The sequence below is a fragment of the Pongo abelii genome, chromosome X (genome assembly GCF_028885655.2).
Source record: "Pongo abelii isolate AG06213 chromosome X, NHGRI_mPonAbe1-v2.0_pri, whole genome shotgun sequence".
Lineage (NCBI taxonomy): Eukaryota > Metazoa > Chordata > Mammalia > Primates > Hominidae > Pongo > Pongo abelii.
This window is the reverse complement of record NC_072008.2, coordinates 158,449,675-158,521,763: the sequence shown is the minus strand read 5'-3', so window position 1 is coordinate 158,521,763 and position 72,089 is coordinate 158,449,675. Positions and strand designations below refer to the sequence as shown.

The window sequence follows — 72,089 nt, the reverse complement described above, 5'->3', positions numbered from 1 at the left end:
TTTTCATCTTTTACATTTTTATACTTTTCAAGACTTAAATAATTGTCAAATGCTGATTTTCTAATCAGTTATCATATAATGTCAAGTAAAAAACTCAGGATGCAACCTGGTAAATACAGTCTGATCTCATATTTGCATAAACATTTTTATGTGTATATACAAAATGCCTTGCAACAGTGTTTTTATCTGAGTGATGAGATTGCAGTGATTTTATTTTTCTCTATATGTTTTGATACGTTGTAAATTTTATACAATAAGCACAATTTTTTTAACCAGAGAAACAGAGAATATTTAAAAATTAAATTTAAAAGGCCCTGTTTTGCTACCAAAATGGTAGCAAAATGGACTCCAGCCTTGCCCCCACCCTCTTCTCAGCAATTAACTAAGATCCAGTGTCTTCCTTTGTAAGGTTTGATTTCGATGATATTTTCCCCCTCACCCCTGGGACCAGTGGAGCCTGCAAGGCATATGTTTTGCTACATGTTTATACTGTCTTGGAGAAGTCCCATGAGTGCACGTACACGCCTTTTACTGTCTTTTTTGAAGCTTACCCGGGTACACCACAGGGCAAGCTGATGCCTCAGGGAAAAGCTTCTCTTTGCTGCAGACTTGATGGGCCAGGATTCAGCCATTCTGGTCATTGGGCCAGCCCTGAGGCCATCACGAGCCATCCAAGTGTGCTTCTGCCTGGCAAGGCTCTACCTCTGCCAATTCTGTAGCAGCTGTAGCACCAAGGGAGGCAGACATCCTAACACTCACATAATGCTTCCCACTCAACAACACCTTCTGAGTGGGTGCTAAGTTACCTACAGGAACCCTACAAAACTGGAGAAGGAAGGTCTCAGATCTTGGTACAGTCCTTAATGTCATGAAATCCCTCATCTTTTTCTCCTTTGGCACTCTGGGCTGATGCTAAAGCTGATGCAACCTTATAGAAAGCTTGGGATGCCACTATGGGCCTCAACTGACTCTGATTCACAGGTAGCCTGCAACATTACTTGTGCCTGGCTTCACTCTCATAAATAGTGACTATACTTCCTACTTCACTCAGAAAAATAGAAGTAATCAGAAGAGAATTTCTATATACTACCCTCATTATATCTACTCCCTACAACTAACTGTACCTATATATTCTGTCTTATGCCTATTACTATAAACTAACTCCCCATGATTATACCTCAAATCTTTGTTCTTCCACTGTAGATCAATTTCTCTCTCTCTCCTTCTCTCTCTCTCTCTCTCTCTCCATTGGAACTGCTCTTGAAGAGGTCAATAATGACCTTTATGTAACTATAACTATTAAGTCTCAGTATTTATCCTACATGGCCTATCAAAAAGCATCTGTCACTGTCAATCATAGCCTCCTTCTTGAAATACTTTTGTAACTTGGTTTCCAAGTGAACATGCAATCTCGGTTTTCCTACTACTGCAGTAATGGCTCAGGCTCCTTTTCTTCTTCTTACTCTTTGGCATGAACTCTTCTTGTTGGGGCAATCCAGAAAACACTGAACCACTTCTGTCTACACTCATTTCCATTCTCTTGGTTTTAAACATCTATATACCATTAACTTTCATATTTGTATCTTTAGTTCATTCTTCTCCTACAAACGACACACTCATATATACAAATTCCATTCAACATCTACACTTGGGAGTTTAATAGACAATCCAAACTAAATATGTTCAAAGCTGAACTTCTGATTAACTCTCAAAATTTGACAGCCCTCCCTATGTTAGTTGATGGGAATTTCAAACTCCAAGTTGCTCCAGCCAACGACCTTAGCATTATTCTTGCTCTTTGGCTTTCAATATAATCTATCAAGAAATGCTATTGCAAATGACTTTAAAATATATCCAGAATCCAATGATTTCTTAACATCTATATTGCTACCATCCTGGACCAAACCATCATCATCCCTCCTTACTGTTCTCTCTGATGCCACTCTGCCCTCCTATAGTCCATGATAGTAGCCAGAATGATCTTTTGAGACACTAAGTTGTACCTTTCAGTTGTTATAGAGCAACTGGTACTAGACAAGCAATTCAGTTACTAACAACTATAAAACTGTACAAAATATATAAGACAACTGTTTTCAGGCATTAGAAAACAGGAAGTACATGTCTCTGACTAAGAAAGCATACAAGGTATGCCTCAGATTCACTTCCCTGAGTGAGACCTACTCTAACCCCACCAAAACCAACTCTCACACTAAGCCTTGATGAGTTCCGGAGGGTAGAAAGTGTTTGAAAACTGAGTTCTAAGTGAGATGGGCATGTGAAACACCTTTGGCTTTCACAGATCCCCCTAAACACAGAATAAAGCCGAGCCAAATAAGTTCAAGGCAACCAAGCAGATCACACAGAACAAAAATTAACTCTTCAGAGAAACATAACAGAATTTAGAGACTCACAAATGTATCATTCACAATGCTTATTATACAATCAAAATTTGCTAGATATAAAAAGTAAATGGGAAAATATGACCCATAATCAAGAAAAAAGCAATCAATACAAAAAGATCAGACAGTTCAGAAATTGGATTTAGCAGATAGCATTAAAGCAGTAATTAAAAATCTATTCAAAGAACTAAAGAAAATGAGGTCTTAAGCAGTGAACAAATAGAAAATATCAGCATAAAAATAAGAAAAAGAAAAAGAAATAAAAGAAAATTCTAGAACTGAAAAGTACAATGATTGAAATATATAATATATAGGTAAAGAATCTCTAATCAAAAAATCCGAAATCCAAAATGCTCCAAAATCCAAAACACTTTTAGCGCCAACATGATGCTCAAAATTCAGATTTAGGATTTTACTATTAGGGATGCTCAACTGAGAAGAATAATGCAAATATTTCAACATTTTTTCAAAAAGTCAAAATCCAAAACACTTCTAGTCCCAAGCATTTCAGATAAAAAATACAAAATCTGTATTACATATAATATATAAAGTATACATTTACTTTAATTTTTTATTTATACAAACTTATGGGGTACATGTGAAATATTATTACATGTATATAATGCATAATGATAAATCAGGGTAATTAGGGTGTCCATTAGCCAAATACAACACATTTTTATTAAGCAGAGTTACCCCACTTTGCTATCTAACATTGAATTTTTTCCTTCTATCTTTATCTTTCTACCCTTTAAACCCACTACTCTTCATCCTTCCCCTACCCACCCTTCCCAGTCTCTGTTTTCTACCTTTCCACTCTCTACCTCCATGCCATTAAGCTTTTCAGTTCTCACATATTAAGTGAAAACATGAAATATTTGTCTTTCTGTGCTTGGCTTATTGCACTTAAGATAATGACCTCCACTTCCATCTACATTGCTGCGAATGGTAAACTTTCATTCTTTATATGGCCAATAGTATTCCATTATGTATATGTACCACATTTTCTTTATCCATTCATTCATTGATGGACACATAGGTTGATTTTGTATCTTTTTTATTGTAAATAGTGCTGCAATAAACATGTGAGTGCAGGTATCTCTTGATACAATGATTTGTTTTCTTTGGGGTAGACACCTAATAGTGGGATTGCTGGATCCAATAATGATTTTACTTTCAGTTCTTTGAGAAAAAAAAAAAAGCTTCTGTACCACAAAAGAAATATTCCACTACTAGGTATCTAGAAGTTCTACTAATTTATATTCTCACCAACAGTATATAAGCATTCCCTTTTCTTCATGACCTTGCCAACATGTTATTTTTTGTAATTTTAATACTAGCCATTCAGACTGTGGTAAGATGATATCTCATTGTGGTTTTGATTTTCATTTCTCTGATGATTAGTGATGTTGAGCACTTTTTAATATACTTGTTGATCATTACATGTATTCTTTTAAGAAATGCCTATTCATGTCCTTTGTCCACTACTTATTGGAATTATTTGTTTTTATTCCACTTAAGCATTTGAGTTCCTTGTATATTCAGGATATGAGTCTTTTGCGAGATGAATAGTTTGCAAATGTTTTCTCTCATTCAACAAGTTGTCTCTTTATTGATTATTTCTTTTTTGGTACAGAAGCTATTTAGTTTATTTAAGTCACATTTGTCTATTTTTGTTTTGTTGCCTGTGCTTTTGAGGTCTTAGTCACAAATTCATTGCCTATACCAATGTCCAGGGAAGTTTTCCCTAAGTTTTCTTCTAGTATTTTTATAGTTTCAGGTCTTATGTTTAGGTCTTTAAGCCCTTTTGTGTTGATTTTTATATATAGTGAGAGATGAGAGCCCTGTTTCAATCTGCTTGTGACTATCAAATTTTTCCCTGCACCATTTATTAAAAAAAGTGTCCTTTCCCCAGTGTAAGTTCTTGTCAGCTTTGCTGAAGATCATTTTGCTATAAATATGTGTCTTTATTCCTGGATTCTCTATTTTGTTTTATTGATCTATTTTATACCAATGCCACGCTATTTAGGTTACTATATCCTTGTAATATATTTTAAAGTCAGGTAATGTGATGCCTCGAGGTTTGTTCATTTTGTTTAGAATTGCTTTGGCTATTTGGACTTTTTTGTAGATATGCGGCATTATTTCTGAGGGCTCTATTCTGTTCCATTGGTCTATATCTCTGTTTTGGTACCAGTACCATGCTGTTTTGGTTACTGTAGCCTTGTAGTATAGTTTGAAGTCAGGTAGTGTGATGCCTCCAGCTTTGTTCTTTTGGCTTAGGATTGACTTGGCAATGTGGGCTCTTTTTCGGTTCCATATGAACTTTAAAGTAGTTTTATTTTCCAATTCTGTGAAGAAAGTCATTGGTAGCTTGATGGGGATGGCATTCAATCTATAAATTACCTTGGGCAGTATGGCCATTTTCACGATATTGATTCTTCCTACCCATGAGCATGGAATGTTCTTCCATTTGTTTGTATCCTCTTTTATTTCATTGAGCAGTGGTTTGTAGTTCTCCTTGAAGAGGTCCTTCACATCCCTTGTAAGTTGGATTCTTAGGTATTTTATTCTCTTTGAAGCAATTGTGAATGGGAGTTCACTCATGATTTGGCTCTCTGTTTGTCTGTTATTGGTGTATAAGAATGCTTGTGATTTTTGCACATTGATTTTGTATCCTGAGACTTTGCTGAAGTTGCTTATCAGCTTAAGGAGATTTTGGGCTAAGATGATGGGGTTTTCTAGATATACAATCATGTCATCTGAAAACGGGGACAATTTGACTTCCTCTTTTCCTACTTGAATACCCTTTATTTCCTTCTCCTGCCTGATTGCCCTGGCAAGAACTTCCAACACTATGTTGAATAGGAGTGGTGAGAGAGGGCATCCCTGTCTTGTGCCAGTTTTCAAAGGGAATGCTTCTAGTTTTTGCCCATTCGGTATGATATTGGCTGTGGGTTTGTCATAGATAGCTCTTATTATTTTGAGATATGTCCCATCAATACCTAATTTATTGAGAGTTTTTAGCATGAAGCGTTGTTGAATTTTGTCAAAGGCCTTTTCTGCATCTATTGAGATAATCATATGGTTTTTGTCATTGGTTCTCTTTATATGCCGGATTATGTTTATTGATTTGTGTATGTTGAACCAGCCTTGCATCCTAGGGATGAAGCCCACTTGATCATGGTGGATAAGCTTTTTGATGTGGTGCTGGATTCGGTTTGCCAGTATTTTACTGAGGATTTTTGCATCAATGTTCATCAAGGATATTGGTCTAAAATTCTCTTTTTTTGTTGTGTCTCTTCCAGGCTTTGGTATCAGGATGATGCTGGCCTCATAAAATGAGTTAGGGAGGATTCCCTCTTTTTATATTGATTGGAATAGTTTCAAAAGGAATGGTACCAGCTCCTTCTACCTCTGGAAGAATTCGGCTGTGAATCCATCTGGTCTTGGACTTTTTTTGGTTGGTAAGCTATTGATTATTGCCTCAATTTCAGGGCCTGTTATTGGTCTATTCAGAGATTCAACTTCTTCCTGGTTTAGTCTTGGGAGGGTGTATGTGTCCAGGAATTTATCCATTTCTTCTAGATTTTCTAGTGTATTTGCATAGAGGTGTTTATAGTATTCTCTGATGGTAGTTTTTATGTCTGTGGGATTGGTGGTGATATCCCCCTTTATCACTTTTTATTGCGTCTATTTGATTCTTCTCTCTTTTCTTCCTTATTAGTCTTGCTAGCGATCTATCAATTTTGTTGATCTTTTCAAAAAACCAGCTCCTGGATTCATTGATTTTTTGAAGGGTATTTTGCGTCTCTATTTCCTTCAGTTCTGCTCTGATCTTAGTTATTTCTTGCCTTCTGCTAGCTTTTGAATGTGTTTGCTCTTGCTTTTCTAGTTCTTTTAATTGTGATGTTAGGGTGTCAATTTTAGATGTTTCCTGCTTTCTCTTGTGGGCATTTAGTGCTATAAATTTCCCTCTACACACTGCTTTGAATGTGTCCCAGAGATTCTGGTATGTTGTGTCTTTGTTCTTGTTGGTTTCAAAGAACATCTTTATTTCTGCCTTCATTTTGTTATGTACCCAGTAGTCATTCAGGAGCAGGTTGTTCAGTTTCCATGTAGTTGAGTGATTTTGAGTGAGTTTCTTAATCCTGAGTTCTAGTTTGATTGCACTGTGGCCTGAGAGACAGTTTGTTATAATTTCTGTTCTTTTACATTTGCTGAGGAGAGCTTTAGTTCCAACTGTGTGGTCAATTTTGGAATAGGTGTGGTGCTGAAAAGAATGTATATTCTATTGATTTGGGGTAGAGAGTTCTGTAGATGTCTATTAGGTCTGCTTGGTGCAGAGCTGAGTTCAATTCCTGGATATCCTTGTTAACTTTCTGTCTAATTGATCTATCTAATGTTGACAGTGGGGTGTTAAAGTCTCCCATTACTATTGTGTGGGAGTCTAAGTCTCTTTGTAGGTCACTAAGGACTTGCTTTATGAATCTGAGTGCTCCTGTATTGGGTGCATATATATTTAGGATAGTTAGCTCTTCTTGTTGAATGGATCCCTTTACCATTACGTAGTGGCCTTCTTTGTCTCTTTTTATCTTTGTTGGTTTAAAGTCTGTTTTATCAGAGACTAGGATTGCAACCCCTGCTTTTTTTTTTGTTTTCCATTTGCTTGGTAGATCTTCCTCCATCCCTTTATTTTGAGCCTATGTGTGTCTCTGCACATGAGATGGGTTTCCTGAATATAGCACACTGATGGGTCTTGACTCTTTATCAAATTTGCCAGTCTGTGTCTTTTAATTGGAGCATTTAGCCCATTTACATTTAAGGTTAATATTGTTATGTGTGAATTTGATCCTGTCATTATGATGTTAGCTGGTTATTTTGCTCGTTAGTTGATGCAGTTGCTTCCTAGCCTCGATGGTCTTTACAATTTGGCATGTTTTTGCAGTGGCTGGTACCAGTTGTTCCTTTCCATGTTTAGTGCTTCCTTCAGGAGCTCTTTTAGGGCAGGCCTGGTGGTGACAAAATCTCTCAGCATTTGCTTGTCTGTAAAGTATTTGATTTCTCCTTCAGTTATGAAGCTTAGTTTGGCTGGATATGAAATTCTGGGTTGAAAATTCTTTTCTTTAAGGATGTTGAATATTGGCCCCCACTCTCTTCTGACTTGTAGAGTTTCTGCCAAGAGATCAGCTGTTAGTCTGATGGGCTTCCCTTTGTGGGTAACCTGACCTTTCTCTCTGGCTGCCCTTAACATTTTTTCCTTCATTTCAACTTTGGTGAATCTGACAATTATGTGTCTTGGAGTTGTTCTTCTCGAGGAGTATCTTTGTGGCGTTCTCTGTATTTCCTGAATTTGAATGTTGGCCTGCCTTGCTAGATTGGGGAAGTTCTCCTGGATAATATCCTGCAGAGTGTTTCCCAATTTGGTTCCATTCTCCCCATCACTTTCAGGTACACCAATCAGTTGTAGATTTGGTCTTTTCACATAGTCCCATATTTCTTGGAGGCTTTGTTCATTTTTTTTAATTCTTTTTTCTCTAAACTTCTCTTCTCACTTCATTTCATTCATTTTGTCTTCCACCACTGATACCCTTTCTTCCAGTTGATCGAATCGGCTACTGTGGCTTGTGCATTCGTCACGTAGTTCTCGTGCCTTGGTTTTCAGCTCCATCAGGTCCTTTAAGGACTTCTCTGCATTGGTTATTCTAGTTAGCCGTTCCTCTAATTTTTTTTCAAGGTTTTTAACTTCTTTGCCATGGGTTTGAACTTCCTCCTTTAGCTCGGAGTAGTTTTATCTTCTGAAGCCTTCCTCTCTCAACTCGTCAAAGTCATTCTCCATCCAGCTTTGTTCCATTGCTGGTGAGGAGCTGCGTTCCTTTGGAGGAGGAGAGGCGCTGTGATTTTTAGAGTTTCCAGTTGTTCTGCTCTGTTTTTTCCCCATCTTTACGGTTTTATCTACCTTTGGTCTTTGATGATGGTGATGTACAGATGGGGTTTTGGTGTGGATGTCCTTTCTGTTTGTTAGTTTTCCTTCTAACGGTCAGGACCCTCAGCTGCAGATCTGTTGGAGTTTGCTGGAGGTCCACTCCAGACCCTGTTTGCCTGGGTATCAGCAGTGGAGGCTGCAGAAAAGCAGATATTGGTGAGCAGCAAATGTTGCTGCCTGATCGTTCCTCTGGAAGTTTTGTCTCAGAGGAGTACCCGGCTGTGTGAGGTGTCAGTCTGCCCCTACTCGGGGGTGCCTCCCAGTTAGGCTACTCGGGGGTCAGGGACCCACTTGAGGATGCAGTCTGTCCATTCTCAGATCTCCAGCTGCATGCTGGGAGAACCACTACTCTCTTCAAAGCTGTCAGACAGGGACATTTAAGTCTGCAGAGGATTCTGCTGCCTTTTGTTTGGCTATTCCGTGCCCCCAGAGGTGGAGTCTACAGAGGCAGGCAGGACTCCCTGAGCTGCGGTGGGCTCCACCCAATTCTAGTTTACCTGCTGCTTTGTTTACCTACTCAAGCCTCAGCAATGGCGGGTGCCCCTCCCCCAGCCTTGCTGCCGCCTTGCAGTTTGATCTCAGACTGCTGTGCTAGCAATGAGTGAGGCTCCGTGGGTGTAGGACCCTCTGAGCCAGGTGTGGGATATAATCTCCTGGCGTGCCGTTTGCTAAGACCGTTGGAAAAGTGCAGTATTTGGGTGGGCATGACCCAATTTTCCAGGTGCCGTCTGTCACCCCTTTCTTTGACTAGGAAAGGGAATTCCCTGACCCCTTGCACTTCCTGGGTGAGGCGATGCCTCGCCCTGCTTCGGCTCATGCTCGGTGCACTGCACCCACTGTCCTGCACCCACTTTCTGACACTCCCCAGTGAGATGAGCCCGGTGCCTCAGTGGGAAATGCAGAAATCACCCATCTTCTGCGTCGCTCACGCTGGGAGCTCTAGACTGGAGCTTTTCCTATTCAGCCATCTTGGCTCCACTTGAGAGTTTTTGTCATAAAGTGATGATGAATTTTATCATGAGCTTTTTCTTCATCTATTGAGATGATAAGGTACTTTTTTTCCTTCATTTGGTTGATGTGATGCAGCACATTTATTGATTTGCATATTTTGGACCATCCTTGCATCCCTGATATTAATCTCACTTGACTGTGGTATATTACCTTTTTGACGTATTGTTGTATTCAGTTTGTTAATATTTTGTTGAGGATGTTTACATCTATGTTAATTAGGGAAATTAGCCTATAGTTTTCTTTTTCCATTGTGTCCTTGTCTGGTTTTGGTATCGGTGTGATGTTGGCCTTTCTTCAAGAATGAGTTAGAAATAATTCCCTCCTCTTTGATTTTTTGAAATACTTTCAAGAGGATTGGTATAGTTCTTCTTTGTATGTTTAGTAAAATTTGGCTTGAAATCCATCTGATCCTGGGCTTTTATTTCTTGGGAGACTTTTTATTACTGATTCAATCTTGCTACTTGTTACTGGTGTATTCAGGTTTTATATTTCTTCCTAATTCAGTCTTGATAAGTTTTATGTTTCCAGGAATTTATCCATTTCCTCTAGGTTTTCCAGTTTGTTTGTATGTAGTCATGCATGATAGTCTCTGATGATACTTTTGCATTTCTGAAGTATCAGTTATAATATCTCCTTTTTTATTTATGATTTTTCTTATTTGGGTCTTCTCTTTTCTTTTCGTGGCTAGTCTAGCTAGTGGTTTATCAATTGTATCTTTTTGAAGAATCAACTTTTATGTCATGTATCATTAGTATTGTTTTTTATTCTCTATATCATTTAGTTTTGCTATGATTTTTGTTATTTCTTTTCTTCTGCTGATTTGCGGTATTGTTTGTTCTTGCTTTGCGACTTCCTTAAGGTACATTGTTAGACTGTTGATTTGTAATCTTTCTACCTTTTTGATATAGGCATGTATTGTTATAAATGTCCTTCTTAGCACAGCTTTTGCTGTTTCCTACAGGTTTTGATATTTTGTATTTCCATTTTCATTTGTTTTTGTATTTTTGTATTTCCACTTTCATTTGTTTCAAGAAATGCTTGATTTTCATCTTAGTATCTTCATTGATCCAGTGGTCATTCAGGAGCATTTAATTTCCATGTATTTGTATAGTTCTTCTTGGTATTGATTTCTTGTTTTATTCCATTGTGGTCTGAAAAGATACTTGATATAATTTTGATTTTTAAAAATATGCTGAGAAATGTTTGGTGGTTCAACATATGGTCTATAATGGAGAACGTTCCATGTGCTGATGCAAAGAATGTATACTCTGTAGTTGTTGAATAAAATGTTCTGTAAATATCTGTTATGTCCATTTGGTCTAAAGTCCAGCCTAAAACTTATTTTAAAAATGTATTTTCTGTCTAGATGATATGTCTAATGCTGCAGATGGGGAGGAGGGACCCCATTCTCTACACGTGAACCCAAGCACAGAAGCTGTTCTACCAGTGGAAGAGGATTTTGCTCTCCTTGCAAAGCTGACCACAGTGTTTGTTCCACTGCTGGGGCAGGATCACTTCTCACGCCCCTCAACAAGGAGCTCTCGGGGTGTGAAAAGTTAATGCTTTGGATTCTTTTGTCCCAGGGGCTCCCTTTTTGTTGCACTGCACTCTCCTTTCCCTAGGGAGTAGTATTCCTTGTGGGCTAGAGTACTGGGGACTCCACAGAACTTTTGGGTCCAGCTAGCAGTGTGCCACTGCAGCCCTTCAGGTGGATAATAGAGGATGTTAGTGGTTAGAGTTTAACACAATTGAAAAATTCAAAGTAAGACTAATCAAGGAAAAAGAGAAAATATAAAATTTTAATAATAATAATGAAAGAGAGGTTATCACCAAAATTTCAACATATTTTAAAAGGCTAATAAGTAAATATAAACAAATTTATGCCAATTAATTTTATAACATAGATCAAATGTACACATTTCTGGAAAACAAAATTTACTAAAACTGACTTAAGAAGGTACATACAATCTTAACAACACATGTCTTTTAGACAATTTTAATTTATATATTTTTAAAAAATGCCCACAAATTAAAATACAGGCTTAAATAATTTTGATGGTGTATTCTTTCAAACTTTAGATAAGAAATAAAACCAATTATATACAAATCATTTCAGAAAACAGGAGGTGGAACACTTCCTAAGTCATTTTATAAGGCCAATAAAAATTTTTTAAGAAATAAAAAATTATAGACCAACATTCTTCATGATTATGAATGCAAAAAATCCTCAATAAAATACTAGCAAATTGAATCCAACAATATATTAAATGTTAACACACCATGCCCAAGTAAAGTTTATAATATGAATGCAAGGCTGATTTAACATTCAAAAAGCAATCATTGTATTTTACCAAGTTAAAAGAATAAAGAATAAAAATCATATGATTATTTCAATAGAATTTTAAAAAGCATTTGACAAAAATCAGCATTCATTCATTATAAATGCTTCCAGGAAACAAAGAATAGACAGAAACATTCTCAATCTGATAAAACATATGAATGTTTTCCCCCTAAGATCAGGAACAAGGCAAGGATATTCACTCGTACCATTTCCACTCAATATTGTACTGGAGGTCATAGCCAGAGGAATAAAACAAGAAGAAATTAAAAGCATACAGGCTAGAAAGGAAAATGGAAAATTGTCTTTATTCACAGAGAATATAAATCCACAAAGAAAATTCTAAGAAGAATTCAAAGAAAATTCTCTCCCTTTCTCTTACCATACACACACACACACACACACACACACACACACACACACACATCCTAACGGAATTTGTAAATAGGTAAATAAATTTAACAAAATGCCATGATACAAGGTCAATATGCAAATAGCAATTATATTTCTATATTCCAGCAATAAACAATTGGAAATAAATAACAAATGTCTTTAACAATAGCATCACAATATAAACCACCTAGGAGCAAATGTAATAAAAGTTATGATAAACCCCCACATTAAACACATTTCTAAGAGAAATTTAAGATTAAATACAGAGAAATAGTGCACTCCTGGAATGGAAATACAATATTGTTAATATGTCCATTCCCCCAAATTGATCTCTACATTTAATGCAATTCCAATCAAAATTATACTAGGAAAAAAAAACAGAAATCCGTCCCAAAATCTTCATGGAAATGCAAAGGTATTAGAATATCGGGGGAAATTCAGCCAGATATTGGGTGAAATTCACCCCCGATATTTCTCATAGGTTCTTTTCTATTTTCCCTAAGTGTCGGCTGGTCTGAGAAATAAAGGGACAGAGTACAAAAGAGAGAAATTTTAAAGCTGGGTGGCCGGGGGAGACATCACATGTTGGCAGGTTCCGTGATGCCCCCTGAGCTGTAAAACCAGGAAGCTTTTATTAGTGATTTTGAAAAGGGGAGGGAGTGTACGAATAGGGTGTGGGTCACAGAGATCACGTGCTTCACAAGGTAATAAGATATCACAAGGCAAATGGAGGCAGGGCAAGATCACAGGACCACAGGACCGGGGCAAAATTAAAATTGCTAATGAAGTTTCGGCACACATTGTCATTGATAACATCTTATCAGGAGACAGGGTTTGAAAGCAGACAACCGGTCTGACCAAAATTTATTAGGTGGGAATTTCCTCGTCCTAATAAGCCTGGGAGTGCTATGGGAGACTGGGGCTTATTTCATCCCTACAGTTTCAACCATAGAAGACAGCTGCCCCCAAAGCGGCCATTTCAGAGGCCTCCCCTCAGGGACGCATTCTCTTTCTCAGGGATGTTCCTTGCTGAGAAAAAGAATTCAGCAATATTTCTCCCATTTGCTTTGGAAAGAAGAGAAATATGGCTCTGTTCTGCCTGGCTCACCAGTGGTCAGAGTTTAAGGTTATCTCTCTTGTTCCCTGAACATTGCTGTTATCCTGTTCTTTTTTCAAGGTGCCCATATTTCATATTGTTCAAACACACATGCTCTACAAACAATTTGTGCAGTTAACACAATCATCACAGGGTCCTGAGGTGACATACATCCTCCTCAGGTTATGAAAATGACCGGATTAAGAGATTAAAGTAAAGACAGGCATAGGAAATCACAAGGGTATTGATTGGGGAAGTGATAAGTGTCCATGAAATCTTCACAATTTATGTTCAGAGATTGCAGTAAAGACAGGCATAAGAAATTATAAAAGTATTAATTTGGGGATCTAATAAATGTCCATGAAATCTTCACAATTTATGTTCTTCCGCCATGGCTTCAGCCGGTCCCTCCGTTTGGGGTCCCTGACTTCTCGCAACACTAGAATAGTTAAAACCATTTTGTAAAAGTAAAACAGAGTAAAGGACTTCCACTGCCTGATTTTGAGATTGAAAATAAACTTGCATCAAAGCAGCAGTGTGGTACTGGTGTAATACTTAGACATAAAACTCACTGGAACAGAAAAGACAGTTCAGAAAGAAACCTGTGCATACAAATTTAATTGACATTAGACCAATGTCTTAGTCCATTTGGGCTGCTATAACAAAATGCCATAAACAAAGTAGTTTACAAAAAACAGAAGTTTATTTCTTACAGGAGGCTGAGAAGTCCAAGAACATGGAGCAGGTAGGTTCAGTGTCTGGTGAGGGCCTGTTCCTCATAGATGCCACCTTCTTGCTGCATCCTTACATGGTGGAAGGGGCAAGGCAGTTCTCTGGAACCTCTTTTATAAGGACACTAATCCCACTCATGCAGGCTTCATGCTCATGATCTAATCACTTCCCAAGTGCCCCACCACCTAATACCTCCTTGAAAGTTAGGCATCAACACATTAATTTTGGGGAGCATACAAACATTCAGACCATTACAAACAAGGTGTAAAGTCAATTCAATGATGAAAGAAAGTCTTTTTAATAAATGGTACTAGAAAAACTGGATATCTGTAGGGGGGGAAAATGAATCCTAATCCTTACTTCACACCGTATACAACATTTTAATTTAAAATTGAGCATAAACCTAAATGTAGAAGCTAAAACTAAAAAACTTCTAGATAGAAACGGAGAAAATTCCCATAATCTTAGGGTAGACAAATATTTATTCACCAGGGCATAAAAATCACTAACCATAAAAGGAGAAAAATGATAAATTGTGCTTTCTTAAAATCAAAAGCCTCCACAAAGAAGAATAAAGTTGGAGGTCCTATACTACTAGATTTCAAGATCTACTATTTAATCAAGACAGTGTAGAAATGCCATAAGGATAGACACATAGATCAGTGGAACAGAATTGAGAAGCCAGAAATAGACACATGCACAGTCATTTGATTTCCGCAAAGGTTTCCAAGCAATACAAGGGGCAACAAAAAAACGTTTGAACATATGGTGCTGGAACGACTGGTTAGCTATATTGAAAAACATACACCTCCAATCTACCACACACCATAAAGATTAATTCAAGATAAATCACATACCTAAATGTAAAAACTTACAATCCTAAATCTTTTTAAGAAAAATGAAGAATGTCTTTGAGAACTGGAGGTAAGCAAAGGTTTCTTAAGCCACAGAAAGCACTAATCGTAAATAAAAAAATAAAGTGAACTTAAAATCAAAATTTCTGTTTAATAAGACACTTATTTCTGCTCATAATTAATAAAATGAATGGCAAATCATAGGTTGGAAGAAAGTATTCCCAACACATATCTTACAAAATACTGTTTTTCAGAATATATATATATGCACTCTCCTGCAGCTCAGTGAGAAAAAGACAAAATAAAAACACTTTAAAAGTTGGCAAAATATGTGAACAAACCATTCACAAGAGGCCGAGCATGATAGCTCATGCCTGTAATCCCATCACTTTGGGAGGCCAAGGTAAGAGCATGGCTTGAGTTCAGGAGTTCGATATCAGCCTGGGCAACATAATGAGACCTCATTTCTACTAAAATTAAAAAAAAATTAGCCAGTCATTGTGGTATGTGCCTATAGTCCCAGCTACTTGGGGGACTGAGGTGGGAGGATTGCTTGAGCCTAGGAGGTCAAGGCAGCAGTCAGCCCTAATCATGCCACTGTACTCCAGCCTAGGTGACAGGGTGAGACCCTGTCTCAAAAAAACAAAAATTCACAAGAGAAATATATAAATGGCTAAAAACATATGAAAAAGTATTCAACATCAGTAGCTATCAGGAGAATGCAAAATTAAACCAAAAGGAAATACTTCTGCACACACATCGGAATGGCTAAAATTTTAAAAGACTAGGGCTAAACTAGTGCTATTACACATTGTTGGTTAAAACATAAAATGTTACAAGCACTTTGGGACAGGTCTAGAAGTTTCTGATAACTAAACATTTTCCTACCATAAGACCCAGCCATTCTACTTCTAAGTATTTATCCAAGAGAAATGAAAAAATAAAATGTGTTCACAAAAAGACTTGTAGAAGAATGTTCATAACAGCTTTATTCATAATAGCCAAACACTAGAAAAAAAAAAAAGTCCTTCAATACAGGGGTCCCCATTACAGGGTACCATTTTGTGACCTTTAAGGAACTAGGCCGCACAGCAGCAGGTGAGTGGTAGGCCAGCTAGCTTAATCTGTAATTACAGCCACTCCCTCATCACTCACATTACTGCCTGAGCTCCACCTCTCCTGTTAGATGTCAGATCAGTGGTGGCATTAGATTCTTCTTCTTTTTTTTTTCTCACTCTGTCGCCTGGGCTTGAGTGCAGTGGTATGATCTTGGCTCACTGCAACCTCCACCTCCCGGGTTCAAGCAATTCTCCTGGCTCAGCCTCCCTCGTAGCTGGGATTACAGGTGCACACCACCACACCTGGCCAATTTTTGTATTTTTAGTAGAGACAGGGTTTCAACATGTTGGCCAGGCTGGTCTCGAACTCCTGACCTCAAGTGATCTGCCCACCTTGGCCTCCCAAAGTGCTGGGGTTACAAGCATGAGCCACTGCACCTGGTGGGCATTAGCTTCTTAGAGGAGTGGAACCCTGTTGTGAACTGCACGTGCAAGGAATCTAGGTTGTGCACTCCTTATGAGAATATAATGCCTGATGATCTGAGGTGGACCAGTTTCATCCCAAAACCATTCCCCGCTGTCTGTGGAAAAACTGTCTTCTATGAAACCGGTCCGAGGTGCCAAAAAGGTTGGGAACTTCTGCTTCAGCGGGAGAACAGATAAACAAAATGTAGTATATTTATACGATGGAAGCGACTCAGCATTAAAAAGGAAGACACTATTGATACACACAAAAACATTAATTCATCTCTCAAAAATAGAGCAAAGAAGAGCAATCTGAAACTGAGTAAAAGAAGGCATAGACAAGAGAGTACATACTGTATGTCTTCATTTATATGAAGTTCTAGAACAAGCAAAGTAATCCTTAAAAATGCTAGAACAGGCCGGGCACAGTGGCTCAAGCCAAAGTGATCCTAGCACTTTGGGAGGCCGAAGCAGGCAGATCATGAGGTCAGGAGATCAAGACCGTCCTGGCTAACACGGTGAAACCCCGTCTCTACTAAAATACAAAAAATTAGCTGGGTGTGGTGGCGGGTGCCTGTAGTCCCAGCTACTCGGGAGGCTGAGGCAGGAGAATGGCATGAACCTGGGAGGCAGAGCTTGCAGTGAGCCAAGATAGCGCCACTGCACTCCAGCCTGGGCGACAGAGCAAGACTCTGTCTCAAAAAAAAAAAAAAAAAAAAATGCTAGAACAATGGTTGCTTCCAGAGACTAGTATAGACAGAGGTATAGACAGAGTTTGACTGCGAGGATCATGAGGTAATGGTAAGTGGTTATGGTAACGTTCCACATCTTTCCAAGGGCATGGCTTACTCAGGTTTGGAATTTGTCACAACTCAAGGGATATACTTTTTAGGTTTGTGCATTTCATTGCATGTACATTTTAAATTAAAAGAAAAAATGGCAGACAAATATTGAATTCTAGTTGATAACATATCTAATTAAATATTTATAAGGAAAATAACTTATATCTGTAATTAGTTTGAAAATACACACATAAGTTTAGATATTTGATGGGGGATGGGTAAGTGTGATATAGCAAATATATAGAACAATGGTAGTATCGGCCAGGTGCGGTGTCTCACGCCTGCAATCCCAGCACATTGGGAGGCCAAGGCGGGCAGATCATGAGGTCAGGAGTTTGAGACCAGCCTAGCCAATATGGTGAAACCCCGTCTCTACTAAAAATACAAAAATTAGCCAGGCATGGTGGCACGTGCCTGTAGTCCCAGCTACTTGAGAGGCTGAGGCAGGAGAATTGCTTGAACCCGGGAGGCAGAGGTTGCAGTGAGCGGAGATCATGCCACTGCACTCCAGCCTGGGCAACAGAGCAAGAGTCCATCTCAAAACAAACAAACAAACAAACAATGGTAGTATCTAGATAGTAGTATACAAGTGTTTACTTTGTTATGTGTGTCAACGGTTTTATAATAATATGTTGAAAAAAAATAAATCTGTTCTTCCAAAGACAGAAAATGAGGAGAGGGAGAAACAGAAAATCAGGAGGACAGAAAATGAGAAAATGAGGAGACAAATCACTAAGATCAAATATTCCCACCACATATATCTGATAAACAACTTATGTTTGTAATATATAAAGAATTCTTTCAGATTAAAAATGATTTTAAAAAACAGCCTGATTTTTTAAATGGTCAAAATAAATGAGTTGATATATCTTAAAAGAAAATATACATGAATGGCCAACAAAAACATTAAAAGGTGCTCAAATAACAGTATTAATCAGAAAATTGCAAATTAAAACCACAATGAGATAGCAGTATATGCCACTGGAATGGCTAAAATTAAAATTTAAAAGGCTGATAATACCAAGTGCTGACAAGCACAGGGAGCAACTGAAACTCACCTACACTATTTGTGGGAATGTAAAATGACACAACCAATTTGTAAAGCAGTTTGGCAGTTTCTTATGAATTAGACATGCACTTACTATATAACTCAGCCATTTCACTATTAGATATTTACCTACAAGAATTGAAAATATATGTCCACACAAATATTTACCCAAATTTTCATTGCATATTTATGTTTAACAAAAACTAAGAATGATATGAATATCTATCAAAAAGTGAATGGACTGGCCGGGTGTGGTGGCTCACGCCTGTAATCCCAGCACTTTGGGAGGCCGAGGCGGGTGGATCACCTGAGGTCGGGAGTTTGAGACCAGCCTAACCAACATGGAGAAACCCCGTCTCTACTAAAAATACAAAATGAGCCGGGCCTAGTGGCACATGCCTGTAATCCCAGCTACTCGGGAGGCTGAGGCAGGAGAATTGCTTGAACCTAGGAGGTGGAGGTTGCAGTGAGCAGAGGTTGCGCCATTGCACTCTAGCCTGGGCAACAAGAGTGAAACTCCATCTCAAAAAAAAAAAAAAGGGAATGGATTAACAAACTGTGTTAGATCTGTACAATGGAATACTACTCAGCACTAAAAAGGAATGAAATATTCCTACACACAACATCAATTAATTTCATAGACATAATATTCAGCAAAAGAAGGCCGCCATAAAAGAGTCTATTCTATATAATTGCACTTTTGTGAATCTGGACTAGACAAAGCTAATGCATTGTCATTGGAATTAGAGCAGTTGCGTTACATGAGACAGGAGGCAGGAGTGGGAGACTGACTTCCTAACAGCATTTAGAACCTTCTTAAGGTGACGCAAACATTCAGTATCCTGATTGTGGTGGTGTTGACAAGCTGTGCATATTCTAAAACTGTTATGCAACTGTAGTACAACTAAACTTGGTGTATTTATTGTACATTAAAAAAATGCTTCAACGAAGTGATTTTTAAAATAACTAATCCAGATCATGACACTTCCCTGTCATACAATGCTTCCCCCATTTCACTCATAGTAAAAGCTAGAATCCTTCCAATAGCCTTAAAGTCCCTAATGATCTGTTCCCCCTCCTCTTTCTGACCTCAACTCTTAATACTCATTGCCTTACTTACTCAATTTTTGCTACACTTGACCTTCTTACTTTTCCTGGAACACGCCAAGCATGCAATCACTGTGGGGACTTTGAACTGATTCTTCTCTCTGTCTGGAATGCTGTTTTTCCAGATATCCAAAACATAGCTCACCCTCCACCTCTTTTGGGTCTTTGTCAAATGTTAAAGTATTACCTTCTAAATGAAGGACCATCTATTTAAAAGTGCATTGCGCATGCGCACGCACACACACACAGACACACACACACACACCTTACTCTTCTGCCCGTTTAGCATAGCAATCTTTTGTATGTTTTGTTTCCTGCTGTATTGCCAGAGCCTGCTACCATGCTTGGAACATAGCAGGCTCTCAATAAAAAATGTGTTGAATAAAGAAATAATACTGAGGCTGAGATGAGGATCTTCTTGGAGGGAGAAATGTGAAAGGGGACAATTAGCAAGCCGACCCCTCAGACGTGTTACGTGTGACACTAGTTGGGCTTCTGTATGATTACCTTGTGGCTTCAAACAAGCTCCAAAGGCTTTTCCCATAAGCAAATTGTGTATTATTCATGGGGATGAATAGAAGAGCTTCTAATCCCCCAGAGCTGGTATATGGGGCTTGAGGGGCTGTATTCTACACTAAAGCCCATCTTTGGGGCCAATTCCTTAAAATATAGTCAGATGGCAAGTTTGAGAAAGATGATTAGCAGGGAGGATCCCTAGGTCTGAAGATGGAAAGAGACTCTTCTCGAGAAATAGTCTGGGCTTTAAGCCAAGCCTCCCAGGTTTTCCTGACCTCAGTAAATTAGTGTGCACCACTAGACCTGGCGATTCGGAGGACAGGAGTCCTTTCCAGGGCAGTGTGCTCTGATGGAGAGAAGGAAGGAGAGGTGTGGGTGATGGCACCCTGTTCAGGGAGGACAGCCTGGCTGATGGAGGAGGATAGCAGAGCTCTGGACTGGGCTTTGGATAATGGGAGGGATATTGGCAGCCTCTTCTTCTGAGAGTTGGCCTTTGCTTCACAGTTCTCACTTGCCAAGGATATGCACCTCCGCGTCTAACTTTTAAAAGTCCTATTTCACTTACTTGATGGATTGGAATAAATGGCAAAGTCTCCAATGACCTTTTGCAGTTGGGTAACATCAGAAGCTCAATGCCTCCTGACTGAACAGGTCAGAGGTTGGGGGAGCAGGACACTCTGTAAGCTAGAATCTGAAGATAAGGCTTTGAATCACAGCTTGGCAACTCTGACTTGAAGCATTGGGCAAGACACTTTCCTTCACCGAGTCCCTCATCTGTAAAATGGGATGCTCAAGCCAGCATGCCAGCCCTACACCAAGGGTAACATGAAAATCAAATGAATGTGTTCCTGGGAGGCATTTCAGTAACTTCAAAGGTTAGTACAGGTATCAGAGGCTATTGTTGTCAGGTTATTTCAGGTAGCATGCTGACCGGGGACTAGCTGGCCAACTGGAGTAACTGGGTACATTTGAAGATGGAAAGAAGAACCTTCCAGCTCACTTGACTCTGGGTCAGGTGAGTCTCTGGTGTAATTGAGACCAATTATCAACATGCAGTTTTTTCTTGAGCTATCAGCAACAGAATCTCCTTGCCCAAGCCTATTGTATCAAAACATCTAGGGCAGGGCCCAGGAATCAGCCTTGTAACAAGTTCCTCAAGTGGTTCTGATGACCATGGAAGTTCAAGCACTGTTTCATATGTCTGCCTACACATGGAATTTCCCTAGCCTTTAAGCTTATTTCTCTCCAATACTTACCTCTGCGGATGGTCTTACTCATTAAAAAGAACACTTATGTCTGGAGGAGTGGAGTGGGCCCCACCTCCACAAAGCCATCTTGAACTGTCATTCACATCATCTTGCCTATAGCTGAGGATATGCAAGCTGCATTATTAATCATAAAGAAATAGTTCGACTGATTGCTATCTAATCTGTTTACCAGGTCACAGCACTAGTTAAAACTATTTGGAACTGCTCACCAGACATTGCTGAGTCACCTGCATGATCTTGGTCATGTATCCCATTAGAATGTCACAGTTGTTAAGCAATTCCAGCCTTTGGGCTTTGCTGAGTTCCTGCTGGGTGGGAGGGGAGTTAGAGACAGAAAAACAAAGACATGTTCTCTGTCCTTCAAATACAGTGTTGACTCAGACCTCCCACATATACAGGTTCAATGCCCATAAGGTTGGGGGAGCAGGAGGGGACAGAGATGGTGAGAAGCACTAGACACAGTGCTTCCATGGTGCTTTTGTAGAAGGAGGATGACCAGCAATTTTGACTCATAAGGTTAGTGGAATGGAGCCAAAATAATTCTCATGTGCACCTCCTTAGCACAGGCCCTGTTGGTTAGAGGTAGTTCCATGGTCTTTGCTCAGCAATCCTTTCAAGCTTCCCAGACAGCAATAATTAGGTAGAAAAAAAAATTTGTGCAAAATACTAGTAATTTCCAGAAAGTTCGATTTTCTGTTTTGTCTGGGCTAGGGCAACAATTAGACAAGAACGTACTCAACATTAATTCTTATCCCAACTCCACCATTGACATGCTGGGTGACCCTAGGCAAGTTCTTTGCCCTCTCTGAGAATTACTGTCTATGTTGTAACATCAACAGTTTTGGATTTTGAGCCCTTTCTGTCAGCAGTAGAATTCTGGAATTCCCTCAGTGAGCTACTGACTCAGGAGCAAGTCTGGTCCAACCTTCAGAGTCCGCTTTCTAAAAATACCAAATAACCCATATAACTTGACCTCACTATTCCCTAAAAAGGCTCACTGGCTCTTTGTTTGGTTTCTTTTCTCACTCCCTAAAAGTTCTTCAAATAAAGCATGATTTTATTTGAAATTATAAAGCAGCCTGAAAAATTTGGAGACAATTTTACCCCGGGCCTTCCTGCTACCAAAGAGTTCTTTCCATATGAGTGAGTGAGTAAGCTTTCCTTACTTCAAAGTCTGGGCCAACCTGGACATAGAATGCAGAGCAAGCTTGTCCAACCTATGGCCCATGGGCTGCGTGTGGCCCAGGATAGCTTTGAATGCGGCCCAACACAAATTTGTAAACTTTCTTAAAATGTTATGAGATTTTTAGTGATTTTTTTTAGCTCATCATCTATCGTTAGTGTTAGTGTATTTTATGCATGGCCCGAGACAATTTTTCTTCTTCCAATGTGATCCAGGGAAGCCAAAAGATTGAACACCCCTATTGCAGAGGATACAAAGTCTTTAGCAACCTAGTGGGACTCTAGAAAGCCAGAAGTCTAGAAAACACTTTTGAGGTTATCAGCTTGTGCCATAATCTCAGAGCCAGACCTCAGTCCTTTCTGCCTGGTATTGTTCTCCATCCCTGGGGCCCTCCTATATGAGTGACTTCTCCTGAAGGCCAACTGCCAATTATTGGCATGACAGGAAGTGCCACATGTAGGCACTTTCTTCTGAGTGAGGCCAGGCAACAAGGTGATGATCATAAATCCTGATGTGATTGGTGGATTCTTCCTTGGGCTTGGTTAACTGTCAGCTTCCAAATTCCAGGTTTTCAGTTGAAGAGGGAGCACAAAAATGAAGTCCTTTTTATTGTATTAGTTATGGTAAACATAAGCTACTAAAAACATAACCAGTAATAGAGCAGGTTAAGGTGTGAATATACACATATGTTTACATATGAAGAATAGATATTTGTATCTCTCTTTCATGTAACATTCCCCCTGTGAATGATCCAATGCTGCACAACAAGGTCATTCTGGGACTCAGTTTCTTCCCTTCCAAGTCATTGCTCTCCCATTCCTTCTATCCCTTGAGACATGTCATCTTTTACATAATTCAGACCCAGTGGCTACCACAAAAGGGTTTCAGCTAGCAAGAAAGGAGAAGAGAACATCCATTCTTTTAGGGCCCTGGCTTAGAATGAGCCCACATCACTTCTACTTCTAATTTACTGGCAAGAATCTAGTCATACATTCATACCTAACTGCAGAGAGTGTTGGAAAATGTAGTCACCGTGAGCAGCCATGTGTTCTCTAACAATTATATTATATTGCAATAAATGCCAAGTGGGTTTTGGTGGGCAATTAACAATATTCGTTACAATCCACCTACCTGTCCACCTCAATATTTGTGTGCAACCTTATTTGCACACATAGACACACAACAGTGTTCACAAGGGAAACAACCCACAGCCTCATCCAATTACTGCAGACACCCATTCTCCAAAATCTCCAAGTGACACAACATTGGAGAATATATTTTTATAGGGGCTGATTTAGGGCTTAAACAATCAAGAAATTTGGCAGACCAGGGGTGTGTGTGTGTGTGTGTGTGTATGTGTGTAAAATAGTTCTAGTGAGATATAATTTATATACCACACATTCACCACTTAAAGTTTATAATATTCTTTAATGTATTCATGGAGTTGTGTTATAAAATGAGTCCATTTTATAACATTTTATTACCCCCAAAAATACTCCATACCCTTTAGCTATCACTTACCACCACTCCCTTTATCTCCTTCAGTCCTAGGCAACCACTATCTGTTTTCCATCTCTACAATTTGGCCTGTTCTGGACATTTCATGTAAATGAAATCGTATAATATGTGACCTTTTGTGACTGTCTTCTTTCACTTAACATATTATTTTCAAGGTTCGTACATGTTGCGGCAGGAATCAGTACTTCAATGCTCTTTATGGTGGAGTAATATTCCACTGCATAGATATGTCACAGTTTGTGCATTTGTCAGTTGATGGAAACTGGATAGTTTTGATTTCTTTAGCCATAAGTTTCTCTCAAATTGTGTAAATATGTTCACGGATTGGAAAACTCAATATTCTAATGAAGCCAACTCTCCCAAAATTGATTTATAGATTCAACACAATTCTCAAACTTCCAGCAGGCTTGAGTATGTTTGTGTGTGTATATGTGTATATATAAATTAACAAAATGATTCTAATGTTTACACGAAAATGCGGAGGTCCAAGAATAGCCAAGGCAATCTGGAAGAAGAACGAAGTCAGAGGGATAACACTACCAGACATCAGACCTATTATAAAGCTATAATAATTAAGACCAACGTAATAACATAGACAGACCAGGAAAATACATACAAACATTATCATTTGTTTTATAACAAAAAATGCCACAGCAATGGTGGATTAATTCAATACCTATTTGGGAAAAAAATGAATTGACCCCCATATCACACTATAGACATAAATAAATTCCATAAGTTTACACATCTAAGTGTGAGAGATAAAATGCTAAAGCTCCCAGAAAACGATACAGGAGCTCATCTTCATAGCATTGGGACAGGAAAAACATATTTAAAAGGCTATAAAAATCTCATATAATGGGAGAAGATATTTAAAATATCATCAACAAAGTCTCATATACAGAATATATAAAGAACTTTTAAAAATCGATAACAAAAATGTAGAAATCCCAGGGGAAACATGGACAAAAGGAACTTAACAAACAAAACAAAAATATTCAAATGTTCGAAAGAAAAGATGCCCAACAACATCAGGAAAATGCAAATTATAACCACAATTACATACTGCTGCACCCCCAACAGTGTGGCTAAAATGAAAAAGCCTCACTATACTATGTGTTCATGAGGATGTAGAGCAAAAGAAACTCTCATGTACTGCTGGCAGGAATGTAAATTGGTGCATCCATTTCAGAAAAGTGTTTAGCCACGCTTATTAAAGCTGAAAATATGCATGCCCTGTGACCCAGCAATTCTAGTTCTTGGAATATAACTAAAAGAAATACATTCATTTACCAATATGTAAAAATTTTAAGAGCAAGCTTATTCATAATAACCCCCAAAATTTGAAACATTCTAAATGTCTAATAAAAGTACAATGGATCTTTTAACATATAGTATACGATGGAATATTACATAACAATAAAAAGAAGTAACTACTGATACACACCGCAACATGGAAGAACCTCAGCTGGATACAAAAGAATACAAACTATATATTCCACTTATATAAAAGTCAAAACAAACACAAGTATTCAATGGTGACAGAAATCAATATACTGCGGTTATTTGCTTGGGGTGTGTAATTACTGGAAGGAAGCCCAAGAGGTGTTTTGAGGAGCTGATCATGTTCAGTTTTTTGAGATGCGTACTGATTACAAGAATATGTTTATTAAGCTGTACCTCTAGGGATTATGTTCATTTCTCTCTCTCTCTCTCTCCCCCTCTCTCTCTTTCTCTCTTTCTTTATCTCTCTCTCTCTCTGTGTGTGTGTGTCTTCAATAAAAAGTTAATTAAAAAAAAACAACACGTGTTAGTATTCCCAGGGAAGCAAGAGGTCAGGGGATAAGCGGAGGTATGGATGAATTTAAATTTACCATGAGGTGATGATTGTTGAAGCAGGGCTAAAAAATGGGTACTTGGGAGTTTACCGTGCTATTCTCTCTACAGTTTACCCAAGTGAAAATTTCTATAACAATTTTTAACACGAAATTTGGTAGACTTCTGGTACATTTGCTTCCAGTCAGTTTTATATCTTAGTCTGTAGACACAGCTCTTAAACTTGCTTTATTTCTTTACTTCTTTGGTTCATAATGCTCTGCACCATTTTAGGGGTCGCTCCCTGATATAAGCTGAAAACAATGGGTTTAGGCATTAAGGCAATCCCTTAGTCTAATCTTTTTCAACAGTCTCTCTCTCTCTCTCTCTCTCTCTTCTCTCTCTCTCTCTCATCTTTTTTTGATTGGCTGAAAAGTTCTATTATAACTTTGAGAATGCTGGTCTTCTTTGTAGCCACTTAAAATTACTTAAGTAGTTGCCTTTCCCAAACCCAAGGATCCCACACCTTTTGACTACGTCTATTTCCTTCCATCTCAGATTGCAGGTCAGGGAAATTCTTGTCTGAGATCACTTCTTTTTAATGCTTTTCTAAAAGCATCAAGGAACAGCCAACACAGACACTGACTCCAATCACTTTCTCTAGAGTTACAGTCTCAGTAGGCATCAGACTGCATTCAAAGTTATTTTAGTTGACAGTTTTGCCATGCTATCATGCTTTTCGTGCTTTGCCATGACATGAAAAGTTATCAGCTTTCAAGCCTATAATATTAATATTGTTGTCCCTGCAACCTACCTGCTGAGATGTTGTTGCAATAGTACCATACTTGAAGATACATTTCCATTTTAGTTAGGGTAAAGGCAAACTGTTGTAACAGAAACTCACCAAAGGGATGACTGAGATAACAAAGCAGATATTTATCTCTCACTTAAGAGTTCTGATGTGAAGGAATCTGATTGGCAAGTGGCTCAGCCCCTTTGAAGTCATTTAGGAACCATGCTCCTTCCAAGTTGTTGCTTGGCTATCCATTACAACATTGGCATCATCTACATAGTTAAGTATGGGTGGCCACCATAAAAGGATTCCAGCTGGTAGGAAGGGAGAAGAGTACAAGGAGGAGGCATACTGTGGTCTTAAGATTCAGGCCAGGAAGTGACATATAATTACTTCTGCTTACATTCCATTACTGATAAGATAGTCATATGACAGTATGTAACTGCAGGAGATTCTTGGAAATGTGGTCTTGCTGGATAGCCATATGCCCAGCTACAATTTTATTTTATGGAAGAAAATGAAACTAGATTCAGCTACACAGCTAGCAGTTTTGGCCACACCAATTTCCTCTTGCTTCCTTCATACCTACAAGCTAGGCTTAACCTTTCACTTGCATTTAAACCTAAAGGTCTCTATACAACTTAGAAAAAAATTTATTTAGCCTTTATCATACTTGGCCTTCCCAACAGTACTGTGAGGCAGGCCAGGTGTAAATTTTTGGCTCCAATGGAAAAAGAAATATATCAAGGCTCAAATTATCTCCCACACGAGTGGCAAGCCTGAGGTTAGCACTCCAGTCACCTAACTCCAAGCACGTGCATTTTTTTTTTTTTTTACTATCCTATGTTCCATCTTTCCTGCTTTCTAAGAGTCATCTGCACATAGTTCTTAGTTCAGTTTACCTCCATTGTTGCCCTGCGTACTGCTTTCACACTTCCCAGGACATAACACAGCCTCACATGAACAAGATTCTCTTTATCTTGCCAGTTTGATGGTATGTGTTCCTAATGAGGATTCCTAGGCCTTGCCAGACCAAGGTGTTTTCTGTCCTTTGCATCATTGCTTTAAACAGGTTCCCAATCCCATTGCACGTCACTCACTCCCTGGAATACCCTCCCTTTCGCTCTCTTCCAGCCTATGTTCATCAGCTCCTTCAACTCTGAGTCCAACACACACTTTTGAACAACTTTCACTATGCTCCCTCAATATTCATATCCACAGATAATTTATGTGGCTGCCCTTGTGTCTCAACAATTCTTTCTTTACACTGGAGCCAGAATGCTGTTTTAAAGTTAAGTCTGATCATGCCACTTGTATTAGTCTGCTAGGGCTGCCGTAACAAAATACCTCAGACTGGGTGGCTTAAACAACAGAAATGCATTGTCACATAGTTCTGGAGGCTGGACATCACAGACAAAGGTGTAGGTAGGGTTAACTGCTCCTGAGACCTCTCTCCTTGGCTTGTAGATGGTGTCTTCTCCCTGTGTCTTCACACGATCTTCCTTCTGGGTGTGTCTGTGTCCTAATCACTTTTTCTTTATGAGGACACCAGTCACATTGTGTAAAGGCACACTCTAACGACCTCATTTTACCTTAATTACCACTTTAAACACCCTGTCTCCAAATGCAGTCACACTTGGAGGTAGTGGGGGTGAGGACTTCAACTTAAGAATTTGTAGAGGGTCCACAATTCAGCCCAAAAATCTACTCCTCTGCTCAAAAGCTCTTTAATGGTCCTCCCATCTCATTCAGAGTGAAAACTAGTGTCCTTCCAATAGCTCTGAAGACATTTCAGGATCCGGCTCCTGCCACCTATCTGACCTTATGTGCTACCACTCTCCTCTTTGCCCACTCTGCTTAGTCACACTTGCCCCATTGCTATTTCTTTGACACAGTGGGCATGCGCTCACCCACCTCGGGGCCCTTGTCTTTCCCCTCCCTCTCTCTGGAATTTTTCCCCTCAGATATCCACATGGCTCATTCTCTCCATCCAATTCCCTTATCAATCATGGCATCCTAATACAAATAATGACCTGAACCCTCAGCACTATATGACCCCCTCCTCTACTTCATCTATCTTCCTAGCATTTTCCATCTTCAAATATATAGTGTCATGGACTTATTTGCAAAGCATTTCCTCCCACAAAATGAAAGCCTCATGAGGTCAAGGATCCTTCCTGCTTTGCTTGCTTCTGTATCCCCAAGCTTCAGAAGAATCCCTGACATACTGGAAGTGCTCAGAAAATATTTGCTGAAAGAATGAATAAGGCACACTTATTGAGAACACAACTGAGAGAGAGAGAGGGAGAAAAAAAGGGAAAGCCTCCAGAGTAATTGAAATCGTGACCACGAATCCCAAGCCCCATATCACATGCACTTTCTTCAGAGGGCCCCCCCTCAGGATTTCACTCAGAGCCCACAAACTTTAGTTTACGTAAAATTCTATGAAACTTAGGTATTTAAATTCCAATCTCAAAGTAAATAAGAAGTAGCGAGAAAAAGTGGATTCATGCAAGCAGCAAGCTCAGTGATGATCATAAGAAGTGGCAGTTGACAGATTGACAGCAAAGAAAGAGAAAAAAAATCCTGTAAAAAGAGAGACACGACAAAAAGCACATCCAACTAGGGCCATTTTCCATAGGAATAAAGTGACTTTGTCTAAGTTGGCAACCAAGACAACTACTGTCATGGCCAAGGACAGGAAGTGAAGTTTACAATAAGAACCAGGAGTCATTAGGAACAGGTTACATATGTCTGGTGTGCTTCCTTTCCCTAGGGTAGAAAAATAAGCCTTATCTGGGAGATGAGTTTCCCTCATAATGTGGTTTAAATAATACTTTTCAAGAGCATTGATGCTAAAAGTGGTGAACTTCCTTTCAATACTCTTGTGTAGATCCCTCACTCCGCAGGCTGGAAAATGTGATACGAGAAGTATGGTTGTCCTCAGGGCAGTTCTCCTGCTCACTGCTTCCTGCTGAGGACTCAAAGAAATGGCATCTCGTTTCCCTGAAGGCAGAAACCAGAGCTTGCATTGTCTTCCTTGGTCCCCTCTTTCCTCCAACTCTCCCCGATTTGGCTGATGTTTGCCTTATAGATTTTTTTGTACTGCCTCTCCACAAGGGCCACCTAGAGAATAGTTCTCCAGTCTGCAAAGCCCTCATTTCTGTTGAAGATGCCCTGTGAACTTTCACTGGGTCTTGTTTGCCAATCAGGCAAATCGCAGCCATTCTTCAGTGACTTACTGTTAAGAAAACAGGCCTGAGAGGGGATGAAGAAACGTGGCTGAATCCCTGTGACACAGCAGGCAGCCTCGGCCCTGGACAGAGTCCAAAACCAAACCAGGGAGGCCCAGGGTGGATCCAGTGAGTCAACAATCTAGGGACATGGCCAAAGTTCAGAACTACAAGGCAAAATGTACAGAACCACAAGGCACAATGTACAGAACCGTGATCCAAACTGCAAGCCAGAACCCAGTGACTCCAGCAGGAGCAAAGGGAGGAGAAGGCTGGGGTAGGTGTGGGAGGAGAGCTGGGAAAGGCAAAGTTGCAGCATCCCCAGGGTCAAGAGACTAGGCGAGGTCCAAAGGCAAGTGGAATAATAACTTTGTCCCATCAATCAGAATTCTGCAGGCCCAGCTGCAGGCAGCTTACGTCTACTTCCACGAAAGCTCTAGGACTCCATCCTCTGCCCAGCTCTCTTCTGGCTCTTCATAAGCTTTCCCAGGGACCTCAGCAATTGCCACAGTTTCTATGATGATCTTGCTGCAGCTGACATTGCTGTCTGAAGAACAAGGGGAAGCATGTGGCACTTAGCATTGAGGGACCTGCATTCTAGTCCCAGCTCTGTTACTTTCTGACTGTGTAATCTTAGGCAAGTCATCTACTTTCTCTGAGACACAGTTATTTCAGCTGGGAAGCGGGAAAGATAATGTCTACCTCATAGAGTTTGGGTAAGAGCTAAATAAAATCATGAAGATGGAGCTGCTCTGTAAATCACATAGTTCTGTACAATACTATTCCTAATATTAACAAGTCAATCTATAACCTAAATGTCTGTCCTACGCTCCAGCCTGATATATTCAACCGCCTCCTGGAAACTTCCACTTGGACTCAGAGTCAACATATCCCAAATTTTCAAAACCCCCATCTTCTAGTATGTGGCTTCCTGTCTTCTCTGTGCAGCCCATTTCAGTGAAGGGCATCAGAGACACTCAGAGTGTCGGGGTGTGGAACCTGAAACCTAATGGTCTCCGTCAGTGGAACCTTCCTTTCCCAGCTTACATATAATCTGCCAACAATTGCCAGGTTGGGATGAATATCTGACAGACTTTCAGCCCTTTTTCTCCTTCCCCTCTGCCCTGACCTAGGTCAAATTCTCAATATTTCTGTCCTAGAATATTGCAACATAGTCTTAAGAGACCTAGCTACTTCTGGTCACACACTTATTTCCTCAAATCCAGACTTGCCATCACAGCCAGGTTAACCTTACAAAACACAAATCTGACTAAACTGCTTTCCTTAAATCCTTGAAAGGCCCCTTGTACATCTAAAGGAGAAAACGTATGCCAGTTTCACTTCTCACTCTATCCCTTAAAGTATCCACTGTTCTCACCTCTCCCGATGAGAAACATCCTGAACAGACCAAGTCCTCGCCAACCTCTTTGGCTTTTTTTCCATTCTGATATACAAGGAACCATATCATGGAATCAGATTCTTCCTAGAGTTATGGAAGCCTATTTGACATCAAGAGTGCCCTGAGATAGCTTTCTTCCGCTTCCAGTGATTTTTTTTTTTTTTCCCAAACACAGCCTCATACAGAAAGCAACTGCTGACTTGGGAATACCCACAGTTCTAAGGCAGTACAGGCAGCTAACAGAACCGTGTTAGCTGTCATATGATGTTAGATTTAGTTCTTGTTCTAATTCAAGTTCTGCCACTAAAGAAAAGAGCCAACTACATTGTGATGTCTGTGAGATGGTCTTCGATAACATGTTGAGCTGCTGAATTAAGCAACCCTGCAGCCCACATGCGAATGGACTTCCTGTTACAAATGTTTCTGTTGTCTGAGTCAGTCTGAGTAAAGGCTTCCACTATTTGCAACTAAAAGTACTGTAAATTATCCAACACAATAGGTGACTTAAGCAATAACACAGCTTAAGTATGCAAGGGAGTTTCTCACACCAAACAAACAAAAACAGAAACTGAGGTTCAGAAAAAGAAAAATGATTTTGCCAAGAACATACTGAAAATTCTATGGTTAATTGCATAAAATATAACAATACTAATAACTATTTCTCGTCTGGATTATCAGGTGAATAAGCCCTGTTCTCTTCTAGTTTTGCTGTTAAGCTGCTGTGGACTGGAAAACCAGGTTTCTGCAAGACAGGTAGATCTGTTTGTAAACTAAGTGTCAACAGACTCTGAGTGAAGTCCCAAAACCTTGTCTATGAAGAAATGGCAGTAGCTTTAGCATCGATTTTGGGACATTGAGATAAGTATGATGTCTCTATATACTTGGCTAATCTTTGGTCTATATCATATCAGAACTATTAGGACAATGTGTCATTTACTTTTCTTGTGAAAATAAATAATGAATGTCACAGAGTGGATGCCTATATGTGGGCGGGCGGGGTGGGGGTGGGGGGCTCAAACTATGCCTGCCTGAGTGCACATAGCACAAAAGTAGTAGGGACAGGCTCTCTAATTTCAAGTTTAAATGTTTTGTCCTGGCCAACTTGGACTTGAAAAGTAAGGGGTGATCTGATTGACTCCTCTACCTTCTCTCAGAAAATTCTTCACTTACCATGTCAAAGGACTATTTTGCTGTGGAGCTTATTGAAAAGTGACATATGCTGCCCTGTGGAGGTAGTGAACTCCTCATCTCTGGCTCAAACTAAATCTGAATGCCCTACTTGTGAGGAAGACTTCTATTCCAAGAAAAAGTTAAGGCTGACGTCATCAAGTCGTTTACAGTCTCTTTCCAATCCTGATTTCTCTTACAGCCCTTTTAGGGGGAGAAAAATATTCTCTGTTGTTGTTCCTGTCAAAGTTGCCCATAGAAACATGCAGTATCAAAGTGATCTAGCTCACCACTGAGCCCTTTCTATGTCATACAAGAGCACCAGCAATAAAAATGCTGGAACTGAGGCCCAACCAGTGATATCACTGATGATGCATCAGAAAAGAGAGAACACCTGCTCTTTACAAAGACCTTTTTACACTTACTTCCCTGATGAGTTCACTTCCCAATCTGTTGGAGCAAATCCCTTTTGTAGGACAGGCTGCTACACACCATAAATTTGATGGCAGCTCTTCCATCCAAGGAGCCTCTTGGGGCACTTGAACAATCTCAACATTCCCAATTGTTCTAACTGATTGACAAGCATTATGAACTCAACAACTGGTTTTCCACAGCTTTGGGAGGAGAAATGTCTTTCATTAGCAGGCTACATTTCACCAGGTTGCCAGGGAAAAGGTGATACTACTGGAAATGTCAGAAAGAGATTCCCTCTTTTCCTCCCTGACCTACAGCAGGGCAAGCAAGCATGGCTGGTAAGGGAGGGTAAGAAAAACACAAATACTCTTAGCCAGGCGCGGTGGCTCACTCCTGTAATCCCAGCACTTTGGAGGCCGAGGCTGGTAGATCATGAGGTCAGGAGATTGAGACCATCCTAGCTAACACAGTGAAACCCTGTCTCTGCTAAAAATACAAAAAAATAGCCAGGCATGGTGGCACGTGCCTGTAGTCCCAGCTACTTGAGAGGCTGAGGCAGGAGAACTGCTTCAGCCTGGGAGGCGGAGGTTGCAGTGAACCAAGATCATGCCACTGCACTCCAGCCTGGGCGACAGAGTGAGACTCTGTCTCAAAAAAAAAAAAAAAAGACTCTTCAGTGTAGCTGCTTGGCTCCATCTTCACCAGGAAGCTTCCCTGCTCCAAACCATTGCTGAAACATCTATTTGTTCCCTTGAGACCTTTTGGGAAAGTCTTTCTTAGGGTTGGGGCAAGGAAATATGGCTCTTCAGGATTATTCAAGCTCAGAAGCCCTGTCCCCCTGACTTCAAGCTCAGAAAATCAGGCAAGCCAGTAAACTATCCAGACTGTTTGGTGCAAAGTCCTGCAGCTCTGAAGGATGAGTCATCTGCTTTTACCACCACTTGAAATAAACGATAATGGCTTGGCAGCCTTTCGTATATTAATAGCCTTGTCATTTTGCCTTCCTCCCGCTCCCTTTATTCCACATTGGAATTGGAAATGGCAAAAGGGTCTTCAGAGCTGATTACCCTGTGGTTCCAAGCTTCCCAGAGAGCCCAAGAGGAGACCAAGATGTTTCCTGCACCCTGGGCAGACTGAGAGTCCCCCCCAGTCATTATCCTGTAGTCATTCTTCATGGCATTTAATACTGGAAATTATCAGATTTATTTCCTTGTCTGCTGATTGCCCGTTTCCCTGCATAAACATGTAAACTTCATGAAGGCAAAGACTTAATCTGCCTTGTCACTGCATCCTCAACACCCAGAACAGCACCTGTGAGAGAGGAGGGAGCAGCTGGAAGTGTTACCCTCCTACAAAGAATGAGAATACACAAAGGAGGCAAGGTTATACATTGGGGGAAGGGCTTTATGAAGGTGAGAACTATAGGGGATGTGCAGGAAGTATCCACATTTCTATATCTCTCTGACCCCAATGTCTTTTGTGTTAATTACTCTGAATTTCCAGGAGAGGGGAGACGGTGCCGTTAATCATCTCCCTCAAACCTCAGCAAGACCCACCTTAGCCCTCCACTGTGCTCTGTAGTACTACTCTGCATTTCTTCAACTTCCACGGAACCTCTGAGCACTCCTGTGCCCCCTCCACATCTTCAAAACCTCCCACTGGCCCGCCAGCACCTTGCTCTAGGAGAAAAATGCCTCCCCTACTCCCATCTCATCTCTGAATACTACTTCTACCTCTTTGTCCAAATCCAACTACAGTTCCTCTCTGCCTGGAGAATGTACCTTCCTCTGCAGGCCTCTCGACTATTCACTCAGTCCTTAACCCAATCAATACATTGTGATTAAGTACCAGTTCCGGGAGGTAAGTGAAGAGATTCATTCTCCACCCTCCATGTTTCTCAGAGTCTGGAGGTAGGGTAGTCACCTCTTCTAATTCTGCTTCCAAAGGGTTACATCTCATCCCTTCTTGCTGACTCAGTGACATCACGGCACTCCTCTTCCCTCCCTGGTAGTATAAAGGGTTGACTCCGCACTTAGGCATTCCCCTTGGCATACACACATGCTGTTATTTTCCCCATGTAACCTTCTCTAGAGTCTCTTTCCTTCTTCAACAACTGCCCTATTTTGCTGCCGCCTTCTGCAACAAAACTCTTCCAAGGAGGTGTCTAAGCTCATTATCTCTTATTCCTAGTCTTTTGTGAACCCACTTGAGCAATCTTTTACCTCCCCTGCCCACCCTTCCCAACGCGCACACACACACACACACACACACACACACACACACACCATAGAAATTTTTCTTCTCAAGGGCACTAATGACTTATATGTTGCTAACCCCAATGGTCAATTGTTAGTCTTACTCCTCTGGACCTGCCGGCATCATTTGACAGTTGATCTCTCCTTGACTTGCAGGATGTTTCACTCTCTTGAGTGAAACATCAAGAGATGTTTTCCTCTTCCTACCTCACTGGTCACATTTCTCAGTCTTTTTCCCTGGCTCCTTCTCTTCTTCCCATCGTCTTCACCTTGGGGCTCAGTCCTTGTCTCACTCCCCTTCTCCAGCTACATTCACTTTCATGTTCATCTCATTCAGTTTCAAGGCCTTAAGTGCCATCTCTATACTGATGATTCCCAAATGTATATATCCAGGCTACACTTTTCTCCCACCCACATTTCAGACTCAGGATCACACCTGAATTTGGAAGTCTAATAGACACCTCAAATCACCATGTGGAAAACTGAACTTCCGACCTATCTTCCAACAAAACCAACCAAAACTCCAGGAAAACTAAACTCCCACAAAACAAAACTAACAGCAGAAAAAACAAACAAACAAACAAGCAAACAAACAAAAACCTGTTCTATCCATAGCCTTCCCCATTTCAGCTGTTGGTAGTTCTACCATTCTGGAGCCATCCTTGACTTCTCTCTTTCTTTCACACTGCGTATAATTTGGCATGAAATCTTATTGACTCCATTTTCAAAATATAGCCAAAGTCTGAATACCTCTCACTATCTCCACTGTGACCATCATCTCTTTTGCAGTTGCTGCAGTTGCCCCTTAATTAGCCCCTGTGTCTTTATCTTCACCATCATCAATTTATTCTAAGGGCAGTGGTCCTTTAAAAAAGTAATTCAAATTGTGTCACTCCTCTTCTCATAACTCTCCCAGTGACTCCCACTTTCAATCAGAAGAAAAGTGAACTTCTTCCAATGGCTACATGACGCTCCATGATTTGCCAGCTCAATCTTGTTTTCTCTCTAACCTCATCTCCTGCTACTTCCTCTTTCTTCACTCTATTCCAGCCATTCTGACTTTCTTGTTGGGCCTGGAACATGTTAATAATGTTCACTTTTTCTTGATTCTTACTAGAACACTCTTTCCCCAAACATCACCTTCTCAGTGATGCTCTGCCTGAGCACCCTATTTAAAATTATCCCCCCATAGCACTCCGAATCCTACTTACCAGATTCTGCTTATTTTTCTCCAAACCATTTATTACCTTCTAATGTGCTGTATAAATATAAGTAACTTGTCTGTTACTTATATTTATTATTTGAGGTCTGTCTCATTTCTCTGGGATGTATGCCTCACAAGAACAAGGATTTCAATTTGCTTTTCTCATCACTATGATCTTTAGCACCTAGGCTAGTACCTGGCACATAGTAACATATATTAGTTGAATGAATGAATGAGTCTGTTTGTGTCCGCTCCTCTCCTTCTGTCCTTGCCTCCTCTGAGGAAGAAGCATTCATCCTCCACTAGTAGCCAATTCTCCCCACTGGGCTCTGACCATACACAACTGCTTCACAAAGGCTTTCCACCCTCTCCCCTTCAATTGGCTTCTCCCTCTCAGCCTATAAACATGTTTCTGTCTCAGGCATCTGTAAAACACAAAAATCAAAATGCTTCAAATATTTGCCTCCCTCTAGCTGTTGCACTGTATCTTCCTTCATGTTAAGCTTCCTGAGGAGTTGTCTATACCTGCTGATTTCACATCCTCCTCACACATTCACCCCTCAGAGCAGACGCTTTCCAGATCTCAACATTCTCAACCAACACCATTTGCTAGCATTATTGGCATTCTCCTTAAATCTCTTCCTCTCCTTCTCTAAAACTCTCTAGCCTAGAGCAGAATCAGACATGGCCCCTGCACTAAATCTCTCTCCCTGTATTTGGTGTGGGAGACAGTCACAGTTCTCACTGCTTTCGAGCCACTTCTCAAGCAAGCTGTCTACAGTCATACGCTCTTTTCTCTTACCTGTCCATCTCACACACCCCTCAACTCTGTGTTGAGGATCAGCCCCTGCCTGAAGTTTACCAATGACCTCCTTGTTGAGTCATCCACTGGACACCATTCAGTCCCTGACTTATTAGCACATGATTAAAACCACCAGCCTACAAGAAATGCCCTCCCTTTTTTTGGCTTCTGTGACACCCCTCTCAGGACTCAAGCTTAAGCCTGTTTATCTCTCCCTGGGTGACTGCATCCAGTTCCACGGTTTTGAATGCCACCCATGTGCCAGTCAATCTCCACCCCCAGTCATGCCTCTCTCCTCCCTTATAGCCTGGTGCCACCAGCCTGCGGTGCTCACAGTGGTCCAGTCTCCTGAGGTCTAGAATCCTGTTTTGTCCACAGCATTTCAACCGCCTTGGGACATGAGCCCTTGCTCTGCAGTGTGTGTCTAGGGCTGAGGTCTTGCTCTTTGGCCAGATACTTCCTGGTGTTAGTCAAGACCTCAAGGATACCAGGTGTGCCTGCACTGTCATTTATCAGTTATTAGCTAATAATAGTAATGTTGAGAATGGCAGGTAAGCTTTGTTGAGTACTGACCATGTGCCAGACATGGTGCTAACTGCTTTACCTGGTCTTTGCCATTGAATCATCACAGGTGCCACGTGAGGTGGGAAGTATTATAATTTCCATTTTACAAGTGAGTAACGTGAGGTTCAGGGACTTAAGGAACTTGCTCCTAGTCATTTAGCCAGTAGTTAAGGGATGATCTGAAATTCAAACTGTGCCCTGTGTGCAGTGGAGCACAGAGGTCTGGTCACTACCCTGTACTGCCTCTGCCCCCACTGTTAGTCTATCTGCTTTGAAGCCTGGTTGTCCCCTGCTTGCTCCTTCATCCACTTCTGCACTTGGCTTAGCCCTGTACGTAGTTCTTTCTCTAGTTGCCTTCCCCAGTGTCCCTGGCATCTCGGTCTTGCTGCAAGCCCAGGTACTTAACAAGCTAAGAGCCATGTAAGATTTTTCTGGGCTGGTATTTTTTCCTTGAGCTAATAAGAAAAGCATGTGTGCATGTGCTACAGTTTAGGCCATGCTAGGGCATGAACACACAGACTTCATGACCAGCAACTCTGGTTTTGTCCCTAAATCACATATACAGTAGGTCACATGGTGGTTTGCTGTTGGTTATTTAATTTGATAATTCACAACTGACAAGGGGGTTGCTCACTGCTATTCCAATCAATGGGTAGTTTGGTTTAGTTGTGAAAATACAGCTGCTCTATTAACAGTTTTGTTTATATTCAGCTTGAACATCTAGTTGAAGAGAAGCACATCTGAAGTACAAACAGCCAGGGAGAGGGGTGTGCACCCACACACATGCACACACACACATACACGTACCTAGACACTAAATGAGAATGTTTATTTCTAATGGAACTTTAAAAAGTGAAATGAAAAATGCAGGGAGCTGCTATCACGGCTGTAACTAAAAGCTCTTTCTCCTCCTCCTGCCTTCATTATTCTGTTCTGCCACCCTGGTCACCCGAGAAGACCCTGTGAGCCTTCTCCAACAAACCTCCCTCCTTTGCCTCCTCCCCAACTCCATCTGTCAATTCTACATCTTAGATGTTTCTCCCTCCTGTGGCTCCTCTTCTGGCCATCCCTGGCTCTCATCCTGTTCGCTGGGAGAAAAGAGGCTCCAGCTCTCCATTCTGCAAACTCTCCTGCCTACTCCCACCAGAGGGATCTTTTGAAACAGCGTTTGGACATACAATGTACCCTTTTGGTACTCGTCTGCAACTCCCCTGTTGCCCACAGGATAAAGTGCAATTGCCTGTCCAGCCTCCCACTCCAGCTTTTTCTCCAAAAATTTCTCTTCACAAATGCCTCAGGTAATCTCCTCCTTGTTCTCTGTCAAACACCACACATATCTGGTTTCAACACCCCGGCTGGCTCTCCATTTGGAATGCCCATCTCTGCACCTCTGCTGCCTATAATACCCTCTTCTTGCTTTGAGAGGCTCGAGACCACGTAAGTGTTTTCCTGGGAACTCTGGGGCCCTCATGACTTTGTACCTTGTGTTAGTAATTTTTGAAAAAATCGTAATTTTTTACTAATTTTACCACAGGTTCCCACTCCTCTCTTGAAAAACATATGTAAGGGCCAAGACATCGTCTGAGTCCTTGCTGTATATTCCTCTATCATAAAGTCGATGGCCTGACCTAGACAAGCATGTGGCAAATACTTGAAAAACTACAAAATAATAATTACATTCTGTAGCCTCCACAAATCCTCACAGCTATCCTGTGAATGAGCTATCTCTTCGATGAGGTTTATAACGAAGATGGCAAAGTATGATTAATATCAACCTGTAAGAGAAAAGTGCCTGGGATTCTCTGATGAGGGAGCTGTAATCACTTGCTTCCTTTGTCTGCCTGGGATTCAGTCGCTCATTCAGCAAACGTAATTGATGTCTACTACTATTGGTCACTGTGCTCAACCCAGGGGAATACAGGTAAATCAGACAAACCTTCATTTCCCGGAGGTCCAACGTCAGTGGAGGAAGAGACATGCATATAGGATGCTTCAAATCCCAGGCTGGCTACAGTAAGGGCAGACATGCTCCTTTCCATAGCAGTCTGGTGTTGGACAGGACGGCAGGCGGATGGACTGGCAGCCTTCTCTTCCTCATGGGCTCAGCAAAGCCGCGTGTTTGCCTGTTCCCTGCTCTGCGGCATTTCTCCCCAGGGCAAAACTGGCTACATAATTTGCAGGGCCCAGGAAAAAAGAAAAATGCAGGTCCACTTGTTCAAAAATTATTAAAAATTTCAGCAGCAAAGCATGAAAGAAAGTATGGGGCTCTTCCCTGTGTGTGTCGGGGGGCGGGGGTGAGGGGCTGTGCAAGCCTAAACATGTCCTGCAGTCTCTTCTCTCTTGCACCGTAGTCTGAAGGCAGTCCCAGGTCCTAGTGGACTGACTCCGTGGTAGTAGGACACACACAGCTGCACACAAATCAGTGACACATTTGGTTGAGTGCCTATTGTGTACCCAGAGCTCTGCTAAGTCTTAGGAATACAGTGGAGACCCCAACAGACACATTTTGTGTGTATCCACGTGTGTGTTTGTCACTGAGCTTACTTCAGTAGGAGAGACCCACTGTAAACAAGCTCATAAAAAATGCCCAAGATAATCATCAATGAGTGAGCACTGTTGTGAAGGGGACGAAGCAGAGTGATGTGCTTGGGAGGTGGGGTGGTGAAGAGGGTGTTTTAGATGAGCATGGTAGAGCTAAGCCTCTTCAAGGATGCACACAGCCCTTTCTAGAGCAACAGGTGAGGATGCTGCTAGTATCTGGCATCAGCTTGGTACACAAATCTTTGCCATTCCTTCTCCTTCTGAAGCAAATCAGAAGGGTCTAGGTAAAGAAGATGAAGTCCAAGTTTGCTTGAGACTCTTGACATGTCTGCCCTGAAGAGGGGCACTGCCCCTTCCCCTTCCTCCTCTGTGCCTTCTCATGTCTTCTTCTGCTATCACCTGGTGCCAAGTCTCCAGAAAGATTCGGCCATCCAGTCTTAAGGAGGTTTCCAAAGCCTCCTCTATTCCAGGTGGTCCCTCTCACATTCAGCTTCTGGGGCCAAAGCGGGAGCCACATTGTGGCAGTGCCCCCTGGGGGTTCAGAGAAAATTCTCCAGTGAATGTCTCTGCCTGGCCCTCTGTTGGGGGGTCCTCCCTGACCCCAGATACCTGGGAATTTGCCCTGTGGAATACCTCACATCAGAGCTTGCTGGGGAGACCCCTGTCTCTCTTCTTCTCTGTACCAAGGAAGGTGCTGAGTTACCAGGCTTCCTTCATATGACAAGACTTGTATTCCCAAGGACTGAAGATTGTGGGCTGAGAGCTGGGAAAACCGGCGAGGGAACTAGGTTGAAGCCAGGACACTTGGGGAAGCAATGGGGTGCAACAGGTGGCGGGGAGGAAGCCATGGCTGGAGAGCACAGTTTGACCCCGCGGCGTGCCAGCGGGCAGGAGGGGGTCGCCTCTGGGGCCTAAGCACATCCAGCCCCGCATCTTGTCCCGGAAGCAGCTCCCTGCCGGCCACAGCCTGGGGCCGCGAGTTTCCTCCGCCCAGGCCGCGCGCCGCGGGCTCGCCGCCTCCTCCCTCCCCCTCCCTCCCCCCTGGCTGTCTGGCAGCGCCGCAGTGGCGGCGGGGGGACTGGGGGCCTCAGCAACCGGGCTCCCGCCTCCTACCCGCGCCCGCGCGAGCCTCCCCCGCTCCCCACCGCAGCAGCCGTCACGTCGTCGGAGATTTCCATCGGGGCGGGCCTGGGGCGGGGAGCGCGGGACGGGGCGGGGCGAGTGGGAGGAGTGAAAGTTGGAGCCCAGCAAAACCCTCCACGCCGCGCTCAGTGCGGCCAGACCGTGAGCCGCGACCTCCGCACAGGTGGTCGCGCCGGTCTCCGCGGAAATGTTGCCCAAAGTTCTTCCAGTCCTCCTGGGCATCTTATTGATCCTCCAGTCGAGGTGAGTCTCCATCGCGGGACCCGGGAGCCCTTCGCGCCCAGCTCCCTCTCCCCGGGAGCAGGGACGGCTCCCGGGACCCCTGCGGCCCCGCGTTCCTCGAGCCCCGCGCCCGCTTTGCCCCGGCCCTAGCGCGGGCTGGCCGAGTCCCGCGTCCCCTCGATGCGCGGCAGCCTCGGCCCGCCTCACTGTAGGGTGGGCTCCCGGGGTCCTTGAAGGGGAGCTCCAAAAGGAAGACAGGACGCCAAAAGGAAGACGGGACTCCCGTTCGCGGATTCCCGCTCTCAGAAGCACTGCGGTGGCCTGGTGACAAGCACTCCTTCTCGGAGTCTTGCGCAGGAACAGGGGAGCGGCCCCGGGGTGACCGGCCAGGGCAGGCTTCAGCTACTGAGGGGCCGGAGGTGCATTTTGAGAAGGGGGTGCGCGGGCTGAGGGAGCTTAACTGCGCCAAAAATGTGTGAGTGTTGCGTCGTCTGTTCTCTGCTGCTCACATTTTTTTAAGAGTGCCTACTGAGTTCCAGGCACTGCGCCAGGCAACTCTGACTTTACTTGCTTCCCATGCCGCTGCTCCTGTTGGTGCCAGTCTCAGGCATGAGCTCTGGTTTAGTCTAAGGGTTCCCGCACCAGCTATGCCCCCTCTCCACCGCTGACAGTCTCCCCCTTCCTTAACTCGTCCCTAGGCACCCTGCTGGGCCTTGGGCAGACTGGAGCCAGAGGCCAGGAATATTATTCTCCTCTGAAGTCTGTGGTTTGGGCCGTAGATTTCAATCCCCTTCTCCCTTTTCAGGTTTCCCTTGAACAACCATCTTCCCTCACACCTTCTCCTCGCCCTGAGACTTGGCTAGGAAGGTTGTGCCCTGGATTTGTGGCTTTTTGGGGTGGAAGATGACTGCTTCGTTTTGTTGTTGTTGTTGTTGTTGTTTTGAGATGGTTCCTGCTGTATGTGAAGTGTCACAAATTTGCAAGCTTCCTGATCTGTGGAGCTTTCTCGAAGTTTCCATGGCACTGGGCTTGTGTCTTGTTTATCTGTTGTGGGGGGGGGGTGGCTTCTCTCCCTACCCCAGATTGCGTTAGCTCTTCAGAGAAGGGGGTGTGTGGCTGCTTGCTGGCTCACTGGTGCCCTGGAGTGGGGCTAGCCTCAGCAGGGGCTTGGTAAATGTTTTTCTATGCGTGCTAGCAATTTCCAGTCATCCACATCCCTCAAAATGGGATTTGGACTAGTTGAGAAAGCTGACGTGGTGACTGGCTAGGGCAAAAGATGGCTCTGGGGTGGGGGAAATAAGAAGGGGTGGTTAGAGAGGAAAATAGCAGGGAAAAGGGGCTGGGGAAATGGAAACTACCCTTCAAGCATAGCAATCTGTGGTGTCAGGAAAGAGCTGGGGAGGTGACAATGGGGTGTACTGGGCCACACTGAATCAGAAGACCTCTCCCTGGTCCAGGCTTAGCCTCAAATTAGTTGTGTGACTTGGGGCACAGTCCTTCCTCTATCTGGGCCTCAGTTTGTCCATCTGTAGAATGAAAAAAAGATCTGATTTAGAAAAAAATCCAACATCTTTTCTTATGCGCCCCCCCCTCCCCCCCCACTTCTGACACCACCAGCAGTCGACTGTTTGGGAGGGGGTAGTGCAGAGATTCAACTTCATGCTGGACCATTATGTCTAGAGACATGTGAAGGCCTGAAAAACTGCCCTGGAAAATCCCACTATTCCAATGTATGAGTGTTTTTCAAGTTTTTATTCTGTCTAGCCCCGAAGGTGAGCTTAATGGCTGGCTGGGGAAAGGTATGCATTGTCAGCAGCTCTTTAACCCCAAGGACCTCAAGATGAGGTTTTGTTTTGTTTGTTTGTTGTTGTGTTTTTTTTTAACTGGCAAAAGCCAATTTTAGGATTAAAGCCACCTTATGACCCTCTGATATCATTTTATTGCAGACCTAATCTAGGGGCAGGAGGGCTTTGGTGGTCTCAGTGCTTTCAGGTTTATTTGTTTGCCTCTGCACTTTTAAACTTGGGGCAGCGGGGAGGATCTTGTCCATGGATTTCAGACATCTGGGAGGGGCTGCTTCAGGCTTTTAGGTGGTCCTGTCTGGCAGTGCTCAGTCTACCACTGACTGCCGGTTCTGATTGTGCCACGTTTCCAGCCACGTCACTCATTTTGCAGGGTCTCAGATCTCCATTTTTCCTCCTCTCTTCCCATAGTCACTGGCCCTTATCTTTTGAGATGGCTGGGAGTTTGGCCTCAGGCAAAGAGGACATCTTCTAGATACGGCATTTGAAAGTAGAAACTGTATTTTCCAAGCCCAGTTCTTCCCTCGCCCACAATGGGAAGTAGCCACTTCAGACATGAGAAATGGTGTGGATTTGGCACATCTGTATGCCACTTAAGCAATTCTAACAGCTTGAAATACTGCAGAAAAAAATGCGTTTTGCTTCTCAAGTTGGCAGTCCCTTGGTCTGCAATACGGGGGTCATGCCAACGTCTCTTGCCCTGTTTACCCCTTATTTTAGGAAACAAATTGCCTTATGGCTTAAAAAAATCATTTTGGAAGTGTGACATGCCAGTATAAAAGCATAGACGTCATGAGTGAACAGCTCAGTGGATTTCCACAAGTAAACAGGCCCATGTAACCAACACCTAGATCAGGAAATACGGCATTGCAACCCCCTCATCACACACACACACACACACACACACACACACACACGCACACACACACGCATCTCCAAAATGCCTGTCCCCGTACACTTTCCTCCCCAAAGGAAACCACTTTCCTGCCTTCCAGTATCACAGATTAATATGGAACGATGGCTTTTAAAAAGACTTTTAATTATAATTTTTAAAGACATATAAAAGTAGGGGGAACTGTGCACGGAATCTCCATGTAGCCATCACCAGCCCCATTGTTTGTGAACTCATGGCCACTCTTATTTTCTTTTACCCCACCCACCCTCCAATTTCAACTTCGATTGTCTTGAAGCATATCTCAGACATCATATCATTTTATATGTAATTGTTTTAGTATGTATTTCTAGTCATTAATATTTCACAAACATAAGAAAATACCGTAAATACACCAAAAATTAAAGAATAATTTATTCATGCCTCAACTGTCCACTCAGTGTTCAAATCTCTCCTATTGTGTCATAAATGATTTCTGTTTGTTTTTTAAGAGTTTGCTTTTAAATAAAATAAGATCCAGATGTTAGCAGGTGGGGCATTTTGATTTTTAAAAACACTCTTTATGGAATGAGAACACGTACACAGAAAAGTGCTCAAATCATAAGTGTACAGCTGATGAGTTGTCAGAATATGACCACAGCGTTGTAAAGAAAGCCAAATCAAGGACCCGAATGTGAGCAGGACCTCAGAAGCCCCCTTTGTCACTGCCTCCCAGCAAAGGCAGCACTATCCGGACTTCTAACACCATCGGTGAGTTTCATACCTTGGCAGATGGCCTTTAACATTTTTGTTTAATTCAATTATTCTTACTAATCTTCTTCTTTTTCTTGGCTGTGGTGCATGGCTGTGGAGCTCAGGGTGGACTCCTTTTGGGCAGCCAGTTCCTGGATGGCTGTCTGTGGGTGGAGGACTCCTGCCTTTCCTGTTTAGACACCCACAAAGGCTGCTCTTTAGCCTCCTTCCCTTCATCCCCTTCCCCTGCCCCCAGTGCAACGAGTATTACACAACCAACAAAACCGCAAAATATTCCCACAATTTTCTGGTCCTCTCTGGGAGAGGCCGCTCTGGCTTTCGCAAGCATTCCTCTCAGCCCTGGCCCTCTGCCTGCTCCTCACTCCCGGTTGATGCTGGTCAGGCTGACTAGAGGCCAAGGCTAGTCACAGTGGGCCAGCGCTCAGACGTAAATGCCCTCTTCATTTCACGTGTAACATTCTTTTAAAATCTAGGTCTTGGTTTTGTTGATTTTTTTTTTAATAAAAGAGTTATCATAAAAGAGGGACAGCATAGAAAGTCCCCAAAGAGCAGCAAGGTTTAAAAGAAATTCACAAGCCTAATCTGTCACTGTCTTATAATTTGCTATTACCAGTCACAATTTAACCAAGTTCTGTGTTGAAAACTTGTTTTGGTTTGCTTCTGTCCCAAGAGGCACTAGCTGGGGCCCCTACAGAGTGCAGGGCAGAGCTTCATTTTTTGTTTGAATGTTCTAGGGTCGAGGGACCTCAGACTGAATCAAAGGATGAAGCCTCTGCCCGTGATGTCATCTATGGCCCCCAGCCCCAGCCTCTGGAAAATCAGCTCCTCTCTGAGGAAACAAAGTCAACTAAGGCTGAGACTGGGCGCAGAGTTGGCAAACTGCCAGAAGCCTCTCGCATCCTGAACACTATCCTGAGTAATTATGACCACAAACTGCGCCCTGGCATTGGAGGTGAGTAGCAGAACAAAATTCTTCCCCTCCTAGAGGGTCCAGGGGTTGAGGGCATAGGCATGGAGAATGCACCTGGGCAGTAACAGAGGGTGCCATGCACATGGACAGGAACATCTGCTATTGACCTGTCAGGTAAGAGGTATTAACTCTATTCTCAGCAGCGTCATTGACCTTGATCAAGACTTTTCCCTTCTCTCGCCCTCAGTTTTTCCAATGGTAAAATGAGAGGACTAAACTAGATTGTTGATCTTCAAGATGTATGTCCAATTCTTAACAGTCCATGAGCTTGGTTTTGCCATGAAAGAACAAATAAAGAAATAGGATTAGATGCTGAGATTGTGTGGTCCAACACTTACTTGACTCCCCTTTCATCCCCTCTGACCACTTCCTCCCCTGTCCCATGCACCTGTTTGACACTTACCCTCTGCTGCTTCTGCTTCCCTTACAGAGAAGCCCACTGTGGTCACTGTTGAGATCTCCGTCAACAGCCTTGGTCCTCTCTCTATCCTGGACATGGTGAGTACTAAGCTTTTTTAGTACTGTTTCCTAGCCCAGGGGCTGACCTATGGGACCTTCCACAGACTTCTGCTTTCTGCTCTGTATTTCTGTAACAACTCCAATAATTTATTTTCCGGAGGGAGGAAGGGATTTTTTAGCCACTGGCTTGAGAATGAGACTGGAAAAGGTAAGTCCCTTGCTACTTGAAGAGGATCTTCAGAATCATGACCATATCTTCCAGTTTTTTCATTCAAAATAAAAATAATAAAGCAATTTTAAACACCACAATGGACTGCCTCTTTTCTTCTGATAATTATTTGTATGGACATAAGTCTAAAGTTGCTAGCTCTTGCTCTAAGACTGTTTCTATATTTTTGCTCTACTTCCTTCTTTCCTTTTCCACTCGTATCATCATAGTGTCAGCACTGCCCCCATTTAGCTTTCATCATCTCCCACCTAGAATACACCTACTCCACCTACACTAAGTTGGCCTCCCAAATGATGCGCCTCCTGCAGTCCCGGCACTGCTTACTACATGCAGTTCAAGGCCCTCCATGGTTGTATTCCTCTTCACCCTTTTAGAGACCATGTGCTTTGGTCACACTGGAATATTGGTGTTCCCAGACCACCTTGTACCTCTGAGCTTTCATTCAAGTGGTTTTCTATTTGGTATGCCATTGTTCCACTTTCTTACTTCTCAGCTGCCTTCTTTTTCAGTGTCTAGCTCGGACGGCATCTCATTCGTGGCATCTCCCCTGACTTCCACACCTGTTAATTGCTCGTGTCTTTCTCACACCACATTCTTCTCTTTGGCAGTTACATCTTTCCAGCTTATATCACAGGTGTTTACCTGATCTTGCCTACGTCATTTCATTGTGATTGTCTGTGGTATGTCGGCCTTGCTGTCTCCTCCATGAGCTCCTTGATGTCAAGGGCTCCATATATGTTAGCTAAGCAAATGAGTGATGAAAGATGCTCTGCAAGAATCACTTGCATCTGCAGAGCCTGACACTGAGGAAGGCTGTGGTAAGCAACTCCGTCACAGCCACAGACATGGCTTGGCCCAGGGCAAACAAAATTTTAGCATACTCACAGGTACTCAAAAAGTGCCATGTGACTGGGTGAGTTAGAGCCTTGGCTCTGAGATGGGCCTTGCAAATAGACCCTCAATGCTAAGTTAACCTTCATGGAAAATCAAGGTGTTTACATAGGCTAAGTGGAAAAGCAAGGTTCCCCACCCCCAAACCGTGAGGCTTTGGCTGCCTGATTCTTCAGGCACACTACTTATGCATTACTATGTAACAAATTATCCCCAAAACATAGTGTCTTAAAACAACAAATAATCATTATCTCACAGTTTGTGTGGGTCAGGAATCCAGGCATGGCTTAGCTGGGTTCTCTGTTTCAGGGTCTCTCACAAGCCTGTAATCAAGGTGTCAGCTGGGGCTGGAGTCTCATCTGAAGGCTCAACTGAGGGAGGATCCATTTCCAAGACCACTCACAGGATTGGCAGGATTCTGTTCCTCTCTGGCTGTGGTCTGGAGGTCTCCCTCCATCCTTGCCATGTGCACCTATCCACAGGGTATCTCACAATATGGTAGCTGGCTTCTTTCAGAGTGAGGAAGAGTATGAGAGAAGGTGCTCAAGATGGAAATCACAGACTTTTTATAACCTAATTTTAAGAGTGACATCCCATTGTTTCTGTGGTATTCTCCTCATCAGATGCAAATCATGAGGTCCATCCCAAGTCAAGTGTAATCCCTGTCAAGGGATTACAGAAGGGCACAAACACCAGGAAGTGAAGAGCATTGGAGGACATCTCAGAGTCTGCCTGCTACACATGGTCATGATGTTCTTCTGTTAGAGCAACTCCTAGAATTGAGTTGCTGAGAACTAACAAGAACAGAAGCATGAGAGCAGATAGATGTTTTTGAGTTTCTGTCTACATTTTAAAATTGGTAGGGTTTTCTTGACTCTTCCCTTGATAATCAGATTTACTTTTTGCTGCTGCCAGTGTGTTTACCACTATGAGAATTGTAGTCTCCTTTTAGTCTTGCAATTTACCTTTTAAAAATGGGTATGAATTTAGCAATTAATTTTGCTAGCATTGTTTATAAACTAAGAAACACTAAGTTATGTGCAAGAACCAGAGGTTGAGGGCTCGTGGTCCCACCATTGTTGTCACTGTTGACCCTTTCAGGTCATTGGTGTAGGAGTGGGGAAAGTGGCTCACGATACTATTCTAGCTGGGCAGAGAGCCTCCTACAGCAGTCTCTGCCTATTCTCTTTAGCATGCCAAAAGCCAAATATAGTGCTCAGTCCACAGTAACCTCATGGCTCCCAGAAATTTGCATAGCTATTTATTTGTTCCTTTCTTCTAGTTGTCTGCTCCTTTGGCTGACTTTAAGGCACTGCCAACCTGATTTGGAAGTAACCTGTCTAATTTCCAGCAAGCTGGTTTGCTCCTTCTTTTCTAACATGTCGATCTCCACCCAGTTGGCGGTGGCTAAATTTCCTTAGGTGGAGTGGAGAAAACCACACATTGACAAATGGAGCAGGGGGCGCTAAGATGCTTTGGTTTGCTTCCTGGGTGAGACAGAGCATCCTGTGAAACTGAAGAGTAGTGGAGAATTTGTGACTAAAATCTCCTTGCTGTTTGGGAAACCAATTTCTATCTACAAGAGCCCTTGTAGCAGAGCAGTAGCCCCACTCACAGTAGCTGAATGCCCTGTCTCTCCTTGCTCCATGGCTATTCATGCTGCCAGCAGCGGCCTCACCTGACAATGCTTGAAGGATATAGTCTAATAACCCAGCAGTCACCAAACCTAGCATGGAACGCAGGACTGGTTCAGAAAAGAGCCAACAATTTTATTTTCTTTGGCCAGTAAGGCGGCACTTTAGCCTGAGCCAAGTGTCTTTTGAAAATTCCAAACCCTCACATGTGGTGTTAAATTATCCTGAAATGTCTTGCCTTCTACGTGGTTCCAAATAGTTCTTTAAAGCTGTGGGAGGTCCCTGTTCTGTGGTGTACCTGGTAAGGAGGGGACGCACGTCTCTGCCACATAGTCGCAGAACATGCCAGTACCCAGTACATTCTTGTCTCCTTGGATCCTCATGACAGCCTACATGGAAGCCAAAGCTGCCATTAGGATATGGATCCCTGTTTTACATTTGAGGAAGCTGAGGCTTCTCAGAAATGTGAGTCCCAGCGTTGGGTACATAGTTGGTGTAGTTGCTTGAGGGGAGTTTCAACACCTTTCAGTCAGATGTTGTATAGAAAGCAGGCCTTGTCCTCCAGGAAGGAAACCTGAGTGCACAGTTTTGTAACACCCAGTCTGAGATTAAAACGCAATGAGCAATCTGGGAATCACTGCCCATCGTAGCATCGATAGTTGCTGACGCTTTTTCTTGCTGTGGTAATTATCGCAGTTGATTCTAGTTCCAAAACACTGAATTTCTAGAGTTTCAGCTGAGTTAAAAGAGATGTACATCGCAAGCTCCTTTGTCAAACTGAGGAAAAAGTGAACTGTTAGTTATCAGTTGATATGTAATGAACTTAACAGTTGTCAAATAGAAATTAAATGCTTATTTGAAACACTTCATAACATAGAGCATAAACACAGTGTGAGTGCAGAGGGAAAGGCTTCCCACTGGCTACCAAGCAGTTCACGAGGCCTGGGAATGAAGGAGGCTCTGCTGGCCAAGTTTAAACTGCCAGCCACTTGGGACAGTAGAAACACTTGGAAGACATTTGTGGAGGCAGGTGGGGCAGGGCGGGGTCAGAGGCTGTCATTCAAATGGGAGCCAGGCTCTGCCAGCTCTTTTCTGTCTGCTTCTCTGGGCTACTCCAGGGAACATTCTTAGTGTTCCCTTCCATGGCTGGCTCCCAGCAGTTTGGTGGCTGCTTTTACAATCTTTTGTCCTGGGCAGCAAAGGCAATCAGAGATTTTCTTGATTTCTTCCCTGAGGGCCGTGCCTGCCTCCATGGTTGTGGGTGTTCATTGTTTGATGCACAAGAACTCAGTGGAAAGACCTAGGGATTCTGCAGAGAAAATTGGACCTTGGTACCTAAAGAGATTGTTGGTGCGAGTGAAAGCCATCCCAGGGCCAGGCTGCCATTGACTATTTGTGTGACTTTGGATAGCCCCCTTTCTCATAGAGCCTTAGTTTCCTTATCTCTAAAATAACTCAGAGTTCTGCCTTGGCCTACTTGTGGTACTTGCTGTTCGAGCTGCTTGGAGTTCTATTGCAGTAGGGTTTTTTCTCCCTTCAACACCACTGGTGCAAATTTCTAGCTTCTTCCTATTAAATATCATTGTTGATGTTTAACAGACATTTTATGGGACAGACAATATCTGGAGACCAAATAATCATGGATATATCTATGCACACGAACACACACATTCAGAGGTTACAGGCGCTTATTTGAAAGGAAAAACAAAATAAGCAAAAAAAAAAAAAAAAAAAAGATTCTCCTTGTTTAAAAAACATGAGACTAAATAGACGTTTCTCTTGTGACTCAAAACGCTCCTTCCCCCCCCTCCCCCTGAGATGGAGTGTCGCTCCGTCACCCAGGCTGGAGTGGGGTGGCGCGATCTCTGCTCACGTCAATCTCCGCTTCCCGTGTTCAAGCAATTCTCCTGCCTCAGCCTCCCGAGTAGCTGGGATTACAGATGCCTGCCACCATGCATGGCTAATTTTTGTATTTTTAGTAGAGACGAGGCTTCACCATGTTGGCCAGGCTGGTCTTGAACTCCTGACCTCGTGATCCGCCCTCCCAGAAGGCTTTAAAACCTCCCAGAAGGTTTTAAGGAAACATAAAAACAACTGGATAGTTGTGGTGACACACAAACCTTAAACATGTGCCTCCCAAAGTGCTGGGATTACATGCTTGAGTCATGGCGCCTGGCCTCCAAAACACTTCATTTTTATTATAATTCTGGAGAATGAAGGATTGGGGTTAATTAACATTTGTGCTCCCCAAATAAAAGCTGAAAGGGGAAAATCCACTGTATGCAATCAATGGTGTGTGTGCTTGTAAATTTGTAAAACAATTTTGAGCTGGGACCTTTGATTTACTATGGAAATGTGGGGACTGAGAGGGTGTTGACCTGACTAGCCTACACAGGAGCAATACGATGAAGAGCCCAGCCCATGGAATTAAGCCGCCATCGCCTGTCTGTTTCTAGATGAAATGTATCCTCTGAGACTGTGATCTAGTTGGGAATTTTATTTTATTTTGGAACACCTGGAAATAGAAAACTCCTACAGCCAAACTCATGCCACCTTCCTCTGTACAAACCTAAGTGGATTCCAAAGGGTCCATCTACTTGATAAGCCCATCACAGAATAGCATGGAACCTTTGCCCACTGGTAAAGGGAGGGTGTCAATGTCAGCTCTGGAAACGGCAGTTTTTTTGAGGAGGAGGGCATTTACAAATTATTTATAGTCTCCCATTTAACAAAGAGGATAACAGAGAAAGATACAAGTATTAGCCAAGGTCACAAGAACATTTATTTAAGACTTTGATTATAAATGGAAACAATTCTACGGAAAAAAAAAGTGAGACTAATTGTCACTAGAGTCTAACAGTTCTGCTTGCCTCCACATTACCTTGAAATCATTTATTTGTAGGGAACATTCAGTTTTCTGTAGTGTCAGTCAGTGTCTTCTGGATATTTTCTAATCTTTTTTTATTTTGACATAATTCCGTGTTTATATTTCCACGTGTGGGCGTAGTGTACAGACATGTCATTTTTAGTGCTCAAGTCCTATGTTGTCTTACTGTTTGCCTAAGTGAAATGTTCTCTTATTCTCACTTATAAGGAAACGTAAAAACAACTGGATAGTTGTGGTGACACACAAACCTTAAACATGTGCTAATGAAAATCCTCAGAATCTGTAACATCAGAGCTAACAGTACCTTTAAAGATCACCAAATCTCACCTATCCCATTGTTGTGTTCATGTTGATCGTGTATACATAGTGATCATAGGCTTCCTTAATTCAACTGCATTAATCCAGTAGTCTTGACTATGGTGTGACCAGGAAGGTGCTCTAGATTTCAGTTTTATCCAGTAGTGTCTTTCAGTTTGCTCCATGTCAGTAAGATCTGCAAGGACCATAGTCACATTTGCCATTCTGTTGGGCAACACTTTCCCAAAGTGTGGAATCATTTGAAAATGTGTGGTTGACCTTGTAGGATAAACGCAGCACAAAGTGAGTAGTAGTGCTATGGACCAAGTACTAACAAGTACTATCACACTTTGGTGAAAAGAGTTGCCTGTGAGCAGACTGTCAGTTGACTGTGCAATCCTTGCAGATCTATTGGTAAAACAAGTTATTGGGTTGTTGAAGCTGAAAACTTTTAGTCATGAATGTCTACCCTAGAGAAAAGACTCAGGAGGGCAAGATTGCAGTCTTCAAGTGCCTTTCCTTGATTCAGCGTTGGCTCTGATTTAAGATCATAACCAATTTAAGCCACTGTCAAGAAAAAATAAGAAATGCCCCATTAAAGATACGTGTCAATTGTAAGATGCTCCCTGACTTCAGAAATGTGGGAAAAAGACAGATTCAATGACGTATCATTTCTGGAGATCTCTCCTCTGGAACTGAAACTAGACTTGCTCTATGTGCTACCTGAGAGCACAGTGCGGATTATAAGAGAAAGTAGTAGGGAGCTTTGTTTAAGGCAAACTTTTCTATTGTCCTGAGTTGTGTGAGAATTGTGTTAACTGCTGCATGATGTGAGGACCTAGCTCCCCTTGCTCATGATAATCAAGCAGGGCATGATTGACTTCTCATTTGGGATCATTAGGCTTGGTAACCTCTGAGTTCCCTTCTAGTTCTGACATTGGAAGAGTCTTTGAGCAGAGAGAAGGGACCTCATCCTACTCCTGCTTCCTGGTCTAGTGCTCAATACATTCCACCACATTGCCTTTAGGATTCTAGGTTAGGGAGTGGCAAACAATATGTTTGCATGTGAATGTCCTTTTTCTGTTCATCCCCAAGTATGTGCTTTTCTGTCCTTCCCACCAGGAATACACCATTGACATCATCTTCTCCCAGACCTGGTATGACGAACGCCTCTGTTACAACGACACCTTTGAGTCTCTTGTTCTGAATGGCAATGTGGTGAGCCAGCTATGGATCCCGGACACCTTTTTTAGGAATTCTAAGAGGACCCACGAGCATGAGATCACCATGCCCAACCAGATGGTCCGCATCTACAAGGATGGCAAGGTGTTGTACACAATTAGGTATGTCAAGCCTCTGGAGTCTCACTTCCTGGAATTCTCTCTCCCCTTCTGATAATTTTAGCTAAAGATCCATGGGCAGAGGTCTCATCCTGAATGATACCTCTAAGGGCCTGTCCAGCTTTCCTAGACCATGAGCTCAGCCCCCTTATGTAACAGATATAGAGGCCTCAAAATAGAAAGATATTGCTTAAAGCCACACACCAAGTTTGTGGCAGAGCTGGAACTGGTACTCAGTTACTTGGCTCCGAGTCCAGAGCTCCCCCAACTAGGATGTGCCAGTATGACTGCATTATCTAGATAATTCCATCCTAAGTGGGCACTGGATATAAAGATACGTTCACACTGGTGGAATTGTTCAGGCAGAGCAGCAGCACGGTAGTGGCAAAGGTACCTAAGATGAAGTTGGATACTTGAATTCCCAGCAGGGGAAGGTTGTATGTGGGGGATAGTAGGGAGGATGTTGGCAGGTCCTGGAAACTAGGCTGGGCGAGAAAACAAAAGCCAATCGAAGTTGCTCCATACGTTTCTCTAAAGATGGAGCCCAGAGTAGCCAGATACTTCTAAGATGTTTGTTTTGTTTTGTTTTGTTTTGTTTTTCTCTCTTGTTATCTCTCCTTTGAGCTTTTTGTCTTAAATTCTAGCGAGGTCCAGGCACGATGGCTCACACCTGTGATCCCAGCACTTTGTGAGGCTGAGGCGGGCAGATCACTTGAGGTCAGGAGTTCGAGACCAGCCTGGCCATCATGGGAAAACCCTGTCTCCACTAAAAATGCAAAAATTAGCGGGGTGTGCTGGCGCTAATTCCAGCTACTCGGGAGGCTGGGGCATGAGAATCGCTTGAGCCTGGGAGGCAAGAGGCTGCAGTGAGCTGAGATCATGCCACTGCCCTCTAGCCTGGGTGACAGAGTGAGACTCTGTCTCAGACAAACAAAGAAAAAAATGGACTCTGGCCATTCATTGGTGGTAGTCCCTAGACCAAAGTTGGGTGGATACGGAAGTGCTCAGGGCCAGCCTAATGAGGCTCCTTTCTCCCTTCCAGGATGACCATTGATGCTGGATGCTCACTCCACATGCTCAGATTTCCAATGGATTCTCACTCTTGCCCTCTATCTTTCTCTAGCTGTGAGTACCTTCTTAAGTTTCTGGGGCCCCAGAAACATGCTGGGCTCCTTCTTTTTCTCATCCTTGCTATTTACATTTTTCTGCCTCTGCTTTTCTTCTAAAATGCTGCCAAGGTTGTGCAGGACTTCCATCCTCCACCCTCATTTCCTTTCCTGCCAACAATACTGTGTTGCTCATCCCTTCCACGTGCCTCTGAAGTATATCTCAAGTATGTCTGCTCCTCTCCATCTCCACTGGCACTACCTTGGTTTAGGCCTTTGTTATCTTCCACTTGGACTTTTGCCACATCTTCACTTTGAAATTGCACATGTCCAAAATGAAATTCATTGTCTCCTCCAAACCTCTACCACCAAAACAAGTGTGTTGCTTCTGGGTTCCCATCTGTCTCATTGAAGAGGACCATCACTCACCCAGTTGCCCAAATCAAGAACTTTGATGTTCCCTCTCCCTCACCTCCTGCATCTAATCAATCAGCACATCCTGTTGGTGTTTCCTCTCAGTCTCTGTCGATGCTGTCTATTTCTCTGCACCCTGTGCAGATTTGACTTCCACCTGCATTAATTTCATTCTGCCTGGATTACTACACTGGCCTCCTTGCCAACGTATTGTCCTCACAGAAGGACCAGAGTGACCTAGCTGAAGGGTCACCTAGGTTGGGTCACTTCTTAGTCTCAAATCTGCCGTTAACTCTCATGGATCAATTTGAAATTCCTTAGAATGAACCTCAAAGCCATTCATGAACTGGACCCTGCCACCCAATCCTGTGCACCTCATCCTCTGTGAGCTAGCCATCCTGAACTTTTGTCCTTTCCACAATACACCAGGTGTTTCACCTTTCTATACTGCCCCTTAACCCCTTCAGCCTCATTCTTATTGAGAATATTTACTTGAGTTTCAAGATTTAATGGGAATATCACCTGCTTTATGAAGTCTTTTCTGAGTATGTCCCCAAGGGATCTTTATCTACTTTGTTTCCCTGCTGTTCTGTGGACATAGGTTTTTCAGAGCTCCTCCAAAAATCACAGTAGTATACTCACTGTCTTATAAAATTAAATGTGATTGCTTGAGGGTAGGGTTCATGCCTTGCTCATCTCTGTATTTCTGGCCCAGGGCCTGATACTGAGGAATGCTCAGTAAATGCACTCATTGAATGGACTTCAACAATGAGGTAAGAGAGGCAAGGTCCTACAGCTGGTGAGGCCAGAGACAGAACTCCAAGGCATTGTGCAGGCTGACTTCATGCTATTGGAGTCCTCAGGTGGGCTCCCAAGTCTCATACGACCCTCTTTCTCACATTCCTTTCCAGTTTCCTATCCTGAGAGTGAGATGATCTACAAGTGGGAAAATTTCAAGCTTGAAATCAATGAGAAGAACTCCTGGAAGCTCTTCCAGTTTGATTTTACAGGAGTGAGCAACAAAACTGAAATAATCACAACCCCAGTGGGTAAGTGTGTCAGGGCTTGGCGGAAGTCCAGGAAGGTGGTAGGGATGATTGGAGATGGCCATCCATACAAATGCTTTGCAGTCATCCCATGGAAATATTGTAAGACATGGCTCCTGTCTTATAATTGCTAAGCACTTACAACTGTTTGCAGAGGAAACTGAGACTTTGTAACTATGTCTCAGTCTCATCTGCAAAGAAGTAAGTGCTTTGCCAAGCTCCTTGAGAGGTTAGGTAAGTAGATAAAGTTCTGCGGCTGTCAGAATGTGCAGCTGGCTTTTTCATGCAGACCCTTCGGTTTCGAGGTTACAACACTGACCTCTTGGATGACTTTGGGGAATGGAGCTAGTGTGAGTTCTCCATACCCAGAACCAATCCAATCTGGTCGAATGGGAAGCAAAGTCCATTGTAGTGGGAGGTGGAGGCTAGAGTTCTAATGTCAGCTAGTTTAAGGCTGGGAAAGTCTGGAGGAAGTTACAGCAGCTACAGTGGCTGCTGCATTGACATTTATCTTAAAGGAACAAGTCTGAAAAGCACAGATTCTTGTCAAAGGCTTCATGGTGGATTCAACATAGACATGGTGGCCACTGGTTTTCTGACCTTTTCTCTGACAAAGACTAAAGGGGAAGGTCCTGGGTATCTTACACTTCAGCTCCCAATTAGATGTGAGCATCTTCACTTATGTTCCTAGGTGATCTGAATGAGGAGCCAAGGGACCTCCCCAGGGTAGCTCCCAGAGCAACCCTGGAAACACTCTTCACACATCCTGACCAAGTTCAGGGCAGTGAAGGCACTGCCATCATCGTTTCCAGAATGTGGATGGAGCCAGTCACCCAACCAGCCATTTGTCGTGAGAGGCATCTTGTTCTGCTACCATGTGACTAGGCAGAATATCTGCTTTTGTTTCATTTATTGAGTCAGTCTCTGGATGAGGGAAAGCTCATGCTCATGTGGCTAGAGCTTTGCTTGCACAGTATTAGGCAGGGGCAGAGGGCTGGGCTACCTTAAAAATACTTGCCTTTTTTCTTGGGGACTCTGGGGAAGCAGTTTCACTACCTTTGACTTGGGAGCCTTGCTCTTCTGCCAGCTAACCATGGGCCTGCCTCTTGGTTTTCTGCACCTCAGCTTTTCCCAGATAGGTGGGGACCCATCATCAAAAGTGACAGAGAAGATAAGGCCCAGGGGCTTTCAAGTCACTAGTGGTTCCGTTTAGTAGATGATTGTGCATTGTTTCAAAATGGTGCCCTAGTGACTACAAAGCCCCAGAGCCAGCATCGTCATCAAAGCAATGACAGTAGGTAAGCGCCAGACCTCCTTGGGAGTGAGGAGGATTCTTGAGGAGAAAAGAGGTCTTCTTTCTCCTCTGCTGGAGACTAGTTGATCTGGAGACATGGTTCCTTCAATGTCAGAGTTATCTTTGGGACTGGTCTCAAACTCTTCCAGTTGGGCCCTGGGGCAGGTCTCTCCATCTGGAGCATACTTATGTGCTCAGCGATTAAGGGTTCAGAATGCAGTGGTAGCCTGCTACTCTGGCCATCTTGGACCTTGATCCAGAGAATCTCTGCTTCAGGAGGTTCTAAGAGAGTCCAGCCCTGCCTCCAGGGAGAGGCTTGCCGTTCACTGATGGCTGTGGAGCCTCTGATGGAATATTATTGCTGGTCAGGAATTCACTGTCTTACAAGGAGGTTTCCTTCTTCTCTAGACAGTTCTGTTCATCAGAAAACTCTCCCTGTTCTTCTGAAATTGGAGTCTCTGGAAGTTCCACACATTAGGCTTAGTTCTTTTTCCTTGGAACTATCCAGGTTACATTAGTCCAGCCACTGTTTCACAAGGCCGAGATTAAACGATCAGCATTGTCATTCCCGGCATGGATCATAGTCTGTTGTAGTCTACATAGCCCTAGTTTATTTTTCTTCCCTTATTCTTCAAAGCTTTGGGTCCATTCATTGTTCTAGTCCCAGTCCTCTGGACATGGTCTATTTAATTGTGTCCCTCTGACACTGCAGTGACCAACCATGATCTGGTCAAAGAGAATAAGAGTTCGAGCAGAAAACCATCTTTAGCATATATTTTTTTGCTTTGGTTCGTCAGCCCCAGATATATTGTTTTCCTTACCCGTGCTTCTCTCACTCCTCAAGAAGAAGAAAGTGTGTGTTAGCATCTTTCTCTTGTCCTTCAAGACAAATTGGCATCTCTTGACGAGCGGAGAAGGTTCTTTTTTGGCCAGAATAAATAAAATTAAAATAGAATCATCCAACAGAATAATAAATCTTCGTGCAACAAGAATGTATTATATAAACCCAGCAATTTTGCAGGGCTTGGGTATAACTAATTAGAAGTGTCTTAAATTGCAGTCAAGATCCCACGGCAAGAGGACTTTTGATAAATACATTCTGGCCAGTAGGCAAGTGCGAGGGTGGTCCGTGCAGCACCTCTGGAGGAGTTCTATCCCAAAGCTATACTCAACACACAGGTTTCCCACTGACAACAGGTCGCTCCCTTGCCTTCTTCCAGAAGAATCTGAGAAGCTTTGCTCCTTGAGTTTCAGTGCTGCCAAGGTGAGTAGGAAAGGCTACTCTTCTCGTTCAGCTCCAGCCCACCCAGACCTGCTGGGCAGTTGATCCACTTTCCAAAATAGGAGGACACACGGACAGGTTAGTGTTCTGGTCTGCTTTACAAAGCTGTTGCCTGACAGGAGCAAGAGTTGCTGAGTGTCTGCTGGGTTCCAGGCTGTTCTGAGCTTGGATGCGCAGGGGCTGAGCCACAGGGCCTGCATGAGCCCTGCCTTGAAGGGACTTAAAAGACCACCTAATCATAGGCCTAGCAATTTTATAGTATTGCCAATCCAGTGTGATGCTGAAAGTGGAAAATGATGTCCTGGGCTCAGAGAAAAGCCCATACAAGCCCGGGAGTCACGATAGCATGCAGAGTGCTTGGGGAGGGTGTATCAGAGCATAAAGCAGCATGAATGGTACAAAAGAAGATGCCAACTAGAGATATAGGTTGTCATCAGGTCCTGGAGGAGCCATGATCGTCTAGCTGAGAGCCATGACCAAGGACATAATGTCCAAGTGACTGTGAGGACCTCAGTCTGCCCTGTGGATGTGTACGCCACAGACCTGACTTCTGGAGGGCTGACTGAAATGTTCATTTTAAGCTTATTCTTCTCTTTTCCTGAAACACTCAATTTGGGTTAGGGGTCATAGACTAAGACCAAAGAGTCCAGGGTTAGAATATTGGTGTAAAATTGCAGGCTATCTCAGGAAATCTGTAAGCAGATGGGATTGGCTTTGGGTAAGGTGCGTGTGTAAAATGTCAGTTGGAGCCGGGTCATGGTGGGCCTTAAGCATCAGATTCCAGAGTTTAGATTGAGTCTGTATAGCTCATGTGAAACAGGGAGCCACCAAAAGTTTGGGGAGCAGGCTAGTGCCGGTTTTGACCACCTGTGGAGCAGTGCTCGCTCCCTAAGGCATTTTGCCGTCATATGAATGTGTAGGAAGGAGGCCGAAAGCATTCTGTGCTTCTCCACCACGGCACAGACTTCCCTAGTCTCATTTGCTGAGAGTAGACATTCTGAGGGCCAGCAGTGCAGGTGTGATGTGCCTCAGAGGGTATGAAGCCCTTAGCCATCTGGATATCAGCTGCGTGGGCATGATATCTAAAAGGCTAATTGATTTTTTCACTTTCACCTGACTCTCTCGCCAACCTGCAGAGACAGACATTGGGTGTAGGACAGTGAACTGAGAAGGAAGCTATTAAGATTCTGGCCTTGGCTTAGCTCTCAACTGGCCATTGGTCTTGCAGTAAGTCTTTTTTCTGGGCTTCTTCTGGTCCTATTTGTATGTATTGCATTGTAACATCATGCCTCTATCCTAGGGAATACCGTGAGCTGAAAAGTGAGACCCTTACTGTGCATGTCCTGCTAAGGGGGACCGTCATGTCAGCACTGTAATGCAGTGATTTTTTTGTGTCTTTCAGGTGACTTCATGGTCATGACGATTTTCTTCAATGTGAGCAGGCGGTTTGGCTATGTTGCCTTTCAAAACTATGTCCCTTCTTCCGTGACCACGATGCTCTCCTGGGTTTCCTTTTGGATCAAGACAGAGTCTGCTCCAGCCCGGACCTCTCTAGGTAAGAGGAGAAAGAGGTATACGCATAGGCACATGGCTGGGAGTTGGCTGGGCCAGGGCAGAGTTGCCTTGTCATGGAGTCTTTCAACCAATGGCACATATAGGTCAGGAGCTGAGCCCATCACTCTTGTGCTCTTGCAGGGATCACCTCTGTTCTGACCATGACCACGTTGGGCACCTTTTCTCGTAAGAATTTCCCGCGTGTCTCCTATATCACAGCCTTGGATTTCTATATCGCCATCTGCTTCGTCTTCTGCTTCTGCGCTCTGTTGGAGTTTGCTGTGCTCAACTTCCTGATCTACAACCAGACAAAAGCCCATGCTTCTCCGAAACTCCGCCATGTATGAGCTGGGTCTGGGAGTGGTGGCAAGGCTTTGGAGTGTGGAGACATGCTAGCAAGGGTACTGGGGTTATGGCACATGGGTGGTCAGCTTGCTGAGTGATGGAATGTTACCCAGGGTGGTGGGGGGGTTGAATCAACTTCCGGATGTAATGGTGAGAAGTTGGAGGAGAGAAGCCAAGATATGGTGTGCCAAAGACAGTTTCCAGAAAATCCGGAGGCGGCACTTAGACTTGGGTTATCTTCCCTTGACTTTTCCCCACTTCTTTCCTTGTCCATTTTAGCCTCGTATCGATAGCCGTGCCCATGCCCGTACCCGTGCACGTTCCCGAGCCTGTGCCCGCCAACATCAGGAAGCTTTTGTGTGCCAGATTGTTACCACTGAGGGAAGTGATGGAGAGGAGCGCCCGTCTTGCTCAGCCCAGCAGCCCCCTAGCCCAGGTAGCCCTGAGGGTCCCCGCAGCCTCTGCTCCAAGCTGGCCTGCTGTGAGTGGTGCAAGGGTTTTAAGAAGTACTTCTGCATGGTCCCCGATTGTGAGGGCAGTACCTGGCAGCAGGGCCGCCTCTGCATCCATGTCTACCGCCTGGATAACTACTCGAGAGTTGTTTTCCCAGTGACTTTCTTCTTCTTCAATGTGTTCTACTGGCTTGTTTGCCTTAACTTGTAGGTACCAGCTGGTACCCTGTGGGGCAACCTCTCCAGTTCCCCAGGAGGTCCAAGCCCCTTGCCAAGGGAGTTGGGGGAAAGCAGCAGCAGCAGCAGCAGGAGCAACTAGAGCTTTTCCTGCCCCATTCCCCAAACAGAAGCTTGCAGAGGGTTTGTCTTTGCTGCCCCTCTCCCCGACCTGGCCCATTCACTGAATCTTCTTAGCAGCCCATTTCAGATTATTAATAAATGGGCCACCTTCCTCTTCTTCAAGGAGCATCCGTGATGCTCGGTGTTAAACATCATAGCCACTTAGTGATCAGCTCCCTAAAACCATGCCTAAGTACAGGCGGATTAGCTATCTTCCAACAATGCTGACAACCAGACAACTACTGCATTTTTCCAGAAGCGCACTATTGCCTTTGTAGTGCTTTCGGCCCAGTTCTGGCCTCAGCCTCAAAGTGCACCGACTAGTTGCTTGCCTATACCTGGCACCTCATTAAGATGCTGGGCAGCAGTATAACAGGAGGAAAAGATCCCTCTCCTTTGGTCAGATTATTATGTTCTCAGTTCTCTCTCCCTGCTACCCCTTTCTCTGCAGATAGATAGACACTGGCATTATCCCTTTAGGAGGAGGGGGGCAGCAAGAGAGCCTATTTGGGACAGCATTCCTCTCTCTGCTGCTGTGACATCTCCCGCTCCTTGCTGGCTCCATCTTTCGTCTGCACTACCAATTCAATGCCCTTCATCCAATGGGTATCTATTTTTGTGTGTGATTATAGTAACTACTCCCTGCTTTATATGCCACCTTCTTCCTTCTCTTTGACCCCTGTGACTTTTTCTGTAACTTTCCCAGTGACTTTTCTTTCTGTAACTTTCCCAGTGACTTTCCCTAGCCCTGACCCAGGCACTAGGCCTTGGTGACTTCCTGGGGCCAAGAAATTAAGGAAACTCGGCTTTGCGACAGGCATTACTCGCCATTGATTGGTGCCCACCTAGGGCACACTGTAGGAGTTCTATCACTTGCTTGACCCCTGGACCCATAAACCAGTCCACTGTTATACCCGGAGTACTCTAATGCTCACAATCGATCAATCGAATTCCCTCAAATTTGTATGGCACTGGAACTTTGGCAAAGCACTTTTGACAAGTTGTGTCTAGTTGGAGCTTCATGATAGCCCTGCGACATCTTTAGGGCAGGATTCTTATCCCCATTTTGTAGATGGAAACCCTGAGGCACAGATTTCTATGGGACTGTGGATCTCACTGGAAGCTATCCAAGAGCCCACTGTCGCCTTCTAGACCACAGGATAGGGCTAGGCAGCTCAGTTCACCATGATTCTATTCTGTCACCTCTGCTGGCACACCAGTGGCAGGGCCCAGAATGGCGACCTCTCTTTAGCTCAATTTCTGGGCCTGAGGTGCTCAGACTGCCCCCAAGATCAAATCTCTCCTGGCTGTAGTAACCCAGTGGAATGAATTTGGACATGCCCCAATGCTTCTATATGCTAAGTGAAATCTGTGTCTGTAATTTGTTGGGGGGTGGATAGGGTGGGGTCTCCATCTACTTTTTGTCACCATCATCTGAAATGGGGAAATACGTAAATAAATATATCAGCAAAGCATTCAAGGTGTGGCTGGTTTCTCTGGTGTTCAAGTTTGTTCTCAGCCCAGGTTTTAAATCTGAATCCATGACCCAAATATTTGCTCCCCTCTCCCATCCATAATTTCCAGACCTGCCAGGCATGGACCATGTACCCTTCCCTCATTAGTAAGGAACGGGAATGAAGGGAGAAGTGCACCTGGGTACGTGGCACCCTTTATAGTTTCCCTTAATTGCTCTTATGCCCCTGCTGGCTCCGTGTCCTTTTTGCCTTGCCTATCACTCTAGCCCCCCTTATCAGAACTAGACGGTTCCTAGGGACCACCAGACTCAAAACATTCCCCTCCTCTACCATGTAAAGATGACGATTCTGAGGCACAGAAAACAGGAGATATTTGTCTCCTGTCACACAAGGACTTAATAGTGGAGTGGGACTGGACCTTAGAAATGCTAATACCCTGGCTAGGCTTGGAGCAAGCCTGGACACCTTGGATGATTCACCTTTCAAAATAAGAGACTCTAAAGGTATGTTGGGAAGTGTGGCCCTGGCATCCTGTGACACTTCCAGCTCTAAAGGAACTCAGAAACAATAATGAGAACCAAAGAGGAGACAAAAAGGCTATATTTGAACAGCCATTTTTGCCATAAAGTCTTTAGAATGATGCTCAAACACTTTGCATGCAAGAAACTCACAGAAAATACAAGGAACAATTTTAGAACTAGGAAAATAGTTCCTCACTAAAGATATAGGGAGGAAAAATGGCAGTGTGGCTCTTGGGCAATGTAGACATGCAAATTTGTAAGCAGTCATATTTAAAAGGATTTTGAAACGTAGAAATAGTGCAAACCAGATTTTTTAATCACACTGTAATAAGTCTACAAATACACAAAATCCCTACATCGGCAAATTTTTAGAAGCTCACATAAATAGTTATTTTGAAAGGAAAAAATTAAAATCATAATTAAGTGCATAATATCTAAAAAATAAAATTAACGAATGACATGCAGCCAACACTGCACTTAGAGAAAAATTCATAATTTAAACATTTCAATTACTAAACACAATGGAAGAAAACTGAGTTAGGCATTCATAACTAGAAATCGGAAAAAGGATAAAAACATTATACGTTAGAAAAATTTGGAGAGTTAAAGGAATTTTAAAAATAAATAGCACAGGGAACCAATTAAGCATTTGAAAAACAAGAAATAAAGCTAGGTCCCTATGTCTCTCCTCATCCAAATTACAGATGAATCAAAAATTTAAAAACTTTTTGAAAGGAAACCATAAAGACACTATAAGACAATATGGGTGAATATGTTTATGTTCCTGGAATGGGAAAGGCCCTTCTAAGCATGACGTAAAATACCAGAAACAAGAAAGGAAAAGATTGAAAACAGTGTTCATATTAAGAAATAATAACAAAAAAAAAAAGGAAAAAAACATAGAGTAAAACACACTTTCACCACATTTTCACATTTTCATAGGTCAGGTTTTCTGGGAAGCAGTCTTTGAGACCAAGATTACAAGGCAGGAAGTTGGTTGGGGAGTGTTCTTTGGATCCCTGCCTTTGGGAAGAGTGCAGGGAGCAAGGTCAGGTGGAGAAGAAACTGGACTATGATGCATTGGCTGTTAAGAGCCTCAGATTAACAAATTAGAAGTTTTCAAGCTGGGATGGTCCTTCTGAATAGTCACAAATCAGAGCAAGGGGGATGCGCCCTTATACTCTCTCACTGAATGTGAGCATGAGCATGGGTATGCCTGAGACGGTCTCAGTTAAAGGCTGTCAGCCTCCAACAATCTCAGCAGTTGGAGAAGTGAGAGCTGTGCCCAAGGGACAGTGGTAGGGGAAGGACTTGGTGGAACACTACAGCATCCACGATCATTCATCCCTTACCTTGCTGAGGCTCGTTTGCGTCATATGAATACACACCAGAGTCATCTTCCCATGTTTATGTTGAGCTTCTTTTCCTTAGAGGATTTACAAGACTAATGAAACACACTACACATCTGTTATGGGAGCTGGTCTTGGGGCGTTAACTGATACTCAACATCTCTGTCCTGTACTACTCATTTCAGAATTCCTCTCACCCTTAGCTAGTATCTGCTTATCTAGGTAGCTTACCTCGTGGACTGACTGAAACCACCCCTGGAGGGTCTGAGCCTCTGGATACCACGTCATTCTCAGGCCATGGCTGGTGGACTTGTTTATCATTTCTAAGGGATATCTAAATGGGTCCCCTGGATACCAAACTTATTCTTGCCTGCCCCAACTGTAGAGAGATGGCATGATCTCCTCATGGTAATTAGAATCAATTACCCCTGCCAGGAAGGTGACTTGTTTTCTTTTGGCTGGTGCCAAACATGACCAAGCAGCGGCCGTGGGTAAAATCTGATGGAACTCTTGTGTTCCCTGGTAAAGGCATTGACAATCTGGAAGCTAAGAGCTCTAAACCTGTAGGACCCAGAACTATGAAAACTGGAGCCACAGATTCCCCTAAGTGGGTCACCAGGAGTGGATAAGCAAAACAACTTCTACTTCTACTCCTCAGTTGCCAAACCTGTACATTCTACCCCATAGGGTGCAAACTGATTTAGGGTCCAAAATGCTTCCTGGTGAGTGGAATCCCATCCTCTTAGAGTATCATCCCTAAGCTTACACTTCAGCTCTGTCTTTAACACACCATTTCATCACTCTATCTGGCTAGCAGTTTCAGGGTAGTATGGCGTGTAATCGAATTCCAGATCATGTCCCCAGTGTTGCACTCCTTTTTCTGGAAAGGGAAGCTCTGGGTCCAATTCAATGTTATATAAAATCTTGTCTCTGTATATTGTTGACAAGATTATATAAAATCTTGTCATAGTCAAACACTATGCTCTTGACTAACAACTGGCTGAGGACCTCCAGGAAAATAATCATACCTAGAATTTGTGTCAATTGCAGTCAAACTGAATTATTGCTCCATCCAGTTTTGAAGAGACTCCATATTTGTCCCCACGTTGCTTATTGGTTTCCTTCAAGAATGGTGACATATTAGGGACTCACCATTGACATCTTTTATAGGCAAGGACAATAGCTAAATGAGCCTTAATGTGTAGGTAACTATGCTGTTGTGCCTACATATAACCTCTAACCCTGCCGCTGTGGAAGGGTTGCTGGATTTGGCAAATATAGGATTTCCAGTTACATTTGAATTTCTGATAAATGACAAATTTCAGCATAAATATGCTTCATGTGAGGTCATGCTGTTCTTGGGCTACTCCTAGCCCAGGACTGAATATAACAGGGATACAAGGGCATGGATATGTCTACCAATTGCAATAATACAAGAAAACATGCAATTAAAGGGGGTTCTCAGACTGGATTACTCACCACCATCTTGAGTAGTATATGGGGCATGGATAGTACCTGGCACACTGTGACAGTCCAGATCCTGAAGATTTCACTGATGGTTACCTGGGAAAACATCCCAGTTGGGGGGAAACCCCATTGCTGATTCAGGCATTTGAAGGGTGTGAGGGGAACATTGTATATACAACAAGGGTAGAGTTGGCCAGTTATTACTAGATTGTACTGATGCTCTACAGAGAAATAAGGAGAAACTGAGGATGTAGTCAACAACAGTTAAAATTTTAGGAAGAGAGTCAGAGGGCCATTTAGGAAACTTTCAAAGAGGACTTTATCTCCTTCAGTGGGAAATTAGGGATAGATGAGGATCAAATGCAGAACTTGAGAGTTAGATTTGCAAATTTGGAGATATGATTAGATGTCCAACCAAGCCCTATCTATTAGGCTAAAATGAGGGCCCTGTTTTGAAAAGCCTGGAACTCCAAAACATTGCGTGAGGTCATCTGGATGTGTGCTATCAAGGATTGAGGCTTTGTGGACTTCCCTGAACCCTCTCAAAGCCTGTAGAGGTGGTCCACCCCTCCCTATAAGAGTTAGCACTTGTCGGTAGTGGAAGACCTTTTGGAGACTATGCTCCATCAAGATAACAGGTGTTTGCTTCAAGAGCAGCCCAACTTCCTTTCCTGGCTGTTAAGCCAATAATTGGAATCAAATCCAGACAAGGCCGGGAGCGGTGGCTCACGCCTGTAATCCCAGCACTTTGGGAGGCCGAGACGGGTGGATCACGAGGTCAGGAGATCGAGACCATCCTGGCTAACACGGTGAAACCCCATCTCTACTAAAAATACAAAAAATTAGCCAGGCCTGGTGGCGGCTCCCTGTAGTCCCAGCTACTCGGGAGGCTGAGGCAGGAGAATGGCGTGAACCCAGGAGGTGGAGCTTGCAGTGAGCCAAGATCTTGCCACTGCACTCCAGCCTGGGGGACACAGCGCGACTGCGTCTCAAAAAAATAAATAAATAAAATAAAAAAAGAAACAGACACAATCCATTAGGACAGTCCTAGGTCTCATAAAAAGATAAAAGATTACACCCTGGATGAGCTATAAGAATTAACTGTCGTGTACTAGAAGGGGTCGGGGGGTTGCACAGGGACTTGGTTTGAGGATCCTTTGTTAAGATAACTGAGACATAAAAATGGATAAACAGAAATCCATGGACATGGGACAGTTTTTCAAGACATGAGATTGAAACCTGGCAAGAAATCCAAGGGATGGGTCAAAAATCTCTGCTAGAGTGGCTCCTAGAAGCTTGAAGAAAGTGATGATCAACCTTGAGTGAGGTGGAAATGCCTGAGTTGCCTCGGCAAACAGTAAAAAAAAAAAAAAAAAAGATTCAAAGACTGAGGGAAATCTGCATGCTACAATATATTGATTAGAACTATCATCTACTAGGTGAGGCCCAAAGACAATTACGTTCCATGAGAAGACCCAGAGGGCATGTAATTCCCCAAAACCATGAGGAATGCATTGATTAGAGAAGTACCAACACCACTAAGAAATTAAGTAGTTATTCTCTGCAGGCCAGGACTGACCATAGCAGAAATATTACCTCGGATTGTGTCTTGGTCTGTTTGGGCTGCTAAAACAAAATGCCATGAATTGGGTAGCATATAAACAAACAAAAAAATTTCTCATAGTTCTAGAGGATTGGACCTCCACAATTAAGGCCCTGGCAGATTCCGTGTCTGGTGAGAGCCTGCTTCCTGGTTTACAGACAGTCATCTTCTCACTGTGTCCTGACATGGCTGGAGAAGTGAGGGAGCTCTCTGGAGTCTCTTTTATAAGGACACTGATTCCATTCGTGAAGGCTCCACCCTCATAACCTAATCACTTCCCAAAGGCCTCACTTCCAAATATTCTCACATTAAGAGCTATGATTTCAACTTAAGAATCTGAGGAAAACAATCATTCAGTCTACAGTAGATGGCTAATAGCGATGGGGATGACAGTGCCCTGAAGGAATACAGACCAAGTAGCAGTGCTTAACCACCAGAAACCAGGGTCTGTTATGTAAACTAGCAAAGTTGGAAGGACATCCACAGAAACTTGACCTACGGAAAGTTGTAGAGATGGTCAACAAAGCAGGTAAGAATAGATTAATAGTAAACAAAGGTGTTGCTTAAAATCTACACTCAAAAGGCAAGGATGCAGGATCAGAAAGCTAAGGCTGATTTCTCAAATTATAACGGCATGATGCTTTGCTCAGTTATTGCACCTGAGACAATTTTCAGAACTGTAGCCTACTGACAGAACAAGCGGCTAGGTCTGAAGGAGGAAGTACACTGCAACACCGTGGCAAGTATATACTGTGATCATATCCCCACTCCTTTTCCAATGGGTTTTCCATCTATTTACTCAGGTGATTGTACACTTGGGAGAGGAGGGAACACCCAGACATTTCAAGAACTATTGGATATAGGTCTAAATTAACACTGATACCAGAAGACCAAAGCATTATTAGGCTTCCCTGTTAGAGTCGCAGGCTTATGGAAACCAATAAATAAATTTAGTCCTGGCTGGAGTACAGTTCTTAGTGGGCCAATCAGATTCAAAGACACATCCAATCATCTTCCCAGTTCTGGAATGCATAATTGGATTTGCTATACCTGGAAGTTGGAGTAACCCCCACATCGAATTTCTGATCATTATAAGAGCTTCTGCAGTGGGAAAAGCCAAGTGAAAACCTCTTAAAATACCTTCCTCCTGCCAAGATAGTAAATCAAACACAATTTTGCAAACCAAACACAGGAAATTAATGCTACCCTTCAATATCCTAAGGATGTTTCTATTGTATCTCCATTTTATTCATCAGTCTGGCCCCTGTAGAAACCGGATGGATCCTGGCTAATGATTTAGTGAAGCCCTAGGCTTCACTAAGTAGTGGTTCAGATCACAGCTGCTGTGATTGTTGCTAGCAAATATTGTCACTAGAGTAGGTACATGGTATACAACAGATTTGGCAAATGTGTTTTTCCATTCCAATTAGAAGAGAGGATCAAAAACAGTGGGCAAGATAAGAACATTTACTTACAGTTTTTCTAAAAGCTATGTTAATTCTCACACCTCCAGTCATAATATTGTCATACAAGATTTAAGCTGTCAGGATATCATGAAAAACATCACTTTGATCCGTTACACTGACACCAGCATTCTGATTGGACAGGACAGGTAAGAGGCAGCCTGCACACTGGAGGCCTTAGTAAGACACGTGCACAACAGAGGATTGGAAGATAAAGGCCATGGGGATTCAGAGTTCTACATCAGTGAAGTTTTTAAGGGTCCAGTGGTCAAAGGCATGCCAGGATGTCCCCTCCAAAGGAAAAGACAAATCACTGCCTCTTGAATCTCCCACTGCAGAGAAGAAAGTAGTGCACCTGGTAGACCTCTTTGGGTTTGGGGGAGAAAATGTCCCGCCCGTAAGATAACTTCTCCAGTCCACACACTGGGTGACACAGAAGGCTGAGAGTTGTGAGAAAGGCTGGGAGCAAGAGAGGGATCTGCAGTAGGTCCTGGCTGCAGTGCAAGCAACTCTTGGACCATCTCATCTGGCAGACCCTGCAGTGTCAGAGGTGTCAGTGATAAGAAAGGAGGCAGGGTAGGGTTTAAGGCCATTCCCCATGGGAGGATCGTCACACAGACCCCTAGGGTTCCGGAGCAGGGCCATGCCATCCACGTAAGACAATTAGCTTCCATTGTGCTTTTGGACCCCGATAGAGACAATGTTTGACCATGGGACACCAAGTGACTGTGTGCCTGCAAGCTAGTTGCTATCAGAACTACCAAGTCACAAAGACATGTCCAGTAGTAATCCTTCCTAAATTGAGCCTGAGCATCACCAGAAGGCAAGAGTCAATGCCAGAGCAGTAGCCCAGACCCCTGTGTTACAGTTGCCCCATAGTGTGAAGTTACTCATGTTAAAAGTCAGTAGAGGGGAAAAATCTCCCCAATGAGTGGAGCTGCAAGCAGTGCACCTAGTCACCTGGTCATTAACTTTGTGTAGGAGACGTGGCCCAGGATGAGAAAAAATACACACACACACACACACACACACAGCATATATGTATGTTTATGTGTATATATATACATATATAAAATAGTATATACATATATATAATGAATAGTGTACATATTATACATAATAAATAGTGTGTCTATGTACACACACACACACACAGACACACACACGAATTCATTGAATGGATTCTGAGTTTGAAGAATGGCTCACATCCAGAAACTAGGCATGGAATCATGACTTTTTATTGAAGTGTCCCTCATCTGCCTCCTGATTATCCATTATTTTGGTGGTACAGATGGAGCAACAGCCTTGGTATCTGCCTCTAGAAAATTTATTTTCTAATAATTATCTTCATAGCCCTCTTCAAGTCAGACCTCTGGCTGCTACTTTGATGTTGTTGCTCATTCTGACAGTTGTGCTCACCTTCCTTATAATGGTTAATCACCATCACCTGGTCTCCATTACTGATGCATCGTCTTATTGTTAATAGGGAACCCAATTCTGTAACAGCATATTTTACTGGCTACCTTGACCTTCAGATACCCATCACTGAACTTCTTCATGTTACTGGTACTTACTTATTTACTTACTGCTATGCTAAACCGAGCATCCTCCTGGCTCTCCCATGGCCATTCCGGTGGGTTTTCTGGTCTGATGCAGGATATCCACTCTTCCACATTAATTTCTCTGAGTGTTTTGATCCCTTCTTCCACTGTCAGTCTTGACAGTTCTGGCATTTTACCTTCACTTAGTGTGGTCCGTCACTTTCCTAATGCTTCTAAGAATCATGTAAACAGTAGATTAACACTGTTTCCCAGTGGCCTGGCCAGGCTGTTACATCTCTTGTTACAGGAGAGTACTCCTATACCTATAATATCTCTCCTATCCAATGTTATGCTCCACCTCCATTGATCCAACATTCTCAGAACCTAGTCCCGTGCTTACCATTACAGCTTGATGGTATATATTTGCTAGATCTTGTAGCTCCTTTGGAAAACAGTTTGTCTCATCTTCTAGCAAGTTTAGCACTTCTCTGACCAGGTTATACAGTAACTTAATGCTAGTTATTGCTCTGGTATATGGGAGGGTGAGTGGAAGCAGACCTTGAGGGGGATGCATATTGTCTATAAAGGTCTCAAAGACTTTAAGCAAGCATGGAGTACTGTTTTTTAATAGGGAGAAATCCTCCCCTTTGAAAGCCTAGAAGGTTCAGAGAGGTTTGGGCAATCAAGATGCTAGAGTACATCAACTTAGATGTTCTTCCTTCCTGTCTCAGGGTACCAATCAGGGCACTGACCTTTATGTAGATGACCTCCAGAAATTTAGAATTTATCCTGCTCTTCTCATAATTAAGCCCCGGGTCGCATAGCATTTCCCGCCTACCTTCTGGCTGCAAGTAGAGTTTCTATATGTTGCCAAGGAGGTCTTCTATTTTACACACAACCTCTAATGGGTGACTAATCACCCTCAGCCTTTGATTGCTTCTCTCCAATATTTTTATTGCTCCCAGAACCGTTCACCCATTCTATTTTTCTTATATTTAATTCCTCTGCAATTCTCAAATACTTGATATTTTGCATCTGTCATGCATTCTCTACCAACTCAGTTCATCACTGAGTAAATGTTATCAGTTGCACTGCTATCTTCCAGGAAGACCAGGTGCAGTTCCAGTCCAAGCTGGAAGACTGAAAACCAGAGGAGCCAATGGTGTACATTGCAGTTTGAGTCTGAAGGCCCTAGTAACTATGGGCTGCTGGTATAAGTACTGGTTCAAGTCCAAAGGCCTGAAAACCAGGAGCACCAATGTTTGAGGGCAGAAGATGGATGTCTTAGCTCAGGCATAGAGAGTGTGCCCTTCCTCTA

At 43.0% G+C, this 72,089-nt stretch overlaps 1 protein-coding gene across 1 annotated transcript; it reads left to right on the top strand.

The window, feature by feature from the left end:
- The first annotated feature begins 41,262 nt into the window (after positions 1-41,262).
- On the top strand, positions 41,263-62,827 carry GABRE (gamma-aminobutyric acid type A receptor subunit epsilon). The gene is made up of 9 exons (XM_054545203.2): positions 41,263-41,387; positions 45,548-45,765; positions 46,214-46,281; positions 53,303-53,523; positions 54,563-54,645; positions 55,952-56,089; positions 60,065-60,217; positions 60,358-60,557; positions 60,841-62,827. Exons 1-9 carry the CDS (start codon positions 41,332-41,334, stop codon positions 61,222-61,224), a joined length of 1,521 nt encoding a protein of 506 aa, XP_054401178.1. The 5' UTR covers positions 41,263-41,331; the 3' UTR covers positions 61,225-62,827.
- Positions 62,828-72,089: the final 9,262 nt, after the last annotated feature.

Bases quoted from the DNA above. Each gene is read 5' to 3' on its own strand.
- GABRE (XM_054545203.2), top strand. From the start codon at position 41,332: ATGTTGCCCAAAGTTCTTCCAGTCCTCCTGGGCATCTTATTGATCCTC. The intron at 46,282-53,302 runs GTGAGTACTAAG...CCTTCCCACCAG, and splicing joins CTCTCTCTATCCTGGACATG to GAATACACCATTGACATCAT. The intron at 60,218-60,357 runs GTAAGAGGAGAA...GTGCTCTTGCAG, and splicing joins TCCAGCCCGGACCTCTCTAG to GGATCACCTCTGTTCTGACC.